Source organism: Dermochelys coriacea, chromosome 3 (genome assembly GCF_009764565.3).
Source record: "Dermochelys coriacea isolate rDerCor1 chromosome 3, rDerCor1.pri.v4, whole genome shotgun sequence".
Taxonomy (NCBI): Eukaryota; Metazoa; Chordata; order Testudines; family Dermochelyidae; genus Dermochelys; species Dermochelys coriacea.
In genome coordinates, this window is record NC_050070.1 from 85,607,468 (window position 1) to 85,671,971 (window position 64,504).

General features: G+C 43.8%; 1 protein-coding gene across 8 annotated transcripts; it reads right to left on the minus strand.

The window, feature by feature from the left end:
* Positions 1 to 6,266: 6,266 nt before the first annotated feature.
* DDO (D-aspartate oxidase) lies at positions 6,267 to 53,012 on the minus strand. 8 transcript variants are annotated; one of them, XM_038397453.2, is made up of 6 exons: positions 52,991 to 53,012; positions 48,821 to 48,977; positions 17,397 to 17,571; positions 15,007 to 15,115; positions 11,789 to 11,965; positions 6,267 to 7,223 (listed from the first exon to the last, which is right to left on the minus strand). In XM_038397453.2, exons 3-6 carry the CDS (start codon positions 17,566 to 17,568, stop codon positions 6,656 to 6,658), a joined length of 1,026 nt encoding a protein of 341 aa, XP_038253381.1. In that variant the 5' UTR covers positions 17,569 to 17,571; positions 48,821 to 48,977; positions 52,991 to 53,012; the 3' UTR covers positions 6,267 to 6,655. The 8 variants fall into 8 exon arrangements, with proteins under 8 accessions (XP_038253381.1, XP_038253377.1, XP_038253376.1 ...); XM_038397449.2 differs by lacking the exons at positions 48,821 to 48,977; positions 52,991 to 53,012 and adding exons at positions 18,601 to 18,713; positions 35,359 to 35,561; XM_038397448.2 differs by lacking the exons at positions 48,821 to 48,977; positions 52,991 to 53,012 and adding exons at positions 32,614 to 32,676; positions 35,359 to 35,561.
* Positions 53,013 to 64,504: the final 11,492 nt, after the last annotated feature.

Genomic DNA, 64,504 nt, shown 5'->3' on the forward strand with positions numbered 1-64,504 from the left:
TATCCCTTTCTGTAGTTAATAAGTCTGTTTTATATTTTATCTAAAACAGTGTGTTTTGGTTGGAGTGCTTGGGAAATCTGCTCAGGTTGCCAGGGCTGGTGCATGTCCACTTTCCTTTGTAGAAGTGGCAGACTGGGTAATAAACTTACACTGGTCAGACTTCTGACCAGGGCAAAATGGTTCAGCTCTGGGGTGCAAGGCTGGGGAGCCAGAGGGAATTGGCTGGAGCCTCTCTATTGTTGGTTCATGAGTGGCTGGCAAAAGCATTCATTTAACTCAGCTTGGTGTGTCCCTGCCTCTGAGTGTATGGGAAACTGCAGTACCTGCCAGAAGTTTCAGAGTAGCAACTGTGTTAGTCTGTATCTGCAAAAAGAACAGGAGTACTTGTGGCACCTTAGAGCATTTATTAGAGCATAAGCTTTCGTGGGCTACAGCTCACTTCATCGGATGCATAGAATGGAATATATAGTAAGAAGATATATGTATACATACAGAGAAGGTGGAAGTTGCCATACAAACTGTAAGAGGCTAATTAATTAAGATGAGCTATTATCAGCAAGGAAAAAAAAAACCTTTTGATGGCCCATTTAGACCGTTGACAAGAAGGTGTGAGGGTACTTAACATGGGGAAATAGATTCAATATGTGTAATGACCCAGCCACTCCAAGTCTCTATTCAAACCCAAGTTAATGGTATCTAGTTTGCATATTAATTCAAGCTCAGCAGTTTCTCATGGAGTCTGTTTTTGAAGCTTTTCTGTTACAAAATTGCCACCCTTAAGTCTTTTACTGAGTGTCCAGAGGGATTGAAGTGTTCTCCTACCAGTTTTTTAATGTTATGATTCCTGATGTCAGATTTATGTCCATTTATTCTTTTGCATAATGACTGTCTGGTTTAGCCAAAAGAATAAATGGATACAAATCCAATGGTGAAGGTGAAAATCACCAATGTCCCCACCAATCAGACCTGTGGGAAATTCCTTCCTGACCCCAAATCTGATGATCATTTGACTGTGAACATGGGAGCAAGACACACCAGCCAGGCATTTAAGAAAGATGATTCTCTGTACCACCTCAAAGCATTGGTTCACCCTATCTGGTGTCCCATCTCCAGCTGTGGCCAGTCCCTGATGCTACAGAGGAATGAAGAAAAAAAAGCCATACACAGAATACATGTGACCAGGTGTGAATCAGGGGTGGGGATGGGGATTCCTTCCTGATCTCTGTAAATGGTGACCCCAGGTGAAGAGCATCTTTGGCGCCTTCCCCTCCATTTGTTAAACTTTTGAATACAATATTTTTATTGCATTTGTAGCCCATTTCACAACTTTGATGCATGATTTGCATGCATGATTTAACTCTGCCATATAAGACAATATATTTTTGCATGCTAAGATCTGTAAATCTGTATTTATTCATGCCATATACAAGCAAATTTAAAAAATCATTTCCTCTAAGCTTACAAAAACTATTTAATTTAAGAACAACTGAAATGCACTAACATCAAGAAATTAAACTGTGCACTAACATTGGGTGGACCAGTATTAAATAGTGTTACAGTAGGTGACAATCTTAAAATGTCCTTTAAGTTCAAAAGCTTGCTTTTCTCACCTTTGCCCTGGGAACTGAAGCTGCTAATTCCTTAGTAATAGGACTTCCATCATTTGCAATTCAGTCCTCAGATTTCTTCTGCACTGGGACGATGGCTACTGCCTAAAGCCCTGTCTCTGTTGTTCTGTTTCAGGTATTTTCCCATCAAATTTGCCCCTTGCTGCAAACTAAATTCCAATTGAGCTTTTTGCTTCCTATATTGAGCTCCTGAAGGCTTCTTCGGGGGCATCTTTTATTTTCTATAGGGGAAAGCAGATAGTATTAGGGAGCACAATAGTTTATGTTCCACAGTCTTAAAAAGTTATCAAACATTACGTGTTAAGCATAGCATAGTCAGAGGGGGCTACAACAGTGGTACCCTTAGCTCACCCAACAATATTGTTAATCTATCCAACCACAAACTTAGCCCAGCAGAAGAGTCTGTCCTATCTTGGGGACTCCTTTTCTGCCCCACCACCCCCACACACATGATACAGTTCTTCGGTGATCTGGAAACCTACTTTTGCCATCTCCGATTCAAGAAGTATTTTCAACACACCACTAAACAGTGCACTGACCCACAGGAACCCTCCTACCAACACTACAAGAAGAAGAATTCTGCATGGACTCCTCCTGACGGTCAAAATGACAGACTGGACTTCTACATAGAGTGCTTCAGCCGACGTGCACAGGCTGAAATTGTGAACAAACAGCATCGCTTGCCCCATAACCTCAGCTGTACAGAACGCAATGCCATCCACAGCCTCAGAATAACTCTGACATTTTAATCAAAGGATCTGACAAAGGAGGTGCTGTAGTCATCATGAACAGGTCAGATTATGAACAGGAGGCTGCCAGGCAACTCCCCAACACCACATTCTACAGGTCACTATCCTCTGATCCCACTGAGGAGTACCAAAAGAAACTACACCATCTGCTCAAGAAGCTCCCTGCTATAGCACAGGAACAAATCTATACAGACACACACATAGATCTATCTGCTACTCAAGATCCATAAACCTGGAAATCCTGGATGCCCCATCATCTCAGGCATTGGCACTCTTACAGCAGGATTATCTGGCTATTTGGACTCTCTCCTCAGACCCTATGCTACCAGCACTCCTAGCTATCTTTGAAACACCACCAACTTCCTGAGGAAATTACAATGCATTGGTGATCTTCCTGAAAACACCATCCTGGCCACCATGGATGTAGAAACTCTTTACACCAATATTCCACACGAGGATGGACTACAAGCTGTCAGGAACAGTATCCCAGATGAGGCCACGGCACACCTGGTGGCTGAGCTTTGTGACTTTGTCCTCACCCACAACCCTTTCCGATTTGGGGACAACTTATACCTTCAAATCAGCGGCACTGCTATAGGTACCTGCCTGGTCCCACAGTATGCTAACATTTTTATGGCTGACTTAGAACGCTTCCTCAGCTCTCATCACCTAGCACCCCTCCTCTACTTACGCTACATTGATGACATCTTCATCATATGGACCCCTGGGAAGGAGGCCCTTGAAGAATTTCCATCCCACCATCAACCTCAGCCTGGACCAGTCCACACAAGAGATCCACTTCCTGGACACTACAGTGCAAATAAGTGATGGTCACATAAACATCACCCTATACCAGAAATCAACTGACCGCTCTACTTACCTACATGCCTCCAGCTTCCATCCAGGACACATCACACAATCCATTGTCTACAGCCAAACCCTAACCGCATTTGCTCCAATCCCTCAGACAGAGACAGACACCTACAAGATCTTTATTAAGCATTCTGAAAACTACAATACCCACCTGGGGAAGTGAGGAAACAGATTGACAGAGCGAGATGGGTACCCAGAAGTCACCTATTACAGGTCAGGCCCAACAAGGAAAATAACAGAACACCACTGGCTGTCACGTACAGCCCCCAGCTAAAACCTCTCCAGCACATCATCAACGATCTACAACCTATCCTGGAAAATGATCCCGCACTCTCACAGACCTTGGGAGGCAGGCCAGTCCTCGCTTACAGACAGCTCCCCAACCTAAAGCAAATACTCATCAGCAACTACACAACAGAAACACTAACGCGGGAACCAATCCCTGTAACAAACCCCGTTGCCTACTCTATCCCCATATCTACTCTAGCGACACCATCAGAGGACCCAACAACATCAGCCACACCATCAGGGGCTCATTCACCTACACATTTACTAATGTAATATATGCCATCATGTGCCAGCCCGTCTGCCATGTGCATTGGCCAAACTGGACAATCTCTGCATAAAAGAATAAATGGACACAAATCAGACATAAGGAATGGTAACATACAAAAGCCACTAGGAGAACACGTCAATCTCCCTGGACATTCAATAACAGATATAAAAGTAGCCATCTTTCAACAAAAATACTTCAAAAACAGACTTCAAAGAGAAACTGCAGAGCTACAATTCATTTGCAAACTTAACACTATTAATTTGGGCTTGAATAGGGACTGGGAGTGGCTGGGTCACTACAAAAGCAATTTCCCCTTTCTTGGTATTGATACCTCCTCATCAGTTATTGGAAGTGGACCACATCCACCATGATTGAATTGGCCTTGTCAACACTGGTTCTCCACTTGTAAGGTAACTCCCTTCTCTTCATGTGCCAAAATATTTATGCCTGTATCCATAAGTAATTTTCACTCTATGCATCTGAAGAAGTGGGATTTTTTTACTTATGCGCAAATAAATCTGTTAGTCTTTAAGGTGCCACCGGACTCCTCATTGTTTTTGTGGGTACAGACTAACACATCTACCCCTCTGATACATAGCAAAAGAAGTAACAGTATTTCTTGTATGTTGTTATGTTGATAGGGGTTTGATAAATATTTCTGGTGTCTCATTAAATATGTCTTTTATTAGTCACTACTTACACTCTTCAAGTCTTAAAACACAAGTACACTTTCACAATTACACAATAAAACAAGATTCACAATATCACAGCTTTCATCAGAGGCACCAAGTTCCTGTGTCCCCGGGGGGGTGCTCGACCCCTGCTCCATCCCAAACTCTGCCCCATCTCCACTTCACCCAAGCCCACACCCCTGCCATGCCTCTTCCTGCCCCCCCCGTTCTTCCCGCCCCAGACCCTGCCCCCATACCACCCTTCCCTCAAACCCCCACTCGTGCCTTGCCTCTTCCCAACCCCTCTCTCCTCTTTCGGCCCCCAGCACCTCCTGCACACTGTTAAACAACTGATCTGCGGAACACAGGAGATGCGTGGAGGAAGGGGGAGGCACTGATCCGTGGGGCCACCGGCAGGTGGGAGGTGCTGCGAGGGAGTGGGAGGAGCTGATGGGGGGGCTGGTGGTGGGTGCTGAGCACCCGCCATTTTTTTCCCGTGGTTGCTTCAGCACCGGAACACCCACGGAGTTGGCACCTATAGCTCTCACTTTAGTTTGTTCTTATATCTCACTGACAGACTGGTGACTCCCCACCCCTTATATACCTGTGTGGGCATGGCTGACAACATTCTAGGAGGTTCAAGAAAAATGTAATCCTCAGAACATCTGGAAAGTTCCACGTGATTCTACAAAGGGACCACTACAGCCATCAAGCCTGAATCCCTGTACACACAGGCTGTGGAATTTCTCCCACAAACTGGATTCAAGCATATCATAATTAGAAAGTTATCTAATCTTATTTCACAGATTTAAAGCGATGCTTTACAAACAAATGTATTAGATCATAAGCTTTCGAGAGCTACAGCTCACTTCTTCGGATGCATGGAAACGGAGACAGCCATTTGCAAATGTAATTCAAACCCACTGAACATTGTTTTATTTCCAATATCAAAATCTAGAGCCTGCTGATGTACAATGTCCTACTGCTGTTTACAGTACCGAAACCCTGTTACTTAACATAGTGCCAGCTACCCAGTGATGGGCATAATATTAACCCTAGGTATATTTGATAGATGTAATCACCCCCTATAGGATTTTCTGTAAAATATTTCTCCCTTAGGGATTTTCTGTGCTGCTCATGCTGGGTACCTGCATGTCTGAATCCAACTGCAGTGACTATCACAGACTGCAGTAATATGCTGGTAAAAGGAAGGATGTTTTGCAATAAAAGAAAGTGAACAGAGAAGACAGTGAAAAGGAAGAGAGTTTGGAACAGCAAATTTATCAGTAGGTGCTTTGTCATTATGTTTATGGCGTAGTGAAGGATTGTTGTGCTTGGCCAACCTCTGGATAGGATCTATGAGAGAGAAGGTACCTTTCAGTTGACCATATGAAATCACCCATTGTTGTTTTCCAGTTTTGTTATAGCCCTGTTGGTCCCAGGATATGAGAGTCAAGGTGTGTGAGAAAATAATCTTTTATTGAACCAACTTCTGTTGGTGGAAGAGACAGAGACAAGCTTTCAAGCTACATAGAGATTTTCTTCAGGTCTGTAAAAGGTAATCAGAGTCTCACAAGGTGGAATAGATTGTTAAGCACAGGAGTTCATGTATGTTGCAAGGGACCATTCAAAATGAAATGGCCCATTAACACCTCCACAGTCATAGGAAAAAGGAGGGGTTTGGGGTTACAGATGGTTGTAATGCATCCGATGAAGTGAGCTGTAGCTCACGAAAGCTTATGCTCAAATAAATTTGTTAGTCTCTAAGGTGCCACAAGTACTCCTTTTCTTTTTGCGAATACAGACTAACACGGCTACTACTCTGAAACCAGACATAAAACTAGTGTCTCTATCAAATCTATACCTCCCACAGCACACCTTTCAAGATCCTTGGGTCTTATATGTGTTGTGCATCAACCAGTGCATCAAATGCTCCAACAACGGCTATGTGGGTGAAATCAGACAATCATTATGCTCTCGAGTGAACTGACACAGAAAAATGATGAAAGACAAAAACACCCTATCACTTGTGGCCAAACACTTTTCACAAAACAAGCACTTGGCTGCAGGTCAGAATGTGGCATGCAGTTTTTCCCATTGCTTATAGAATAACATTCCAAAGGTATTACTAGTAGATTTATTATAACCTACCAATAACTGAAAAGGAGGCCCCAGTGATTATAACTTTGCCTTTGAAGAGGACCCTTCCAGAGCAGCAATGCATTCTCCCACCAGTCGAGCAGCCTCTTTGGCAGTGCCCCTGTGCACTGAAAAGCCACCCGAACCATGTCCATAGTTGTGGACCACGGGCAGTTTTTTCCCATCATGGACTAGTATCTCTTTCTGCAGTCTCACAGCTAACCTAGATGGCCTCAGACCCACCCTCTCCTTTATGTCCTGGGCTCTTTGAAGTGAGGGTTCAAGAGCACAACATCTGTCAAATATGTCTTTGCTACTTCTAGGATCTGGGGACAAGCTCCAGTTATCCTTCTGCCTTGTCCCACCTAATGTTACATTGTGTATTCCTGGATAGATATAGGTTAAACCGTCCCCATCCCGGATGAAGTGATTCACCCAAGGAGCATTGACCTTGAGTACTTGACCTCTGACAGGGTATATCTCCAAGTCACCCATGAGTTCTCTGGATCCAATGCCTGAACAGTTGACAACGATGTCATATTTGCTATGTAGTTCCCACAGATCTTCGATTCGTCTAGCATACACCTGACTGCCATTTCCTTTCAACCTAAAAAGAAACACTGGAGGTAAAGCATGACAATTAACTATTAATAGATCACCTTGATTATTTTTACAGAAGTCAAGTAAATAAGAGACTCTTTAAGACACAGAAGAATAGAAAATTGAAGAAAAATCAGAGATAGATAGCACAGGGCTTTTGTTTATGACTTGTCTGATTTGGCTGTTGGAATTAAGACATTGCGAACAAAAGGCTCTTCATTTGTTTATAAGATTGGACAGGGCAAAATATATCAGGTATACAAATATTACAGAGATACTCTGTCAAAAAAGATGTGATAGAGCTCTCATGAATTCATTCTTATGATAGCTCCAAAACTGAGCAGTTCATGCAGCCTAAGGATGGGCAAAATGTCACTTTTATATTATACAAGTATTTATTATATTATTAGTAGTATTTAACTACATACATTTCTAAGGTACCTGTTACTTGAAGCCAAATTCATCACTTACGTCACTTTGTCTTCAGGGTTGCTATCAAATATGACACTATTTATAACTGCATAAGGAAGAAAGGAATCAGGCCTCATTTATAGAGAGATACAGAAGGTATTAACTTCAATTTACTCTGGGTGTTTTAAAGTGGCGATCTCACAAAGGATGGGATGACTTGGTTTAATATCTGTAAAGAGATCTGTTTGACTTCATGTTAGGCATGCATGCCATTCTCTCATCAAAAACTCATCCTTTTCCTGGGGTTTACATTTATTGTTAATTTAAATCTCAACCTAAGTTTCATTTTGAGCATGGCTTAAATGTAGGGTTCTCCCTGCAGGACCAGCTCCTAATCTGTCTAATAGGTAGAGATTAACTCTCTCTAGTGGGATCTCACCCGTAGCATTTGAGATTCTGTCATCTTACTGCAAAAATATATTAGTACAAAAACTACTAAACATTCTGCAGAATTCAGACAAGGTAGAGGGAGAAAGTTCTTGAACTGTGACATAAGAAAGAGAGTATGGTAAATGCTTTTGTGCAGTAAGGCAAGGTACCATAAATATTGTTCAGATCACTTAGGTTTGCAAAATAGTTACATATTTACTATGCTCTCTTTCCTGGTACTCATGGGGGGGGGGGGGCACGACTTGATCATCTTATTAGACTACATCCTTTGGGAAATGAGAAGAGTCTGAAACAGGAATAAGGAAACAGCAGAAGCCTTTGTGGTGAAGCAGCCTGACAGATACTAAATGGAGTCAGTGATTTAGTTGTTCCTTAGTACAATTTTCAGTATCAGTTAAGCAATGAAACATGGCAAGTGTGTGTTCCTGTGTAACAGTACAGAAGTCGGATAGCATTGGCAGTACAAGAATACTCCCACTTATGCTTGCTGCTAAAAAACAAGAAATGTTATTTCATGTGGTTCAATGGCATGGAACATAATCAAACAAGCCCATTATCTGGCAATTTGTTCCAAGATGTAGACACACATTTTACTACCTAACATCAAATCACCTTGTATCCAGTCACTATGCCTGTGAAATGACAAACATTATTTGCTCTTTTTAAGCGCATTTAAATGGATTATACATACACATTATAGGATCTGTTTTCTGACTCTGCTAAAATTCTTTGAAATTGATGTGGCTTGAGGAGAATTGGTCTTCAGAAGGAAAAACATGAACTGTAAGACTTTTTTCTGCCCAGGCATACATTTTAAAGCCTTAATTTGTGCCAAGCATTTTGCACATGCAAATATTTCTGTAAGGTTTTCTACAAGATGATAATACACAAAGATAGTACCTGGATTTTTTTAATCCTTTCTGCTCCTGATTCCAGAATAGTTTGTGAGGTGATTTGCGCAGAAGAGAGGTTTTTGACCAAATCAGAAATGAATTGGCCCAGCCAATTACAGGAGGCATTTTCCCAGATTTTCAAATTCTCCTGACAGTTTTTGTCATTTCATAGCTCAAAACCTGTGAGGCTAGAGACTTCGAAACATCACCTTTGGTTTGTGACAAAGGCTTGCAAAGCATTAGCATCTTTTACCATTTTCAAGAGCTGGTGGGATGTATTTTGGAAGTTATACACTGGCAAATGAGGAACATCTGAATGCTCATTTGACTTATGGCAGAGAAAAGACAGAAGATAACACTTTTTCTACTCCACTAGTATCCACTCTGGAGGATGTTAAACAGAAGCTACTAAAGTTAGACATTTTGAACTTTCATTTCAGCAGATCCTGATGGTTTGCATCCAAGAATTTTAAAAGAACTGGCTGAGGAGCTTGATGGGCCATTAATGCTGATTTTCAATAAGTGTTGGAGCACTAGGGAAGTTCCAAAAGACTGGGAAAAAAACTAACATTGTGCAGTTTTTAAAAAGGGCAAGTGGGATGATCTGGGTACTTATAGGCTGTAAGCTTGACTCTGATCCTGGACAAGATAATGGAGTGGCTGATACCAGACCTAATTATAATGAACTAAAGGAGGTTAATGTAATTAATGAAAATCAACATGGGTTCATAGAAAACATCCTGTAAAACTAACCTGATATCTTTTTTTGATGAGATTACAAATTTGATGAGATTACAAGATTACATAGATGCCTCTAAGGTATTTGTCCTGGTGTCATAACATTTTGATTAAAACACTAGAATTAACCTGGCACACATTAAATGGATTAAAAACTGGCTAAGTGATAGGTGTCAAAATGTAATTGTAAATGGGGAATTGTCATTGAACAGATCTGTTCACAGTGGGGTCCTGCAGGAATTGGTTCTTGGCCCTACACTATTTAACATCTTTATCAATACTGGAAGAAAACATAAAATAATCACTAATAAAGTTTGCAGATGACACAAACATTGTGGGAGTGCTAAATAATGAAGAGAACAGGTCATTGATTCAAAGCAATTGAGATCGTTTGGTAAACTGAACACAAACAAACAATATGCATTTTAATATGGCTAAATGTACACATCTAGGAACAAAGAATGTATGTTATACTTCCAGGATGGGGGACTGTATTCTGGGAAGCAGTGACTCTGAAAAAGATTTGGGGGTCATTGTGGATAATCAGCTGAATATGAGCTCTCAATGTGATGCTGTAGCCACAAGAGCTAATGCGATCCTAGTATGCATAAACAGGGGAATCTTCAGTAGGAGTAGAGAGGTTATTTTGCCTCTATATTAGGCTCCGGTGCAACCACTGCTGGAATACTTTGTCCAGTTTTGGTGCCCACAATTCAAGAAGGGTGTTGATAAATTGGAGAGGATTCAGAGAAGAGCTATGAGAAATGATTAAAGAATTAGAAAACATGCTTTAAAGTGATAGACTCAAGGAACTCAATCTATTTAGCTTAACAAAGAAAAAACTAAAGGATGACTTTATTACAGTCTGTAAGTACCTATATGACAAACAAATATTGAATAATGGGCTCTTGAATCTCAGAGAGAAAGGTTTAACATGATCCAGTGGCTGGAAGTTGAAGCTAGACAAATTCAGACTGGAAATAGGGCAAAAAAATTTAACAGTGAAAGTAATTAACCATTAGAACAATTTATCAAGGCTTGTACGGATTCTTCATTGCTGACAATTTTTAAATCAAGAGCGGATGTATTTCCAAAAGATCTGCTGTAGGAATTATCTGGGGGCAGTTCTATGGCCTGTACTACATAGGAGATCAGAGAGGAGATGATCACAACGGTCCCGTCCGGCCTTAGAATCTGTGAATCTATGAAAGGACAGGACCAGGAATATGGCTGCTCTCAAGAAATCCGCTTTCCACATCCAAATCCTGCACGATTCCCCTTGTAAATGTATGTGGATCAGGTGCATAAGATAGTTCCCCCAATGCTCAGTGAATGTCTCCCTTGAAGAAATTGATTGAGCCATCAAAACACAGTCCTTCATTGAGGATGGTGCTGAATTGCCCCAGCAAGAGCTCCAGAATGTATAATCATCTACCTGTATGCATTATCTGGAGGGGGACTGCAGCTGCAGTACCTGAGTCAGCCTGGTATAAGGTATATAGGCTCCCTGGTGTACTTAGCCAGCTCTGTTTCACTGATGTAGGAGAAGGACCATGGTTCCTTGCCTACTTGGGGAGGCTAATGCTTCTGTGGATATTCACCTGGCTGGAGGTGTCCTTGCACTCAGGACTGAAATTACCCTGTCATTGCATGCAGATATAAAAAGGGGAGGCTTTGTGCACTTTCTGCTCCCTTGTGCACCAACCCAGCAGGGAGCATCTAAGGGATAGTTTTAGAAGATTTTGAAAACGGGGGCCTTATTCTCAGTTACATTAAAGCCACTTCACAACACTCTGCCCATGTAATGGGGCATTAAAATGGTAAATATAACATTCCTCCATTTTACAACAACTGGACACTACCAGAGTTGTGAAAAATGCCCTTAGGTTTAATGAAACTCATTCCCATGGCCTTTAAATTTTTGCAAAAGGGGATATATGTGTAACCCAGGGGAAATGCACAGAAGATCAGTCTCCATTTCTCCCAGAAAGGAAGGAAAGATTTTAAAATCCATTAAATCAAAGGAATATTCCCAACCCTTTCCTTTCAGGAAACATCAGCTACACCCATCAAAACCAACCTTTTCTCCAACCATAGCAGATAGGATGGGCAGTCACATTTCAGTGTAGTAAAAGCCTGACCAAATCTGTGCTGTGGAAATTTCTTCAGCTCCTCTTCAGTCATTGAACGAAATCCCAGGACAACATCAGACCAGAATGGTAACACTTCATCAGGAATGGTTTTAAAGATCTGCCAGCTAAAGGACATGGAAGAGAAGAGGATAGACTTAGACACACTTGGATTCATGTGACACAATTCATTTTGATCTTAATTTAAAAATATTAGTAATCTTCTTCCATTGGTCAGCAGGATCTCTAGAGTTTAGACAGATAGAAAGTAACAAAGTAAAAGACCTCGTGAGTCACAGATGATAATTATTTAATTGGCCATAAGATTTAGGGGAGTCTTAGTAGGACTTGGACCTAAGGGTGAGGGCAGAGTAAGGCTTGGGGTAATGGAGCCAAGTTAAAAATCACTAAATGGGGCAGGGGGAGAGGGGGCACCAGGGAGAATAACAGGTTAACACAGGGCTAAATACATTAAATGCAGTGAGTGGAGGTATGGAGGACATAGCAGTCCACTGTGTCCTGTGTCCTCTTATTTTCATGGTTCTCATTTAAAACTAAATACTGGAGAATGACAACATCAGCCTTTAAAATAACATCCTTTCTGTGCTCCATTTACTCTCCAGTCTTGAATCTTGTTGCAGAGATTCTAGGTTAATCCCCATGAATTCACTAACTAAATTCCACACCAAGTTAAATTTAGAGATGGGCTCAAATCCAGATCTGCATTACAATGCCACTGCTTGGGCCCATCTCCAGGTAAGGTACAAAGTTTGCTCCCCTTCAGAGTTTAAACTCTGGAATTCCTGCCTGTAGCGAAGAGGTGCAACCTTCCTCAGATGCAGACATGGAGGGAACACCACACACCGCCTGGTGGGAGGAGCCAGAAGTGCCACGCCCACACACTGGAAGCAGAGGGGTGGGACAGGAAGGGGAGCTATAAAAGGTCAGCCCAGCTGCTCAGGTGGGAGGAAGTTGTTGGAGGAGATAGATACTTCTTCCCTGCTGCTAGGGCTGAGCACCAAAAACTGCTTTTGCCCAAGCCTGCTGAGCCTCCGTGGAGCCCTGATGCTGCTACCACTACCCTTGGCCGTGTACCCAGAGGAGATTGAGGCTGACCCTTGGAACCAGGTACACCCGAGGGGGAGAGAAGGAAGCAGCCTAGGGAAACCAGGCAGTAGTCTGGTGGAGGGCGAGCCTGAAACCAGGTCAGCGTGTTGCAGGCGGATCCCTGCTGACACAGTGGTGGATTATTCCACCACTGTTAAGGCCCTGGGTTTGGACACAGTGGAGTTGGATGGGCCCACGTCCTGTCCCCCCCCGTCACCCCACCCCTACGGTGGCAGTACTCCCCCTCTGTAGGCCAGGAGACCTGTGCTCCTCTGCTCAAACCAGAGCCCCCTTGACTGATGGTGGTGCTCACCCCAAACTGGAGCCCCGTAGCCTGGACCGGAGCTACAGCTCTGCCTGGTTGCAGGCCAGAGCCCTGACTGGTTGCTGCCCCAGCCTGCTTAAAGGCTGAGCAAGTGAGCTGCAACAGCTCTGCCTGATTGTAGGTCAGAGCCTTGGCTGTCTTCTACCCCACCTTGCCTAGTGACCAGGTGAACAAACTGCTGCTGCTCTGGCCCTTTGCAGACCACACCCTTGACAATTGACTACCCCACCCTGTTTAACAGCTAGGTGGCTAGACTGCTACAGCTCTCCCTGGTAACAGGCCAGAGCCCAGACTGTGTGGCCCACCCCCGCTTGAAGGAGGGGCCCCTTGAGAATGGCTAATTCTCTCCTTTTTCCTGTCTGGAGAAGGCTTTAGCAGACCCAAACTGCAAGGAGGTGAGGCCTCCCTCAGGTGTGCACGCGGAGGGGCGGCCCCACTAGTTTACACTGCCCCATTTAACATCTATAGCTAACACCTTTTCTCCCCCCACCTTTAAAATCCAAACTTTTACCCAGCTTTCTACACAACACTCCTAGGAAAGTACTAATTCTACCTCTGCTGAGTAGCTACTAAGGGCATGTCTATACTACAAACTTAAGTTGACCTATTTTAGGTCAACTTAGAACCACCATGGTAATTACTCAGGATCCACATGACCCTCCTTCTGTTGGTGGTGCATATCCACACCAGGAGCACTTCCACCCTTTTAAGGGGGTGGGGAGCTGAGAGTCTGGGCTCTCAGCTCCACGTGCAGCTCCCCACCAGGAGCCCAACTGCCCCTCCCCCTCCCAGGGTTTCAGCTTCCCGTTCTCCCATGGGGGCCTGGCTGCCCCTAGGGCTCTCAGCTCCCTGCTGGGAGATGAAGCAGCTGCTGGGCTCGTGGGGAGTCTGGTCCTCAGCCTGGCTCAAAGTGGGAAGCCCAGAAGCAGCTGGGGTGACAACCTGGCTTATAGCTCAGGCTTGCTTTCTTAATTTCATGGCTCCTGCACAGAGCTGCGAAATTGACATGAATGATGGCCAACAGCCGGTGTATGTAACCTGCAGTGTCTAAACAGACAATGCGTTGCTCTAACTACACCGAGGTAAGCCCTACGTCTCTCGTGGAGCGGAATTATTATGTCAGTGTAATAGGGCACTTGCATCAGCAGGAGCAAGGCTGTAGTGTAGACACTGATATAATTGGTCGACGTAAGCTGCCTTATGTCAATCTAACTCTGTCCTGTCGTGTAGACCAGGCTTGACTCAGGCTCTCTTTTTAAAGGCTACAAGCTTCTTGGCTGCATCTTCATGCAGTGCCTGATCATACTTTCTTCCAGGTGCCAGCAAAGTCACAAACTGAGTAGACAAATCTTTGTAGGAATGGTGGGCAGCAAACCTACTATGTTTTATATTTAGTTACGATATCTGAAAGATCCTACAACATTCCATCTCCCATTACTAGGATGACCACCTACATTTCAAGCAACTAAAGGAGGAATGTAGGGAAGATATGGGCTACAACTTATATTTGAGACACCAGCCCAGAGTGTTTTGTTTTGTATGAGCCTTTGAATGATTTTTGTTTGAAAACTCGTTTCATGTAATCAAATGCATCTTAACACTGTAGCTTCTTTTGAATATGGGTCACGAGACACTCCAGAGAAACAATGTCCCTTAAGTACTGGATGGAGTGTCACCCTGCCTATTACAGTATATAGCATAAAAATACTAAAAATCTATTTTGAGTTCCTTTCTTACCCAGACACCAGATGAATGCCAGCATCTGAAGCCTCTGATGAATTATTGATTTCAAAAAGATAGTCAAAGGTCTCCCTAATCCACTGCTTCTGCTGATGAATTGGTATGCCTGTACATATGAAATAAAGTTTAAAAAAAAAAAAAACTAAAATGGAGGGAGAAGGTAGATCAGGAAAAGACTCCCAAACCTGCATCAGCTGAGAAAGGTAGGCATCAGAGAAACCAGAAATAGAAAATTTTCTACATTGGTAAAACTTTGTACATGACCAGGTAAAAGTATACACTGTCCTGAACACCCAAAATACATAGGAATTAAACCTCTATTTTAGTATTTATAAAGTCCAGTGCTATAAGGTAATGCATGCCTCCTATAAGGTGCTAATTGCCCTCAACTCTCCAGGACTGCATTGGTCTTCAAAGGGAGATGACAGTGCTTAGCAGCTTGCAGTGTTGGGGCCTTCATATTTACTCTCTTAATCTTGTTGTTACACATTACAAGACTGAACTATATCCCAAAAAATCAATGCATACCCTGCTGATTGAACTATATATTAGTGGAAAATATATTCTACTGCACATAAGGCCCCAATTCTGCACTGGGATCCACTAGCACATAATCCTACCCTACTGAAGTTATCAGGGCCTGAGGATGGGTACTTTCATTTTCTTATTTTTAAAATGTAATCTTAAAGTTTATATTTCCTAAACATGAACTCAGCCTCTTTCCCATAGGCAGTACTTTTGCCTATGGGACATTGGTTACATGTGTAGGTCAATATATTGTTCATGTCATAAAATGCATATGGTAAAAGCATACAAGGTGTGCCAGTCAGGTTAAAGTTGCTGGAGGAGCCTTTAATTTAGTGATTCCTGTCTTTTTTTTTTTTTTTTTTCCCTTTTTCTTCCCTTTCTTCCCTCCCATCCCTGAGACACAATCTCTCCTAAGTTCCCTTGTAAACCCTTCCCCAATGCAGGCCAGGGTATTCTATGTAATTATATCTATTCTCTCAGCAAACATCAGACCACAGTAATTACTGAAACAGGGGTACTTTCATTAACACTAACATCTGCACACTGATACACTCCGGGGGGAGTGTCAAGAGTTGAGTCACCTTGCTATCATCTGCCCTTAGGGTGAGGAAGCCTTCTCTGTGCCTGCTGGCGGTCAACTCCCTGCCACAGGCAACACAAGCACTTCTTTCTAGGTCTTGCAGGCCCTGCTGTTTCTCTACAGGTTAGCAACAGGCACACTCCAAACCTCAGGCTCTCCAAGCATCCACCTGGAGGGTCCAGCCCTTGCTCCCCTAGACGCTCATGGGATTCTAAAGAATCAGTGCACCTCAGCTTATCAGTTCCACCTCAGATCACTATTCCATTTAATTCACTGCACTTTACCCATGTCTGTGCTGTGTGTTTAGTAAAATCAAGTATACAGTTATTTAACAAAGCACAAAGATTCAAGTAGCAGCAAGAAGTAGCACTGGAAACAAATGTTTATATATAAAACAAAAGCATAACATGCATTCTAGAGCCTAGACTTAATTAACAAGATAAACTCATGTCTCATAGAATATTGCTCATCCAAAATTCCTGTAGCATTTTACAGCCAGGTTTGGCCTTAACCTTCCTCTCATGAGACAGACAAGCTGTCTACTTGCCTGTTTCCTTGTATTCGCAGATATACGCTAATAATCCTTTGTCTTTAATCTTAAGCAGACTGCTCTGCTGGCTGTTCCATCCTGTGAATTTTGTTTCATGTAGATTTCACAATCTCTTCTTTTGCGCCTGGCTCAATATGCAAATAGGGCTACATGGTGAGGCATACAATACACACTACACAAATAACCAGACAGATAGGTGTCTGCTGCCTCCTTCCTGAAAGGAACATTTCCAGGTATGAAACTTCCTGGTGACCTGCCTTAACTCCAAGACTTTGAGAATATAACTTTTAGTATATATACATTTCACAATGACTGACAACCAGTGGGCTACAGATTCTTAGTATACACCTCATGTCACTCTTCGGTGCATATATCCATATGTGCTCTCTGCTGATTGGCATGAAGAGATCCCTGGGGTGTCACACACGCGTGCGTGCGCGCGCACACACCTTTAAAGAGCTGAAAATATCTCCAAACACCTTAGGACTGAAAATGGAACAAGAACAGGTGATTAAGCATCAAAACACTGGGGGTTTCCTTGGCATAATTTATTATTGTTCGTAAAATAAAGACTGCAGACATAGTATTCGAATCTGATTAGTTTAGAATCTATCAAATGGAATAATTTCTCTTTGGTATCATCTGAAGAACAAAGTTTAAACTTAAAAAAAACTTTAATCCACATCGTTCTGAAGTTTGAGCTATGAGCCGAACAGCGGTTTCACTCACCTAGATAAGTGTGTGGAATAAGCATTCCGGCTGCTACATCACTCGTTGTGTTGGGAGTAAATTTGTCCGAAATTACAGTCACAGAGCACTTGGAGATAGATTCTGAAATGTACACTGCTGTTGAGAGGCCAATCAACCCAGCACCAACAACTGCGATCTTTGGCTTAGCCATATGCTAGAAGGAGGGCAGAAAAGAATTCCAACAGGTTTTTAAGGTGTCACATCCAATGCAATTTTTTAGAAGTTCTTTCTTCTTAGTTCTGCAATCTATTGTAAACAAGAGTCAGAAAATAAAATAGGGCTGGATCCCACCAACTTTTACGTGTGGGAGTAGTTCCCGCTAAAGACCACAGGACGTTGTGGACACGTAAGGTCTATTCCTGGGCATGGGCCTTTCCAGGGTTAGGGAAAATGGAATTAAAAGATTTACAATCGTCCGCACAGAGAGAGAAGGCAAGTTAAGGACTGAACAATGAAGCAAAACACAATACAGATAAACAAATACTGAGAGTGGGGGTTCAGGTGAGGTTTTTCATAGGAGTGGGTGGGTGACATTCTGTGGCCTGCGCTGTGCAGGAGGTCGGACTAGATGATCAGAATGGTCCCTTCTGACCTTAGTATCTATGAATCTAGGTATAAGATGGAAAATGTCTTTGTCTAGCGTTCTACGTTCTAGTTGATTCTTTGTCTCAGAGAATAGTTTACTTGCTGACTTTTGTCCCAGAAAATAGACTTTACATTTTCAGGGTATAGGATACCTGCTTCTATACTTCCATCCAAAAATTGTTTGCAGGGAGATGTTGGTCCCTGTTGTCTTGATTATGCCTTGGGAGGGGGCGTGGGGAGGGAGAGGAGGGCGTAAAATCCTTCTGTGCTTTGACATTAAGACATTTCTGGCCCTAGGATGAGAGTGACAACAATAGCTCCAGTCCAGTGACTCCCTCCAACTAGGGTATGCATAAATATTCTGTGATCTAGGTCACAGATTAATGGGTCCTCCTCTGTACATGAGGGTACAATCCTGAGCACCCACTGCTCCCAATGACCTCAATAAGAATTACAGGTGTTTAGGACTCTGCATAAACCAAGAAATGGTAAGTCCATCAAGCCAAGAGGACCTGATGCCCCTTGGGCAGTATAAGCATATGCCCATTCCTTGCTCTGACTGTATTTTTACGCTGTTTAGTGTCTCCAGAGCACTTACATTTACTTAATATTTAATCATCACTCCAACCCTAAATTTGGAAGAATTCTGAGATGGACAGAAGCTTTGCAACTCAGGACCATCTGCACATAGAAACTGCCAGGTTACCGGACCTGTATGAACACAAGACGTTTGCAAAAGAGGAAAACGATTTAGTGAAAAATGGAAATTACATTTCACTGTTGCCATTTTTCAGTGTTTGAAATGGGTCCATTGTATGTAACCATTTTTACTGAAATATTATCTAATCTTTTCTGAAAGTTTTCATTGACCAAAATCCCAGTTTTCAGCAAGAACATGGGTTTGAGTAAATAAAGCATTTTGATAACTACTTCAAAAATGATTTCAGTAACCAAGTTACTGATTGTTAAAAATTTTTTGCACAAAGGACGTGGTATTGGAAAAATAAGTCATTTTTAAAATTGGGGGGAGGAAGTCATTTTTTAAATTAAACTTTTAATGCAAAAAAAAAAAAAAAGAAATCCCAGCTGTAGTGGAAACGTTGTTCTGCTATCAGCAGGCTTAAAGAGCATCTTCGGTCTCTGCAAAACATTTGGCCTTACAGGATCCTGCTCCTCCATTGTATATACGCATCAGCCAGAGAACTAACCCTGATTCCTCCTCCTGTCTGACACTCACTGATTCTAATGAGCCGTAGCAGAGGTTGAATTTCTGAACTGACTTCCTCGTAGCCAGGACAGAAAGATGAGAGAACCAGGCCAGGAAAGGCTCAGGTTTGACCATAATTTATCCTCTCCAGACAGGGTTTTATCACAAAGCAGCTGGTCTTACCTAAATTGACACCAGCTTGCAGGCCCCCTACTGGGCAGTCTCTGCTAACTAGGCTCCAGTGGACTGTTTTAAAGCTGCCCTCCACTGATGGAAACAGCAGGGAGGGCAACAGGGCAAAAACTATCTGCCCTGCCTGGGAGGGAATGCCCCTTAGGCCACAGCTGTCCCTGCTGGTGAGGATTTATATATGCATCTTCCACACCTCTACTGTCCTCCACCTGTGCAGATGAATCAAGCTCAAAGGGTTGATTGATTAATTTAATGTGTTCATTAAAAAACATTTCTGTCACACTCGCCACTACAGTTCATGAAAGCCGAGAGTCAGTCCTCCACCACACACAAAACTAAAGGCACATCTTCACTAGCAATGTTAAAGCACTATAAGAAACCCACTTCCCCGAGGGGAATAGCTCCCGGTGCTGGAAGCGCGGCTCCCAGAGCTGGTGAACTGTCCACACTGACGCTTTACAGCACTGAAACTTGCACCGCTCTGGGGGGGTTGGGGTTTCACACCCCCTCAAGGAAAAAGTTGCTGTGCAGTAAAGTGCCAGTGTAGACAAGCCCCAACTTCGTGCAAAGTTACGGCTAAAGCCCCATAACTTAATTACTTCAGTGAGAATGGCTCATGTGCCTCAAAAATAAAATATGCAATCAGAGCAAGAATGAAACACACACACTTTAACATGCAGGAGAATTCTGAGTTCTGCAGCAGATTTGCATAGAGTGACCCATGGAGGGATTTGCAGAAACTGACAATGGCAAGGGCACCATGGGGGGGTGCTCCTGCCCCCCCTGGATTTCATACAGGAGGTGTGCTCCCAGGTGGAGCTCTTAACTGCACAGGATTAGTGTGGAATGTGAGTTCTCCAGAAGAAAGATGGGGCTCCCAGATTGTGCCCCTGAGGCTGGGAGTCAGTATGTGGTTTAAAAATAGAGGCAGGGTGATTAAGATAAGAAAGGGCTGGTAATTAAATTAAGGAACTGGAAGTCCTTAGATGAGTTTGTAAAACAGGAATCCCTCTGAAGTGGGAGCGGTGGGGTGCTGGAGAACACAGGGGACTCAGAAGAAATACAGCCAAGCCCTCAGAGCCAAGTTTACATTCAGAAAAGAGAGAGATTTGAGGGGTGTAGGTGAAAAGAAGGGGCCAAAATCCAGGGAAGGGATAGCAGTGGTACAGAGAAGTTCCACTCTACCCCTGCTGCTTATGTGGCCCCATCACCACAGCATCTGAGTGCCTCATAGTGTCTAACCTATTTCTCCTCACAGCCCCTCTGTGATGTAGACCTTTGTTGTTATCCCCATTGTACAGATTCAGCACTCACGCAGAAAAAGACTAAAGGCCAGATTTTCAAAGGTATTTAGGCCCCTAGCAGGATTTTCAAAAGTGTCTAGAAGGTTAGGTGCTTTGTAAACCCCACTAGATGCCTAGCTGCATCTTTGGGTGCCTAAAAACCTTTGAAACTCTGTCCCTAAGGCACTGGCCTGAGGTCAGACAGTAAGTCCATGGGGGACTCTTTCAGGACTAGCTCCCTATTCACTGCACCATCCTCTCTCTTTCTGCTGTGAGCTGCAAAAAAAGAGGACTCTGATTGATGGGAGCAAAACTGATTGGCCAGTTCTCTGAGACTCCAGCAATTGGTCACAGCCAATGGGGAAGGATGTCATGTTTGACAGCATGAAAAACAGCACAGAGGTCAGGAAAGATGAAGAGAGGAAAAATGAGAGTCAGATGAGAAAAGATCACTTAACTCCCAAGCGGTGGCAGGTTCTGCCCCAGGCTGGGTTGGAGAGCAATGGCTGCTCTGCAATTTTAGATTTGTAACTGAAAATCGTTTTGTTTTGTCATTTTTTTTGTTGAGAATTCAAGAAAACGAAGGAATGAGAAAATGTTATATGAGTACAAGATGTGCTTATGTCTCAAATTCTTAGGGTTTCAGCTGTATCCAGGCCAATTCCAGAAACAAGAATAGAAATTGCATCCAAAAGTCCATAAAGTCATGATTTATATTATTCACTAGGCACCATGTTTGTGCTCAGCACTGTCAGAATATGCCAGAAAATGTAATTCCTGGGCCAATGCATATAAGATAGCTCAGATATTCAAATATGAAGTGTATAGTTATTGAGAATGTTATCCCATGTTCACTGTGATGATAATATAGAATGAGTGGAGGCACTGATGGCAATAGAAGTTTTACTGGATTAAGGACTAGAACAGAGGTGGGCAAACTACGGCCCGCGGGACCGTCCTGCCCAGCCTTTGAGCTCCTGCCTGGGGAGGCTAGCCCCCGGCCTCTCCGCCCTCCCCCACAGCCATGCCACCGTGCAGGTAGCACTCTGGCCCGCCACTCCTGTTGGGCAGTGTGGCGGGCTCCGGCATGGTAAGGGGGCAGTGAGCGGGGGGGTTAGATAAGGGGCAGGGGGGCCCAAGGGGCAGCCAGGGGACAGAGAGCACGGGGCAATTAGATGTGGTGGAGGTTCTGGGGGGGGTGGGGGAGGTCAGGGGATGGGGACCTGGGGGGAGTTGGATAGGGGGTGGGGTCCCGGGGGGGCAGTTAGGGGCAGAGGTGTGGATAGGGGTCGGGGCAGTCAGGGGACAGGAGCAGTGGGAGGTTGGATGGGATGGAGGTTTTGGGGGGGTGGTCAGGGGATGGGGAACAAAGGGGGTTGGATAGGCATGGGAATCCTGGGGGCCCTGTCAGGGGGCAGGGGTGTGGATAGGGGTCATGGCAGTCAGGGGACAGGGAGCAGGGAAGGGTTGGATAGTGGGTGGAGTCCCGAGGGGACAGTTAGGGGCGGGGGGGGTCCTGAGAGGGGGCAGTCAGGGGTCAAGAAGCAGGGGGGTTGGATGGGTTGGGGGTTCTGAGGGGGGTGGGAATTGGGAGGGGGTGGATAGGGGGCGAGGCCAGGCTGTTTGGGGAGGCACAGCCTCCCCTACCCGGCCCTCCATACAGTTGCGCAACCCTGATGTGGCCCTTGGACAAAACATTTGCCCACCCCTGGACTAGAAGATTTGACACTTCAACTTTCTTTCAAGGGGAAAAGCTGCCCAGAGCTTCTGCACCTGTTTATTTTCCTATCCTGCCTGTAGAGGCCCTGATATACCTCAGAAGTCTCATTTTTTTGTCTCAGCTTTAAAATGTGGATCTTTCTTGATGTTTGTTTTAAATATTCTCCTGTGAGAACTGCAACTCAGTCACTGTAGTGTTGTGTTGAAAAGCCTTCTGGAAAGTAACTAACCTTTAAATAGAAGTGAAGCAGTGTTGCCAAATCTTATGATTTTTGTCATGAGTTTCATGATAATTATTGTTTTCCTTAAAGCCCCAGCTCCTGGAGCCAAGTGGATATGTGATGATTTCAGCCTTCATTCTTAAAGAAAAATGAAGTTGCTAGCCCTTGTGCCTATGACGAAAGCTTCAAAATGTGACTCCAGTGCACCCTAAAATCTCAAAAAGCAGAAGGCAAATAAAAAGAACACTAAATCTTCTATTTTACATAATCTCATGATTTTAAAGCCAATCTCATGATTTTTGGTGAGCCTAATTCCTGGTTTTTGAACATTTGGGGTTGGAAATACTATGAAAGTGACTTGAAAGTGTCAGTTTCACTTCTGTTTAAAGTCACTTTCTAGTCTATTATTTGTAGTGGGGTAAGAGCCCTACAACCCCAAGCAGATGAAGTATAAACTCACAGGGTCTTGCCCTAGTGAGATGTTTCCAAAAGTTAAATGATCTATTCGAAGCTCAGTGAACTGGAAAAAAAAAGTGATAGAAAATAATCTAGATTTTTCTACAATTGTTTCAGTTGTTTTATTCAAGAGTCAGTAACGAAGTAAGAATATACATTAAATTTTACACCTCACCAGTGTCCCTTAAGTGAATTGTCACAAGATGTCAGAACATGTTAGTATTAGATCTGAGTGGATCTAATATTTATTTAGTTTCCTTTCTTTATATAGGAATTAGATACAATGCTTTTGTCAGCTAATTTCTAAGTTATCTGAAAAAAAAACTAGAGTTTTCAGCAGCCTAAGTAGCCCCTAGAATCACTGTTAAAGTTGCGCCCGCCCAAATCTGAAATGGCAACAATGGACATCTGAGCTGCAATAACTTGTTATTTCTGGATCATATCCTATTTAGCAGGTCTTTCCTTGTTGGCAAAGGAAACAGGGTAGAACCCTGACATCATGGACAAAGTACAGTTGTACTTATGTAACTCTCGTCAAATGGGAACAGTCTTTGTAAAGCTTGCTTCCTGGTCCCCACCCCAGGTTGGGAGGAATGCATGAAGTGCCTAACAGCAGCCCAGTTTGGCAGATTAATAAGCAGTTTTCAGATGAGACATATGAAAGACCTAGTGTGACAACTCTTGTGTCATGTGATCTTTGCTGACTTTCTTATAGCCTCAGATGCCAGAATAAAGAGATTTCGTGAGTACGTGTGGCACCTTAGAGACTAACAAATTGATTTGAGCATAAGCTTTCGTGAGCTACAGCGATGAAGTGAGCTGTAGCTCACGAAAGCTTTTGCTCAAATAAATTCGTTAGTCTCTAAGGTGCCACAAGTACTCCTTTTCTTTTTGTGAATACAGACTAACACGGCTGCTACTCTGAAACCTGAGATTTCATGAGAATCTCAGCTTTCGTTTTTATAAAGAGTAAGTTTCAGCCTTCATGGTTGGCGTGAAAAGTTTGTAAACAGGAAATGAGCGCCCCCAAAAGGCTCAGAAACCAGAAATAAATTTAAAAAAATACAAATGTATTTTTTAAAACTCTCATGTTTTTAGACAATATCCTGATCTCTTGGGGCATGATTCATGATTTTTGACTATGGAGGTTGATAATGTGGCAGCGGTCCTTATCCCTTGTGATCTGATAGGCTCTCATGGCAGTCTTGGTCTCGGTAAAAGTGCTTTGTAGAATTCCATTTTGGCTAACTGAACACTGCTGACCTAAATTACAGCCTTTAAACTGAATACATATTTTTTTGTTTCTAGCCTTAAACAGTTGTGTAGCATAGCTGTGTGCTGCTAAATGGCTGCTGAGTTCCAGGATAGAGGTGACTATCTCAGTAATAGGTGAAATTATTAGTGTGTAGATGCACGTATATCGTATACATATATACAAGGACCGAATTGGGTTGGCTTGCAGTGGTTTGGCAATCTAGTGTGTTTTGGAGGCTGTTGTCTGGTGCTCAGTGTGAGATTAACAGTTCAAGACTAGCCATGAATGCTGTCTTTGGCCACAGACCCCCCAGGAAATAGGTATCCCTAAGCTTTTCTTGAGCTAGCTCTGATTCCTTTGTTTTGACAGACATGCTCCCAATGTCCTTTTTGCTGATGGTGAATTTCCTGGACATGCTTCTACTGACTAAACTGGGAGGAGTGGTAGATACGCTGGAGGGGAGGGATAGGATACAGAAGGACCTAGACAAATTGGAGGATTGGGCCAAAAGAAATCTAATGAGGTTCAATAAGGATAAATGCAGGGTCCTGCACTTAGGATGGAAGAATCCAATGCACCGCTACAGACTAGGGACCGAATGGCTCGGCAGCAGTTCTGCGGAAAAGGACCTAGGGGTGACAGTGGACGAGAAGCTGGATATGAGTCAGCAGTGTGCCCTTGTTGCCAAGAAGGCCAATGGCATTTTGGGTTGTATAAGTAGGGGCATAGCGAGCAGATCGATGGACGTGATCGTTCCCCTCTATTCGACACTGGTGAGGCCTCATCTGGAGTACTGTGTCCAGTTTTGGGCCCCACACTACAGGAAGGATGTGGATAAATTGGAAAGAGTACAACGAAGGGCAACGAAAATGATTAGGGGTCTAGAGCACATGACTTATGAGGAGAGGCTGAGGGAGCTGGGATTGTTTAGTCTGCAGAAGAGAAGAATGAGGGGGGATTTGATAGCTGCTTTCAACTACCTGAAAGGGGGTTTCAAAGAGGATGGCTCTAGACTGTTCTCAATGGTAGCAGATGACAGAACGAGGAGTAATGGTCTCAAGTTGCAATGGGGGAGGTTTAGATTGGATATTAGGAAAAACTTTTTCACTAAGAGGGTGGTGAAACACTGGAATGCGTTACCTAGGGAGGTGGTAGAATCTCCTTCCTTAGAGGTTTTTAAGGTCAGGCTTGATAAAGCCCTAGCTGGGATGATTTAACTGGGACTTGGTCCTGCTTTGAGCAGGGGGTTGGACTAGATGACCTTCTGGGGTCCCTTCCAACCCTGATATTCTATGATTCTATGACTGGGCTGACTTTGCCTGTGGTGTATAATCCCTTGCCAAACCTGTCACACTTCTGCCCAGGGAACTCAGTGCTCTTCAGATGCCTCTTTATGGCGCTTCCTTTTACTCCGTGAGAATTTCTTTCTTGTCTTTTGCTTCTATATCTCTCCTGCTGGGTAACTTTCATTTTTACTAGCTCAGATTGTGGTTCTAGTTACCCTGCCTGTTTCAGAGGTATCTTAGATATTAACTGTAACATTCTTTTACAATCCTTGTTAGACATGCCAATGACTATGTTCTCCTCTTCACTAATACACAGCATTGCCAGCTCCATAGGCACCGGCTTTGTGGGTGCTCCAGGGCTGGAGTACCCACACAAAAAAAGTGGGTGCTCACCACCAACCCAGCAGGTGCTTGAGGAGGGGGCAGAATAGGGGCAGAAAGAGGCGGGGCAAGGGGCGGAGTAGAGGTGGGATTTTAGGGCAGAGTGAGGGTGGAGCACCCACCTGGGAAAATGAAAGTCAGTGCCAGGGGCCAGCTCTCACAATATTACCATGAGACTTGCAATAGTTGGTATTTTTCTTAAAGCTCCAGCTGCTGGAAATTTTTTTTAAAAAAAATAAGATTCCAGTCCTTGTAATTTCAGAGAAGAGTACGAAAAATGTGACCTGATCATAACCAAAAGGCTCAGAGACCAGAAGACAAATAAAAAGAACCCCACTCTGACATGCTTTTTCTCTCTCATTATTTTTAAAGCAAATCTCATATTTGGGGGCTTGACTCATGCTTTGTGAATACTTGGCATTGATGTGACACTTCCCAGCGGTACCCAGGGTTGTGAGGTAACTTCCTACCAGCTGCCCTTAGTGCAAGGAAGACTAGTCTTTGCCTGCTGTGTGTCAGCTCCCCAACCCCACTGGCCACAGACAATACGAGCACTCCCCTCTGAGCTGTGCAATCATTCCACAGGTTAGCAACAGGCACACTCCAACCCTCGAATCCCCCGAGTGTCTCCCTGGTGTTAGATGTTTTCAGATCACCAGGGCTTGATGAAATACATCTTGGAATACTCAAGGAGCTGACTGAAAAGATGTTCCAGCCATTAGCGATTATCTTCAAAAAGTCATGAAAGATGGGAGAGATTTCAGATGACAGGAAAAGGGAAAATATAGTGCCAAACTAGAAAAAGGGGAATAAAGGCTACATGAGGAATTACAGACCAGTCAGCTTAATTTCAGAACCCAGAAAGATAATGGAGCAAAGAATTAAGTAATCAATTTGCAGACACCTAGAAGAGAATAAGGTGATAAGTAACAACCAGAATGGATTTGTCCAGAACAAGTCATGTAAAACCAAACTAGTAGCTTTTTTTGAAAGGGTAACAAGCCTTGTGCTTAGGGCTTAGGATAGTGACTTTGGTAAGACTTTTGACACTGTCTCACATGAGCTTTCCATAAACAAACTAGGGAAATACAACCTAGATAGAGTTACTATAAGGTGGGTGCATAACTGGTTGGAAAATCGTTCCCAGAGAGTAGTTATCAGTGGTACACAGTCAGGCAGGAAAGGCATAATGAGTGGGATCCCACAGGGATCCGTTCTGGGTCTGGTTCTATTCAATATCTTCATCAGTGATTTAGATAGTGGCATAGAGAGTACACTTATAAAGTTTACGGATGATACCAAGCTGGGAGGTGTTGCAAGTGCTTTGGAGGACAGGATTAAAATTCAAAATGATCTGGACAAACTGGAGAAATGGTCTGAAGTCAATAGGATGAAATTCAATAAGGACAAATTAGGAAGGCACTCCACTTAGGAAGGCACAATCAATTGAATACATGCAAAATGGGAAATGACTGCCTAGGACAGAGTACTGTGGAAAGGGCTCTGGGGGTCATAGTGATCACAAGCTAAATATGAATTAACAGTGTAACACTGTTGCAAAAAAAGCAAACCTCATTCTGGGATGTATTACTAAGAATGTTGTAAGCAAGACACAAGAAGCACTTCCACTCTACTCTGAGCTCATTAGGCCTCACCTGGAGTATTGTGTCCAGTTCTGGGTGCCATATTTCAGGAAAGATGTGGACAAATTGGAGAAAGTCCAGAGAAGAGCAACAACAATTAATTATTAAAGTTCTAGAAAACGTGACCTATGAGGGAAGATTGAAAAAATTGGGTTTGTTTAGTCTGTAGAAGAGAAGACAGAGGGGAGACATGATAACAGTTTTCAAGTACATAAAAGGTTGTTATAAGGAGGAGGGAAAAAATTATTCTCTTTAACCTCCAAGGATATGTCTACACTACAAAATTAGGTCAATTTTATAGAAGTCAATTTAGAAATCGATTTTATACAGTCTTGACGATTTTATACAGCCACTAAGCGCATTAAGTCGGCGGAGTGTGTCCTCAATACCGTGGCTAGCAGCGATTTACGGAGCGGTGCACTGAGGGTAGCCATCCCACAGTTCCTGCAGTGTCCAATGCCCATTAGAATTCTGGGTTAAGCTCCCAATGCCTAATGGGGCAAAAACATTGTCAAGGGTAGTTTTGGGTACATATCATCAGTCGCCCCTCCCTGCCTCCGTGAAAGCAATGGCAGACAATTGTTTCGCACCTTTTTTCCTGGGTTACCTGTGCAGACGCCATACCATGGCGAGCATGGAGCCCGCTCAGCTCACCGCTGCTGTTGTGAGCATTGTAAACACCTCGCGCATTATCCTGGAGTATGTGCAGAACCGGGCTAAGAGACGCCAGCACGAGGACGATTGTGATGAGGACATGGACACAGACTGTTCCTCAAAGCACGGGCTGTGGCAACTGGCAGCAGTGGGGCTGGTTGATACAGTAGAACACCGATTCTGGGCCTGGCAAACAAGCACAGACTGGTGGGACTGCATAGTGTTGCAGGTATGGGATTATTCACAGTGGCTGCGAAACTTTTGCATGTGTAAGGACACTTTCCTTGAACTTTGTGAGTTGCTGTACCCTGCCCTGAAGCGCAAGAATACCAAGATGAGAGCTGCTCTGACAGTTGAGAAGCGAGTGGCAATAGCCCTGTGGAAGCTTGCAACGCCTGACTGCTACCGGTCAGTTGGGAATCAATTTGGAGTGGGCAAGTCTACTGTGGGGACTGCTGTGATCCAAGTAGCCAATGCAATCACTGACATTCTGCTCTCAAGGGTAGTGATTCTGGGAAATGTGCAGATCATACTGGATGGCTTTGCTGCAATGGGGTTCCCTAACTATGACGGGGCAATAGATGGAACACATGTCCCTATCTTGGCACTGGACCACCGTGCCAACCAGTACGTAAACCACAAGGGATACTTCTCAATGGTGCTGCAAGCACTGGTGGATCACAAGGGACGTTTCACCAACATCAACGTGGGATGGCTGAGAAAGGTGCATGATGCTCGCATCTTTAGGAACTCCAGGGTATTCGAGCAGTTGCAAGAAGGGACTTACTTCCTAGACCAGAAAATTACCTCTGGGGATGTTGAAATGCCAATAGTTATCCTTGGGGACCCAGCCTACCCCTTGCTCCCATGGCTCATGAAGCCATACACAGGCAGCCTGGACAGCAGTAAGGAGCAGTTCAACTATAGGTTGAGCAAGTGCAGAATGGTGGTAGAATGTGCCTTTGGATATTTAAAAGCTTGCTGGCACTGTTTGCTGACTAGGTTAGACCTCAGCGCAATCAACATTCCCATTGTTATTGCTGCTTGCTGTGTGCTCCATAATATCTGTGAGAGTAAGGGGGAGACATTTATGGTGGGGTGGGAGGTTGAGGCAAATCGCCTGGTGGCTGATTTTGAGCAGCCAGACACCAGGGCGATTAGAAGAGCACAGCTAGGCGCACTGCGCATCAGAGAGGCTTTGAAAACCAGTTTCATGACTGGCCAGGCTATGGTGTGACAGTTGTGTGCGTTTCTCCTTGCTGCAAACCCGCCCCCTTTGTTGATTTTAATTCCCTGTAAGCCAACCACCCTTCCCTCTTCAATCACAGCTGGCAAAGGAAATAAAGTAACTATTGTTTTGAAACCATGCATTCTTTCTTTATTAATTAAAAAAAAAAGTGAGATAACTGACAAGGTAGCCTGGATGGGGTGGGGTGTGGGAGGAGGGAAGGGCAAGGCCACATTGCTTATTGTAGTCACACTACAAATCAAAACTGTTTGAATGACAGCCTTCTGTTGCTTGGGCCATCCTGTGGAGTGGAGTGGCTGGGTGCCCGGAGCCTCCCCCTTCCGTGTTCTTGGGTGTCTGGGTGAGGAGGATATGGAACTTGGGGAGGAAGGCAGGCGATTATACAATGGATGCAGCGGGGGTCTGTGCTCTTGTTGGCTTTCCCACAGCTCCAACAGATGCTTCATCATGTCTGTTTGCTCCCCCATTAGCCTCAGCATCGCCTCCTGCCTTTGGTCTTCACGCTTATTTAATGCTTTCCTGGCCTCTGCCACTGAATGCCTCCATGCAATAAGCTGTGCCCTATCAGTACGGGAGGACTGCATGTGGTCAGAAAACATGTCATTTCGGGTGCATTTTTTTTGCCTTCTAATCTGCGATAACCTCAGGCACGGAGATGATAGGGGGAGCATAGAAACATTTGCACCCGGGGAGAGATAAAAAGGGAGAGTAAAATTTAAGATGATACATTTCTGGGAACAAAAGGAAGACTCTTTCACAGTGAATCAAGCAGTTCACAGCAGACAGCACATGTGCTTTAGGTACAAGGTCACGTTTTGCCTTTTATATTGAGCACCTGCTGGTATGGTGACACATCACAAATGGCTGGGCAATAGAATTCGGTTTCCAGACAGCCATGGTAAGCCTTTTGGTACGTGGGGTTGGCTTCTTACGCCTTCATAACATGTGGGAATGGTTTCAAATTGAAGCGCCATCCTTTCCCATAGCAAGCAATGCTGGTTGGGTTTCACATTTAAAAGGAGGGGCTGCAGTTTTCAGGGGGATGTGCAGCACACACCTCCCCCCACTCCTCCGCGTGGCTATTCTCTGGGATGATCCCTTCACCCCTCCCCACCACTGAGTGGCTATTCTCCAGGATGATTCCTTTTAGCCAAGCACAAACAGCCCAGCATGAAGTGGTCCTTTTACTGTTCCCTTACAGAAATTCCTCTATTTCAACCAGGTGACCATGAATGATATCACTCCCCTGAGGCTAACACAGAAAGATAAAGACCAAATGTTGCTTGAATGTGACCAAAACCCAGGAACATTCACTCCATGCTTTGTGCTGCAATGATTCCAGACTACTTGCTACTGGCTTGGGATGGTAAAGTGTCCTACCGTGAAGGACGAAATAAGGCAGCCCTCCCCAGAAACTTTCTCAAAGGCTTTCAGAGTACCTCCAGGAGAGCTTCATGAAGATGTCCCTGGAGGATTCCTGCTCAATCCCCAGACACATTAACAGACTTTTCCAGTAGCTGTACTGGCCGTGAATGCATCCCAATTCTTCAGGGCAAATCAAACATTAAACACTATAGCTTTTGAACCTTGTACTGTAGTTACAAATATGCACTCACCAGAGCTGCCTTCTCTGGCTTCAGGGTCGGGGATCGCGCCTTGGGAGGGTATTGGCTCCAGGGTGATGAAAAGGTCCTGGCTGCCGGGGAGAACAGATTCACTGCTTGCCTGCTGCGCATTTGCCTCCTTCTCTTCTACCTCTTCCTCATCCACAAAATCCTCCTCCCTGTTGTGTGAGACTCCCCCTTGCAGGTATCCACAGACAGTGGTGGGGTAGTGGTAGGGTCCCCACCTAGAATGCCATGCAGCTGATCATAGAAGCAGTATGTCTGGGGCTCTCACCTGGAGCGGCCGTTTTCCTCCTTTGTCTTTTGGTAGGCTTGCCTGAGCTCCTTGACTTTCATGTGGCACTGCTGTGTGTCCCTGTTGTAGCCTCTCTCCACCATACCCTGTGTGATTTTGGCATATATATTAGCATTTCTTCTTTTTGATCAGAGTTCGGGCTGCACAGATTCTTCTCCCCATACAGCAACCCGATCCAGTGTCTCCCTTTCGGTTCATGCTGGAGCTCGTTTGCGATTCTGGGGGGACTGTATGGTCACCTGTGTTGCTGAGCTCACCACATTGACTAAACAGGAAGTGAAATTCAAAATTTCCTGGAGCTTTTCCTGTGTATCTGGCTACTGCATCGGAGTTCAAAGTGCTGTCCAGAGCAGTCACATTGGAGCACTCTGGGATAGCTCCTGGAGGCCAATACCGTCAAATTGCATCTGCACTACCCCAAATTCAACCCAGCAAGGTCAATTGTAGCGCTACTTCCCTCACTGGGGAGGAGTACAGAAGTCGATTTTAAGAGCCCTTTAGGGGGACGGAACGGAGTTGGTTGTGTAGACGCATTCATTTTAAAATCAACCTAACGCAGCTAAATTCAACCTAACCCCATAGTGTAGACCAGGGCTAAGGATAGGACAGGAAACAGTAGGCTTAAATTGCAGCAAGGGCAATTTAGGTTGGACAGTAGGAAAAACTTCCTGTCATGGTGGTTAAGCATTGGAATAAATTGTCTAGGGAGGTTGTGGAATTTCTGTCACTGGAGATTTTTAAAAGCAGGTTAGACATATACCTATCAGGTATGGTCTAAATAATACTTAGTCCTGCCTTGAGTGCAGGGGACTGGACTAGATGACCTCTCGAGGTCCCTTTCAGCCCTACAATTCTATGATTCAAGTGATAGCAAGTAGAAGTATTAAAAGCAAATGGTGATGTATAAAATAAAATCATAACATACATTCTAGAGCCTAGACTAATTTAATAAGATGCTTTCATGTCTCACAAAATGTTGCTCACCCAAAATCCCTGCAGCAATTTACAACCAGGCAGACTGTGACCCTTCTTTCATGAGACATTCATACCGTCAGCTGGCCTCTTAGGAAAGGATTCTGTGTGTCTTTGTACTTCAACATATACTCAAACAATCCTCCGTCTTTAAACATAAACACGACACCCACCTGCTATTTGTTTCTTCCTGTAGATTTCCTTTTGTGTAGCTTTTGCAATCTCCCAATTTGCACCTAGTTCAATATGCAAATAGGCATACAATATACAATAAATAAATGGCCAAACAGGGAAATAAGTGTCAGTTACCTTGAGGATGTTTTTCCTTTCAGGAGGGAGGTTTGTCACCTCCTGGAGACCTGCCTTAACTCCTACACCTTAAGAACATAATTTTCAGTATAGATAAACATTATCCATACATATATCTCTCAATGATTATGATGACCAGTGGGCTACCGACTCCTGATACAGACCTCACATGACTTTGGTGAACCATTATGCAGATACCTGAGCCTGGGGATCTCTGGACCCCCTATGCACTGTCTGTTGATCTCAAGGGGTCCCTGGCTCACAGTTGGTAATACTGACTATCAAAGTCATAAATGCTCTTCTTCATTCTTATAGGGCCCTTATTAAGGCTTCAACCTTTCCCTGCTTTCTGTTGGACTCTGCACCCTATGGTATAAGCACACACCCTCTGAGTGCCAAATTTCCTTTTTTGGAATTATCTCTTCCTCAAACTTTTTCAGATCATTGTCTTCCTTAATGAAGGTACGTTATCCATAAACACTTCCCACGTGCTGACCTGCACTTTGCCACTTTGTGCAGTAAATTTTGTTGCAGTGCAGAATCTAGTAAAGCTCAAGCCATTTTGTGGACTTATCCAACAAAGTCTTCCGGCAAGTTTAGCTTTGACATTTTCCTTTCTTCTTATTTATACTGTTTTGAAATGAGTTGATTTTTGACCTGTCATGTGACAATGGCCAAAAAGCACTGAAAGAGTCAATTTTTTCTACGGCTGAATAAGGCACGTTATTAAAATAAGCATAGATGATCCCTAAAGCTACTCTGTCTCTCTTTCTGCTTTACTTTGTATCTACCTTAGGTATTTATATGGCTCCCATTACTGTGGCATCTGAGCACCTCACAATCTTTAGTGTATTTATCCTCAACACCCCAGGAGGTAGGGCAGTGCTATGATCCCCATTTTACAGATGAGGAACTAAGGCACAAAGAGACATGATACAAATTTTTAAAAGTATTTAGGCACCTAAAGGTGCAGATAGGCACCTAATGGGAGTTTCCAAAAGCACCTGTCTACAACTTTAGGTGCCTAAATACCTTTAAAAATCTGGCCCTAAATGCCTTGACCAAAGTCACACAGGAAGTCTGGACAGAGCAGGGAATTCAAACAAGGTCCCAGGCTAGCACCCTAATCACCAGATGATCCTGTTCCTCTACTCTGGAGCTTCTGCCTAGGACCTCTTCCTGCCCTACTTTACTGATATGATTTTAAAGGAAACAGTACACATATACTCACAAACCACAACCCCAATTAGGATGTGCCTTTGGCACATTTTTATATTAGATTATTACTTTAACAGACAAACAGAGCCAGGTTTAAGCTGCTTCAGGCACACTTATTCAAGTATAACAAGGAGTCAGGTGCCACCTTAAAGACTACCAGATTTATTTATTTGTTAGCCTTTAAGGTGCCACTGGACTCCTCATTGTTTTTGTGGATACAGACTAACACGACTACCCCTCTGATACTTATTCAAGTATCTGACCCTACATGAACTCTCCTCTCTCCAGAATACCTATCGAAAGGCTGTAGCTAAAGTCAACACTGCCGCTCCTAGCTAGCTGCACTAAACATTTGCAATAATACTAGCAAGTCAATGTCCTCCTCCCTCTCCAAAAAGCAAAGCTTCCCATTGACCAAGACTTAAACATTGCCAGGCATATTGGCTCTTCATATGGTTGAGATAAACACGATAAAGAGTTTAAGTTTCCCATACCTCTGAGCACTCGTTCACAAGTCCAAGGTTTTATGTATTGCATTAAGCACTGTGGCTAATGGCACTGGCTGTAAACAGATATGACAGCTCAACTCAGCTTACAGCAGGGCAGCCTCCACCTTACATCTAAACATAGCCCCCATAGGAGTCAGTGTAGCTGTTGTTTTAAGCCAGGGGTGGGCAAACTTTTTGGCCTGAGGGCCACATCGACATTGAGAAACTGTATGGAGAGCCAGGTAGGGAAGGTTGTGACCCCCCAACCCCCGACCCATCCAACCCCCTTTGCTTCTTTCTCCTGACTGCCCCCTCCCGGGACCTCATTCCCTATCCAACCCCCCCGCTCCCTGTCCCCTGACTGCCCCAACCCCTATCCATCCCCATGCCCCCTGACAGCCCCCTCTCCCCGGGGATTCCCATGCCTATCCAACGCCCCTATTCCCCATCCCCTGACTACCCCCCCAGAACCTCCACCCAATCCAACTGCCCCCTGCTCCCTGCCCCTTATCCAACCAGCCACCTGCCCCCTTACCATGCTACTCAGAGCAGCAGGAGCTGCCTGGCTGGAGAGGCAGGCCAGAGCGCTGACAGTGCACTGAAGCTCTGGGGGCGGGGGCTAGCCTCCCCAGCTGAGAGCTCAAGGGCCAAGCAAGATGGTCCCATGTGCCGGATGTGGCCCACGGGCCATAGTTTGCCCAGCTCTGTTTTAAGCAAATTTTATGCAACTTGTGGAATGAAATCTAGTGTAGTTCCATTTAATATCTGGTACCTTGCCTATAAGGGACTACATCCTGCTCTTCCAAGGGAATGGTCTCTGGGAGCTAACATGTTTTTTATCTAGTTTAATATATCTGTGATCCTTTTTAAAAAAAGTTGGGTAAGGGAAGGAGGGGGAAATACCTGATGAATAAAGAATCCAGATTCTGTCTGGTAAGAGTTGCTCTCCCCAGGATTGCTTAGAAGTGCACAAAAGCATTAATAAGACAGAAAGAAAAACATTAGCTCAATGGGAGGAGCAGTTATGATACCACATCAAACTCCACCCTTATTGGCCATTGCTCCTGTTTGGTTGCTGCTTCACGTCACAGATAAAACAGTTGTTTGTGCTTTCTCAAAAGGGGCTGTTCCCAGAGCTGACACATAGCGAGAGGAGAGTCCTACAGCCCACTCATTAGCACTGAGGGAGCTTTGTCATTTTTTGTTCTATGTTTATTTCCCTGCAGATAAATTCCTCGTTGCATTAACGAGGAGATGATACTCTGGGAGCCTAGAGTATCTTGCCTAGAATTAACTTGCCTTCTCCCTAGATGTGAGCAACTATTACAGCTGTAGTGTATCTCATCATGGCTGCCAGGATACTTGGACAACAATGCTAATCATTAACCGAGTATGACAAGCTGTCAGCCCTTTAAACTCAGTTCCACAGTACAGCTCAGGAAGAGGTCCTCATTAAATCGCAGTTTACCCGTTATTAAATCAACAAGTTCTTTTGGCAACGAGTAGGATTTGCTAAAACCTGCTAGCACAATATAAAATAAAGATATTAACAAGACAATTAAAATCATTTCAAATTATTTAACAATATATTGAGGTTCCAACTTGGAAAGCTGTTCTTTGCTACTGATTTAGTAAATGTCATATACAGTGCACTGTTTTTATTATCAGAGATAAATAGGAAATGATAGTAAGTAGAAGCAGAAGGGACAAAATTGAGAGCCTTACACTGTCATAAACACCCCCACAAATGAAAAACAAAGCCATCTAAAATCCTAAATCGTTTTCTTGTGGTGGAAATTGGAATGATCTCTTCTTGTTTGAAAGAAAAGAGCTATATGCCATCTTTTATTGTAGGAGATGTCATAGTTGGTTGTGTTCAAGGGCATATACAGTACTACAAAATTTTAGTCTTGCTGTTACTCATTTATTTATTTGTAAATGGAAAATCTTACCCCTTTATTTGCTCTTGCATATTGACTGGGAAAAGAAACTTTGAGAGAGAGAAGATAGGTGAGGTAATTTCTTTTACTGGACTAACTTCTATGGGATATCAGTTTTCAAGATACACAGAGCTCTTCTCAGATCAGGGGAAGGAAGCAGAGTGTCTGAGCTAAACACAAGTTGGGACAGATTGCTAAGCAGAAGGGGTGAAGCAATCATTATGCATAAAAGGTTCGAAGTGGGCAATTAAGGGTACAGGCAGTACGGTGTGTTGCAAATTATTGTAATAAGCCATAAAACAAGTGTCCCTGTTTAAGTTCATGGCTTTTGATATCTAGCAGAGTTATGAAATCCTCACATGCTTTTTGCTCCTCACACTGGAACAAAACACTCAGCAAATCTACATAGAAATCATGCAGGAAACCAAAAACTATAAAAAAAAAGGTTGCCACCGGACTCCCTGCTGCTGTTTTTCTTTTAAAAAAGCTGATGACAGCCATCCAACTTAAAAAGTGGAACCAGCTTCAACAACTCCACAACCAATACATAGCTGCCTGTCTCAGATACATACAAGGTAATGCACAATGCTCAGAATGCACCCAAAATACATCACCAGACTTAAATTTATAACTCTGCTAGACACCAAAATGGATTTAACAGGGGAACTGATTTTATGGCTCATTACAACAATTTGCAACACACCACATTACCTGCTACCTTTAATTGTTCATTTCAAAGCCTTTCTGCCTAACAATCTAATCCCCAACTGTTCAACTCATTTCAAGTGACTGCCTCCAACAATTACCCTATTTGTTTAACAATCTGTCCCAATTTGTATTTAGCTCAGACATTTTGCTTTCTTCCCCAGATCTGAAGAGGGGAGCTGTGTAGTCCAAAAGCTTGTACCTTTCACTAACATAAGCTGGTCCAGTAAAAGATAATTACCTCAGGGACCTTGTCTCGCTCATATCCTGGGACCAATACGGCTATCACAAGACTACAAAGTATAAAGCAGATCATTTAAAAATGAGCCCTCTAGTATTGTTAACCACAGCATTAAAAAAATCCAGGCACCCCAAAATTATGGAATTTACTTAAAAATAGGTTTCAGAGTAGCAGCCGTGTTAGTCTGTATTCGCAAAAAGAAAAGGAGTACTTGTGGCACCTTAGAGACTAACAAATTTATTAGAGCATAAGCTTTCATCCGATGAAGTGAGCTGTAGCTCATGAAAGCTTATGCTCTAATAAATTTGTTAGTCTCTAAGGAGCCACAAGTACTCCTTTTCTTTTTACTTAAAAATAATAATTTTTAAATCTTGATATTTGACATCTGTTTTTTGAGTCTTTAGCATTCATGTTTTCTAGCTTTTCTCTGCAACCATGAGGGCTAGAAACTTAATTTTTAAAAATTAAAGCTGAAATGTTCACACAATATCATGCCTCCAGAAGCTGGGGCTTTAAGAAAAACACCAAATATCTCAAGATTCATGTTAAAATCACTAACACTGGCAACACTGACATGGAGCATGTTTCTCCCAGAAAATAGAGGGATGATCTGTTTGTTGAAATGGCCATGTCACCATAGCCTCTGACATTAAGTTTAATGACACTCTCAGAGATCTTTTCCTTTCCCCCACCATTCTGGATCTCACCCTTGCAGCCTCACTTAGCAACACTATCCTTCCTGCTGAATAGAAATGAATTGCATAACTGGCTGCAGAGTTGCACCCTTGAAGGAAACAAGGCACTGTCTTTTCCACAGAGGCTGAGTGTGTTACTTCTGCAGCTCACTACCCCTTGTTGATGAAAACATCTATTTGCCTAATACTGAATGTCTTGGATGCACCCTGTATTAGCTATATAAGAAGATTCCAGGAATGTCACTCTGAAGCCTAAAATGTCTGAGTCAAGTTAGTGTGTAGTGAAGCTATAAGCATGATTGAGAGCTCTTTTTGTTCAGAATATCACCAGGTTGAATCATCACTAGGTTTTGCAATCTGTTACCATCCAACTTTTAAGTTCTTAGTCATTTTGACTTTATGAATTATATCTGTGCAGTGTACAGCGACAATAAAGCATGTCTCTATGTCATGCCAAGAGTCCTTGATATCATTGTGATACCAGAGGTAATTCAGCTAATCACCATCCTTACTCTACAACTAATTTGCATGTGAGAATTTCATTGGTTGCATGAGGGAGACTGCACAGATGGTGGATTGCTTGACTCAGCTGCCACCGCATGTGCCCCACTGCCACCCGCTCAAATATACACAACTATCCCAGCACAACCACTGCTACACAAATCAACACAACCATCAACATAACACAATCAGCATACACAATAACCCCAAACACATACAGCCCCTCCCTGAAGCACACGCCCTTTATTCGCCACCCACACAAATCTCCCAGCACAATCCCCTCTAGACACAAATCAACACAACCACCCAAACAACAACATAACTAGCTGTGATGCTGTATGATTTAAGATGACCATTGATATCATTGTTGTTACCACTATTATACAATTGCTACAAATCTTATGCAAAATATGTCATGTTAGGTATTATATGTATGTATCATCTTTGTGTCTAAAGTTACGAATATTTGCTATGTGGTTGTATCTCAAATATGTGTTTTGTTCTTGGGTTACACTCACAAGGTAGTTTTACATCCCATCTAGCCTGACCAATGTTGATGGACCATTCAGGTGATGATGGGCCATTATGGGAGATCAGCTCTTCAGTGAGTCTTCCTGTGGGTGCCTCAGACAGCCAAGAGACAGTGGCCAGCCCTGTGATTCAGCAAAACATGTAAGGGCATGTGATATGGACATGTGACTTCAGACTCCATCTTTGTCAGTAACGTTCCATACACGGGGCTGTGGGCTTTGTTTGGGACAGTAAATTTCCATGCACGTGGCAGAGGACATAAAAGACCATTGAGACATCTCTATTTTGCCTCATTCCTGCTCCAATTCTCTGGACTGTGGATTTACAACTAAAAGAAATATTTTGAACTATGGACTGAGGACCTTCCAATCTTTTGGAAGTTACCAGAGAGACTTTTGCAAGTCAGCAGTCTATTCCATCACTGCTATGATCCTGAGCTATGAACATTGAAAATAATTTGTATGTATATGACTATTTAACCATTCAATAACTCTCTTCTTTTCTTTTATTCATAAAATCTTTGGTTAGTTTACCAAGGGTTGCTAACAGCATGATATTTGGGTAAGATCTGAGATACATAGTGATCTGGGGTAAATGTCTGATCCTTTGGGATTGGTAGAACCTCATGTATGGGGAAATGGGTATTCAGTAACCTTTCATTATATTAGACTTGTTTGTCTGGATGGGAGCCAAGGGCTGGAAGGCTGAAAGGGGACTGTGTTTGGTTTCTTGTTAACCAGCATGGTGCTACAGAAGCTCGTTTGATACTGGTTTGGTGAATCTAATCATAGAATAACCCACCAGTTAGTTTTTGGGGGATTGTCTGCCCTGTTTCATGCAGTCTGCCCTCATTGTGGTTCCTCCCAGGCATTCAGTCACATCAGCATATACTTGGGATCCATGGTCTGTTACCATCCAGTTTTGAAGGTCTAAACCATTTTTGGCTTTTTCACACATATGTGAATTTGTGACTTACACCCATGTGCCAGCATGGGCTTTCAGCTACTAAAAAATGTTATAAAGGAAGCTAAAGAAGTGACAAATAATATTAAGGTTATTCTTATTAATGTAAGCCCTATGGCCAGATGCTCCAGAGGAGAAAGAGCTTTGGACTCTCACTTTTGGGGAGAAGGGAAAAGTCCTGCCATAAAACGCTTCAGTTGCAAAGGCTACCTACTCACTATTCCTCTAGTGACACTTGAGCAGTCACCATAACTATACAGGAAGTTGGATTTAGGGGGCTATGTGCTCTCAGAGAGGCTCAAAGTGAGGAAAGAGTTTTTATCACATGGCAAAAAGCTAATTTCTAAGCCCCCAGGTCTCTGCTCAAGCGTCCTAACTGCTCCTGGCTCCCCTCCCATGAGAACTTCAATGTGAGAGATGACAAAGAGGTCATCAGCAGAACTGAGTGGACTCCACTGAGGCCCTGCCTACTCAACGTCTTAATAAAACACTAAGCTGAGATAAATTGTGGCACCTCCAAGCTGGACCAGACTCCCCTGAGACTAGAGTCAGACTTGCTGAGAAACTCTTGGACTGCTGCTTCTCATTGATCTAAACCGTACAGGGGTTTGGTGAGGTAGTTTGGTCAAGGGACTACTATCAGTGGGTGGAAAGGGAGTTAGACAAACTACTACCAATGTTATTGAAAATGGCGTTTCATGTACTGTGTATGGGGCAATAACAAGAGGACTCCTTGGTTGTAAAAAGAAACTGGCTCTTTCTTAAAAGAACTATTTATAGAGCCATGTGACTAACTTCCTGGTGCATCCCCCAAACTTACTCTCCTGCAGCTTGGGCTCCTCCCTCCAACTTCCATGCAGGTTGCCAAATCTTTCCAACAAAAAAATATTTTGTTGGTGGTGGTGTTGCAAAAGAGTGGATATTTTACTCTTTCTTTGCATATAATTCTCATGCTGTGTTTTACCAAGTTTATGACTGTGATCCCTTTCCCCTAATGAAGTCCTCCTTGTTTCTACCCAATCTTGGAGTGCTACAGGTAGGAGAATTCTGCCTCTTAAGGGCACCTAGAGAAGACATATTTAATTTTTCCAAGTTACTGAATGAGGGCTAGTTTGATTATTTTCAAGTGGGACGCTAGATATATTGAATCTGGCCCTTTTTTGCTGCTGTTAACCACCTGGCAAAAGGGTTCCATTAAGATTAAGGTCACACACTGGCCTACAGCCACCTTAGTGAGTTTTTTTAAAGACAATCTTATGTATGTTAGTCCAGTCCATATACATGTTTCCAGGGTGTCAGTTGCCATGATATCTAGGCATCACTAGTTGAAAGAAGTGTCAGAGATAGTGATGGATGATTCAGGAGGCTGGACAACAGTTTTCAGTGGGTTTTTTTTCCAGAACAAAAGGGGAAAATAGTATCTGAATGATAATAAACATACTGGTTCAGAATTACGCATATGAATAATTTCTCCATCAGCAACAAAACTGTTATTTCAAAACAGCCTGGGGGATAACATATCTGTTGAAGGGTTAGCAGTGTAGAACTCAGGCTCCAGCATGTCCTTCAACATAGGGAACAGTCAACCTGGGAGTCAAGGAAGGAGAAGGGAAAGAGATAGCAGTTGATTTATAACATTTTTTATAGGTCACCATGAGACTCTTCGGTCAGCATTGTGTCTGTGTGTGGCAGAGAGATGTACAGCTTTTACTAAAGATTTTTATCGCAAGACACAGGGCTTGTCTACACAAACACTTAATTTACAGCAAGCTGGAGTGTAAATCTACCCCACACTAGTCTGTCGTGCACTAAGTGCGCATGTGGACCCTTCTAATGTGCACCAAAATTTCCCAAGTGTGTCTTGATCTACTCCCATTTCAAAGCAGTATTGATCAAAGTGCACTGTGGAACTTTTTTTAAGTGCAAGACAGCAGGGCCCACAGAGACACTTAGTGCACGGCAGGCTAGTGCCAGGTAGATTTACACCCCAGCTTGCTGCAAACTAAGTGTTTGTTTAGACTAGCCCATAATAGGCTAAATCTAGAGTTCAGAGCATCTGAAAAGGGGGGAGGGAAAGGTGGTTCTAAGGCACAGATCTTGAGACTGGCTCCTGGTGCAAATTAGAGCAACCACTGGTCTCTTCTAACTTGCATTGACTTGTAATGGCTGCTGAGGAATCTGGAGTGCAGTGCACTCAGGCCTTGTCCCCTCCCTTCCCTCAAATGTCACTGTCAAGCTGTCCTTCAGTGGCTCAAGAGTGTGGTTACCAGTCTCAGGGCAGACTGTTAGGAGGCTGAGCACAAACCCCAAATAGGATGTGAATTCTATACTTAGATGTCACCAAATATCATATATAAACTTCTGAGGCACTATAAACATCCTAACTGTGGAGTCACTGACAGTCCCTTTGTGTACTCCAGTCTATCTTGTCACCTAGGCAAGCTTGTCTTTATGATAGATTGCCCTTTATATAGAAAAAAAAGTCACAATATTCAGGTTATTCCCAGTCCCAAAGGACCAGTCGCTTACCTCAAGTCAATTGCACCTTAGATCTCACATCAAGACAATGCTTGTAGCCATTCCTATAACAAACTATTTAAAGATTTATAAACTACAAAAAGGGAACAAGAGTTATTTACAAGGGTTAAAACAGGTAAACATACCCATACAAATGAGTTATAGTCTTAAATTGCAAATGGTAATAGAAGCTTTTATAATAAACAAGCTCTATATGTCCCTTAGGGGTAACCAGCTAAATACTGGGGATCTCTTGCTTATACCTAGAAAATCTTGCCCTTGAGAGTCCAAGCAACATAGAGATACACTTTCTCCTTGTCAGAGAGTTTTATTCCCCTACCCCTTTGGCTGAGCTGCCAGTTCAGCTGATAGGAGGAATTCACTTGTATGTTCTCCCTTCATGGAGCAATCCACAGTCTTTTGCCCTCTGATATTCCACAATAGTTTATCTGGTGTTAATAGGTCCTGCCCAACAGCAGAGGTCCAATGCTTTGTTTGAAGACAGTATTTCACACTGATGCCTGATTTACACTGGAAAATTAAGTCAGCTTTATTATATCATTCAGGGTTGTGAAAAATCTACATCCTTGACCAGTGTAGTTTAGCTGACCTAACCCCCAACATAGATAGTGCTATATCCATGGAAGAATTCTTCCATCAACATAGCTATTGCCTATCGGGAGGTGGATTACCTTGACATACAGGAGAACCCTTCCATTGGCATAGGTGGTGTCTACACTGAAACACTAAAGCAGCACAGCTACAGTGCTGCAGCTGTGCTACTTGCAGCATTTCAAGTGTAGAGAAGTCCTAATTCAGGTCTCTTTCCTGTCTGGTGATTTACACAGTTAGAGAGACTTACAGCAGTATCCTTACAATATGCAATACAGGTGTTAAGTGAGATTAATGCATGTAGCAGTTTACAAGCATTCAGTAAAGTCTAAACACTAAGCACAATTTTATAACTCAAATACCTATTTTACCAATACTAACCTGCAGGTGAGCCAGCCTGGTTCCAGCTATGAATTTGTCAATGCTCAGTTGAGACCTAGGGACTTCAGCATGAGCTGGATTTACCATGCCTTTATGGCAGCTGAACATTTCCCAATCCTCAGGTGCCCATTGAAGGCAGCTTTAAGTCTTTTAGCACTGTTCTGACAGCACAAATTGACATTAGTGTGGGCTAAGATTGAGGTGTGACACTCTGTACCTCGGGGGAACACCCTGAACCCCCATATTCATCTTTATAAAATGATTGTGTGGTATTCAATGCAAAGTTTCTCATGTTGGGTGTCCTCGGAAGGCTCATAATGCACTGAGCATGGTTGTTATAGTGATGTTATAGTAATTGTTACAGTAATGTTATAGTAAGGTTATAATTTCATGTATATAGTTATGAGGCTGAAAATGTATCCTCATGGCTTAAAGCAAGCCCATGCAAAAACTCTCCAAGAACAGAAAGGCAGTTCACACCTCATCAGAGCATGGATGGGACAAACCCAGCCCAGCCTCACAGGAACAATGGACACTGGTTTAGGCAGCAAAAAAATAATCTGTTGGAGCCTTGAGGGAGTCACCCCCTTCCTTTGACAGTTTGGGACTGCGATGAGTTAATGCTCACCTGACTCTGAATGGGGGGGGGGCGGGAAGCCAGGAGGAAAAAAAGGACATGATAAAAGCAAGAGACTTTTGCCATGCTCTCTCTTTTCCACCTACGTCTATAGATACCACCACCAACAACAACAACTGAAGCACTGATCAAAGGGGAGAACTTGGCTGAAGAGCCAGCCTGTGGTGAGAAACATCTAAGTTTGTAAGGACACTGAAAGTGTTAAGATCAGCTTAGAATGCATTTTGCTTTTATTTCATTTGACCAACTCTTCTATTATCTCCCTGTGTGAGCTACAGCAAGTCACTCCTGTCTCAGTTTCTCCATCTGTAAAATGGGGATAATTTTGCAGGATGACTGTGAGGAATAATTAGCTAATGTTTGCGAAGGACTTTTTACATGGAAATTTTAAAGCAGAAGTGTTTCAAAGCCTTCCAGCTCCAGATTAAAGAAAAGGATGCAAAGTAAATGCAGTCTCCTATTTAGATTAAATACTAAACTCTACTAGGGCACACACAGAGAACATAGGTTATGTGACCACTCATTTAGAGGAAATGTGTGCCTATCTGCACACTGAATGAACCAACTCAATCTGTTGGTTAATTCAGTATGCAGATAGGCATAATCAGATCCTTGCTAGGTGCTGTGATATTGAGTCTCCATGATTTACTAATTCATAAGTGAGATTATGTTTTTCATGTTTGTGACAGCATGTTAGCAAGTATGGTGGGTGGACTGGCCACTTTCAGACTTTATCATTCCTTTCTGACATGGCATTTTGTCTGATAATTGAGCACCAGATCATGTATCACTCAACACACAGGTGAGTGACATGAAATGGTTCAAATAAAGCCAGTCAGGCAGCATTTGGCAGGAAGCTTCCATTCTGAGGTCCACATTTTCATAATTGGGTAAACAAAGAAACAGGCATCTAATGGGATGATTGTATGTTCATTTTACAACTGGTCACAAGAACTCAGTAATTATGAGCACAATACTGCATAAACAGTTGCACACATGTAATTACAAAATATCGGGCCTGACTTTAAGTGGGAAGGAGACGAGTGAGAAAACATATAGCCGTGGCTGGGAATCTTTCACTGTGAAAAATCAATCCTGCAAAATCTGAGAAACCACAACCTCTTATGATTTCCATATTTGAATAGCCAATGGCCATTAATATACCTAGCAAGAAACATGACTCTTTTACACTGGATTTTCTGTTTAGATTATTCTGTTTTTAAAAAATTCGATTGATCTAGATTAGTTTGTAGAGATTTGAAATTCAGAGCATATTCCAAAAATCCCAAGGGCAAAAAGTTAATGTTAACTTACCAAAAAAATGTTAATTCCACCCTTTATCCACCCCTCCACCTCTTCCCCCTCAAAAAATAAGTTACACTAGCGAAAGTGAGGACAGAATTTGTCTCAGTATCTGACCTTTTAACATAAATAGCTCATGATATTTTCCTCTCATACTGAAGTAAGTTAGGAATAACTCCACTGAAATCAATGAAGTTACAGCAGTTGTAGCTCAATTTTTCCAAGCCATTTCCAGAGGGTGGGAGTACAGAAGGAGGTGGGAGTTGAATTAAGATGGCACAGGCAGCCTGAATTCTGGCATTTCCTAATTTCCGAGTACTTGACTTTGCTACCTTCTTTTAACAAAGTTTTTTAGTTTGTACTGTAATAATATCTAGTCCAGCATTTTTCAAAGTTCGGGTTGTGACCCAGCACTGGGTTGCGGCATGTCAAGTACTGGTTCACTCTGATCAGCACCGCCGATCGCGACATTAAAGTCCTGTTGGCGGTGCTGCCCAGCTAAGGCAGGCTAGTGTCTACCTATTCCGACACCATGCTGCGCCCCGGAAGTGCCCAGCAGCGGGTCCGACTTCTAGGCAGGGGGGCCACAGGGCTCTGCGTGCTGCCCCCACCCCGAGCACTGACTCTGCATTCCCTTTGGCTGGAAACCAGCCAATTGGAGCTGGGCAGGGGGGTGGCTGCGGACGAGAGCTGCATGGAACTGCTTGCGTGCCTCTGCTTAGGAGCCAGACCTGCTGCTGACTGCTTCCGGGGAGCAGCACAGTCTGCGGTGCCAGGATGGGAAGCCTGCCTTAGTACCCCCGCTGTCCCGCTGACCAGGAACAACCCACGGTATGTCTGTGCCCCAACCCTGTGCCCCAATCCCCTAACCCTAAGCCCCCCAAACCTGGAACCCCTCTTTCACCCCAAACCCCTCATCCCAGCTCCACCCCAGAGCCTGCATCCCCAACCCAGAGCCCTGACCCCCTCCTGCACCCTAACCCCCTGCCCCAGCCCAGAGCCCCCTTCCCCACCCTGAACTCCTCATTCCTGGCCCCACCCCGCAGCCCTCACCCTATACCCCAACCTTCTGCCCCAGCTCTGAGCCTCTCCCATGCCCCAAACCCCTCATCCCCAGCTCTGTTGGGTCACGGGCATCAACAATTTTCTTCAACTGGGTCCCCAGAAAAAAGTTTGAAAACCACTGATCTAGGAGGTGGTCTTGGATTTTGGTTTCATAGGAGGCTGAAGAAATACACACACTACTCTTGTTGAGGTGTTTGTACTTAATACACAACCATAGTTTAGCATGAAGAAACATTTGTCCTCTGTGTATACTTGAGCCAGGTTTATAACGTTTCATTTCAATGTTGCTCATTCATGCCTGACAATTACCAGAAAGTGCCCTTCCAACTCTTAATGCTACTGTTATTTTTCTTATGTCCACCCTTTACTGTTGGTTCTGCACTGATGCTTTCATAAGATTAGACAAAAGTACTGTAAATGCCAGTCAGTACTTTCCAAAAAATACTGGGAAAGGATGATATAGCCAGAGAGAGCTGCCCTTTCACTCTTCAGGATAACTGCACAAACATTAAAAATTTCAGGAACATTAATGTTTTTATTGTGGGATGTTCTGTGCATACTAAGTAGTTTTGCATTAATTAATGATATCCTAGGTGGTATCCTGCATCAGCTATGACAACCTAAATTAGAGGAGAAGTAAAGGCATCCACAAAACTAATATAGATAAATAAAATAAAACAAATAAATAAAATGGAAGAAAGGGGAAGTTTATAGTAATTAATATAAATCAGAAATTAGCAATTTTAGAAAATTGATAAGGAAAAGGAAAGGGAATCAAGGAGAAATCTTTGGTCAGTAGAGTTAAGGACAACAACTAATATGAATATTAGGAACAAAAAGATGCTAACAATGCTATTGGTCCATTACTAGATGACAGTGATAGAATTGTCAGTAATATGTCAGAAAAGGAAGAAGAGTTCAATAACTATTTCTGTTCTACATTTAGGAAGAAAACAGATGATATAATCATATTATATTATAACATTCTTTCTAATCCATGAGTATCTCAAGAGGATACTAAACAGAAGCTACTACAGGTAGACATTTTCAAATCAGCAGGTCTGGATAACTGGCATCCAAGAGTTTTAAAAGAGCTGGCTTAGGTGATTGCTGGACCATTAATGTTGATTTTCAATAAGTCTTGGAATACCATGGAAGGTCCAGAAAATTGGAAGAAAGCTCATATTGTGCCAATTTTTAAACAGAGTAAACAGGACGACTTGGGTAATTATAGATCTGTCAGTCTGACACTGATCCCAAGCAAGGCAATGGAGCATCTGATACAGGACTGGATTAATAAATAATTAAAGGAGGGTAATTTAATTAAATGCCAATCAACATAGGTTCATGGAAAATAGATCCTGTCAAACTAACTTGATATATTTATTTGATGAAATTGCAAGTTTGGTTAATAAAGGTAATAGTGCAAATATAATATATTTAGACTTCTGTAAGGCATTTGACTTGGTACTGCATAACATTTTGATTAAAAAACAAGAACAATATAAAATTAACATGGCATGGCTTAAAAGCTGGCTAACTGACAGGTCAAAACATCATTGTAAATGAGGAATCATTATCGAATGTGTGTGTTTCGAGTGGGGTCCCAAAGGGAATGGTTTTTGGCCCTGTGCTAATTAACGTTTTTGTTAATGCCCTGGTAAAAATATATATATATAAAATTATCACTGATACAGTTTGAAGATGACACAAAAATTGCGGGATTGGTAAATAATAAAGAGGACTGGTCATTGATAGAGAGTGATCTGGATAGCTTTGTAAGCTGGGCTCAAGCAAATAATAAGCATTTTAAAATGGCTAAACGTATGTGTGACACTGCACCCTATATTCTTCATAGTGATATTATACAATTATAGCATAATTATGATGCATTTTGTACAAGACAGGTCATGTGAGGTGTCATTGAAAAAGTTATGACTTGCTGAATATAATTATCCCATTTGTATGCATATATCATTTTTCTAGCTAAAGTTAGGAATATTGACTGTGTATCTATTTCAATCATGCTTACTCTGGGTGACACCCACAACTAGACTTTCTGGTACAAAAATGAAGAAGCCAGACAGTACTGATGGCTCATCAGCAAAGACAATGGACCCTGGAAGAACTTAACCTTCCTGTGAACATTTTGGCCAGCCTATAAGCAATGGCTGTCCATCATGGTGGCAGCCCATGTCCATGTCCATGTCATATCACGTCATCAGTCATTGTAAATCGTCTCCAAAAGGCAACGCACCAACTCATCCCTACTCACCTGAGATTGAGGGATCCTGGTTCAGCAGCTGATTTGATCAGTGTTCCTCCTGTGCACGCCACCATCACCAGGCACAGTAGAAGGTCCGGGTTGTCCGTCACACCAGAGCTGAGGCAATCGGTCAGACATGACCCTCCCTCTGTGACTGATGTCTCATCTATAAAGAATAGCTTTCTTGACTGTTAGTCCATAACATCTGTAAGGGCTAGAGGACCTGGGCTTCACGCCCTTGATTCCAAACCACTGAGTGTTCTTTACTTACCTGTACCCAATAAACTGTCTTCTTGTTCACCTTTAATTTTGTCCCTCTTCTGTTTCACTGAGACCATAGGTGACAGACCCTAAATCAGGGATTATCCAAACTTCCATCATTAGCAGGGGTCCTTTAATATCCATTTTAGTTCCCTTTTCCCCTAACAGACTCAGCAGTACCCCAGTTCCAGGTGGCACCCCAGGGGGAACCCATCACAGTACCTATCTAGGAACAAAGAATGCAGGACACCCTTACACAATGGGGTATTGAATCCTGGAAGCAGTGACTCTGAAAAAAGATTTGGGGATTATGATGGATAATCAGCTGAACATGAGCTCCACAGTGTGACCCTGTGGCCAAAAGAGCTGATGCAATCCTGGGATGCATAAATATGGGAATTTCACTTAGGAGTAGAGAGGTTATTTTATCTCTGTATTTGGCACTGGTGCAACCACTGCTGGGATGCTGTGTCCAGTTCTGGTGCCCACAATTCAAGAATGATTTAACAATTAGCTCCCTAATCATTTTCATTGCCCTCCGCTGGACTCTCTACAATTTGTCCACATCCTTTCTGTAGTGGGGAGCCCAAAACTGAATGGAGTACTCCAGGGGTGGCCTCAAAAGTGCCGAATAGAGAGGAATAATCACTTCCCTCGATGTGCTAGCAATGCTTCTACTAATGCAGCCCAATATGCCATTAGCCTTCTTGGCAACGAGGGCACACTGTTGATTCATATCCAGCTTCTCGTCCACTATAATCCCCAGTCCTTTTCTGCAGATCTGCCACTTAGCCAGTCGGTCCCCAACCTGTAGCAGTGCCTGGGATTCTTCTGTCCTAAGTCAGGACTCTGCACATGTCCTTGCTGAACCTCATCAGATTTCTTTTGGCCCAATTCTCCAATTTGTCTAGGTCACTCAGGACCCTATCCCTACCCTCCAACATATCTACCTCTTCCCACATCTTAGTGTCATCTGCAAACTTGTTGAGGGTGCAATCCATCCCATCATCCAGATCATTAATGAAGATGTTGAACAAAACCGGCCTCAAGACAGACCCCTTGGGCACTACACTTGATACCGGCTGCCAACTAGACATTGAGCCATTGATCACTACCCGTTGAGCCCAACGATCTAGCCAGCTTTCTATCCACCTAATAGTCCATTCATCAAATCCATACTTTTTTAACTTGCTGTCAAGAATACTATCGGAGACCGTATCAAAAGCTTTGCTAAAAACTCAAGATATATCACGTCCACCACTTTTCCCATATCCACAGAGCCAGTTATCTCATCATAGAAGGCAATCTGGTTGGTCAGGTATGATTTGCCCTTAATGAATCCATATTGACTGTGGCTGATCACCTTCCTGTCCTTCAAGTGCTTCAAAATGGATTCCTGGAGGACCTGCTCCATGATTTTTCCAGGGACTGAGGTGAGGCTGACCAGTCTGTAGTTCCCCAGATTCTCCACCTTCCCTTTTTTAAAGATGGGCACTATATTTGCCTTTTTCCAGTTGTCCAGGACCTCCCCCAGTCATCACGAGTTTTCAAAGATAATGGCCAACGGCTTTGCAATCACATCAGCCAACTCCCTCAGCACACTCAGATGCATTAGATTCAGCCCCATGGACTTGTGCATGTCCAGCTTTCCTAAATAATCCTTAACCTGTTCTTCCACTACTGAGGACTGCTCACCTCCTCCCCATACTGTGCTGCCCAGTGCAGCAGTCTGGGACCTGACCTTGTCTGTGAAAACCGATGCAAAGAAAGCATTGAGTGTACTTCAGCTTTTTCCACGTCATCTGTCACTAGGTTGCCTCTCCCATTCAATAAGGGTCCCACACTTTCCCTGACCTTCTTGTTGCTAACATACCTGTAGAAACCCTTCTTGTTACCCTTCAGAACCCTTGCTAGCTGCAACTCCAATTGTGCTTTGGCCTTCCTGATTACACCCCTGCACGCTCCAGCAATATTTTTATTCTCCTCCCTACTCATCTGTCCAAGTTTCCATTTCTTGTTAGCTTCCTTTTTGTGTTTAAGATCACAGAAGATTTCTCTGTTAAGCCAAGCTGGTTGCCTGCCATATTTGTTGGCAGGATCAACTTTCTGATCCTCTTCTTCCCTGTGTTCTTCAGTCAACAAATTGGGATGGTTTGTTTCTGCACCCTCAATAAGGCTTCTTTAAAATACAGTCAGCTCTCCTGGACACCTTTCCCCCTCACATTAGCCTCCCAGGGGGTCCTGCCCATCAGTTCCCTGAGGGAGTCAAAGTGCTTTTCTGAAGTCCAGAGTCCATATTCTGCTGCTCTTCTTTCTTCTTTTTGTCAGGATCCTTGAACTTGACCATCTCATGGTCACTGCTGCACAGTTTGACACCCATTTCTACTTCCTCTACCAATTCTTCTCTGTTTGTGAGCAGCAGGTCAAGAGGATCACTGCTCCTTCTATACAAGAACTCAGGCTAGATTATCACAATTGTCCCTTCTGGCCTTGGAATCTATGAATGTACCTACACTTAAACTTCATGCCAAGATCAATAATAGTGGCTCTTCCTTCATTGACTAAATGCAAGTAATTTTTGGATCATTCAGGGTAGATAGCCAGGCATTAGGTGGGAATATGACTCAATGGCAGGACTGATAGCATGTGGGGCTGAGATTCTGTTTCTGAACAATGTTGGAATGTTGAAAAGTTTGAGCACCACAGTGACCATTAACTCAGCTGGGACAGTGCTTCAGACAGGTGCAGTTCAACTTTCTGATCCTCTTCTTCCCTGTGTTCTTCAGTCACCAGTACATATATGAGAGTCTGTGAACCTGTTTCTAACCCCCAGGAAGCAAATGGAGTCCTTCTGTGCCATTTCTTCTTTGAGCAGCTCCAAGATCGTAAAAGTCAACATGAGTGGCTAGTTATTTTTAGAAGAGTAGCTCCCACTACGATTCCAACGCTGTTCATTTTACTGTTCACTTGCAGATGGCATTTATTCAATACAGGGTGAGAGAATAGGAATACTGCCTTACATATTAAGATGACTTACGATTGTATTTAACACAAAGATCTGGTGATTCTTAGCTTCTTAGGCATCATGGTCAGTATAACTGAAAATACTTTTCTTTCTAGTCAAACAGTGGTTATAGGATGTTATAAAATTTTCCTTAAAGCTATGAGAGTCTGTTCTGTCCTCTGGTAGTCAGAGACACAAGGTGGGTGAGGGAATATCTTTTATTGGACCAACTTCTAAATAAAAGAGATTACCTCACCCACCTTGTCGCTCTGATATCCTGGGACCAACATAGCTACAACAATACTACAAACAACAGTGACAGTCAGTTTATCTACCACAAGACATATCAGAGGGGAGCACTAACAACCAGACTCCTCTGGGTGGATCCTATTTATCTGCAACAAACATCTGAGTATTATACAAGATTCCATAGGAGAAAGTAATGCAGCTAAACAATATGTTGCTTTAGATGAGACCTACTACATTATTTCTGGTTTCAGAGTAGCAGCCGTGTTAGTCTGTATTCGCAAAAAGAAAAGGAGTACTTGTGGCACCTTAGAGACTAACAAATTTATTTGAGCATAAGCTTTCGTGAGCTACAGCTCACTTCATCGGATGCATTCCGATGAAGTTAGCTGTAGTTTACGAAAGCTTATGCTCAAATACATTTGTTAGTCTCTCAGATGCCACAAGTACTCCTTTTCTTTTTACATTATTTCTGACAGTCATACAATCTATATGACTTCTTAAAGTATCTGTGGAATTTCTTTGAAAGGGTCATTTGTATTCAGAAACCTTTGTGATTAAACTATTAAAGAATGGAAGTGTAACTTGTTTTCTTGAGCATAAAGATTCTTCTAACAGTCATTCATAAAAGATTTCTGCACTATTCGTCAAGAATTAGCTATACATACCAGTTCCTCAGATCCTATGTCTTCCATTGCTGCTCATGTCTTTTCTATGATGCAGTATGCATGCATAAAGTGGCCTGAAAAAAGCACATAGGGACTATCATTACCCTCATGTCTGCCCATCCCGTTCAGCAATTAATTCTGCTCCCAATGCACAAATCAATTCTGTCCCCACAGTTCTAGTCCAACGTCAGTTCTGTTTCCACATCTATTCTGTCCCCCTCCAATCTCTCATCAGTTCTGCCGATGCCCTAGCCTCAACTCTGCTCCTCGTGCAGCTCCTGATGTGAAGTGATGAGTCATCCCTGAACTAGAGTCTGATTAATCCACATGCAGTGATTTTTCATTCCTGTGCTAGGCTCCAGCCAATCCATAAACCAGGAGCTGGTCTGCTGACTCTCAGGGCAAGTATATAAGCCTCACAGGAGCAACAGCCCCTCAGTCTGCCCAATGTCACTACAGGGCTTGGAACTCTCCCCTGCCTGATAGTGGTGACAGGCTTCATAGACCTTGGCCTGCTCGAGCCCTGCTCCAGCCTAGCTCCCAGCCCCACTCCTGCTTCGCTCTGAACCTACTCCTGACTCTGTCTCCAACCTCTGGTTCCAGTTCCTCATCCAACTGCCACCACACTGACCACCATACCCAACTACCACTGTACTTATTACCACTATGTCTGATCCTTTATGTCTCATTATTTCACATCTGGAGTTCTTCATCCCCTGTGCCCAGCAAGGTGGGGTCCCCTCGTGCCAGGCTGGATGTTGCAGGGAGTGGAGAGGAGCAGTGAGCCATTCTGCCTCCATTGCTCACAGGAGGGGCAGGGAGAAGAGGGAGTGGAGTCGCTCTGAGCTGGTGGGCTCTTTCTGCTCGATCCTCCAATATGCCCTCCTGTGAGAATGTTGCCGGCTCCTGAGTGGGGAGGGGGAGAGAGCTCTGCCTGCCTCCTGCCGCAGCCCTTATTGGCCGCTTTTCCCCAGGAGGTAGCAAATGGGGAAAGCAGTCAATCCATGGGAATTTTCCCCTAGGCAGCACTGAACACGTATGCCCCTCAGACACCTGGCTAGCTTTTACAGAAATGTATTACCCAGGTCTGCAACTGGGCATGCTTTAAGCACTGGCAGTCCAGGCTAAATTCTGTTACTCTGCATTTGCCATCTTCAGTGTCTTTCAATGGGAACTTTTCCAACTGAGGTACATTCCTTGGGCTTGATTCTCCTCTTATTTACACTGATGTAAATCAGCAGTTATATCACTGAACTCAATGGAATTGTGTGTGTAAAACTGGTGTGAGAGGAGACTCAAGGCCCTAATCCTTAACAAACAGGTCTCTGAACAGGCTTGAGATATTTGCTCCACTTAATACTTTTTGTCTTCTACATACATTTCTCCTACCAGTACCTTTCAGTTTACTTCAGGAGTTGAACTTAATCACCACTAACTGGCATCTGGCAAGTACAGATAAAGTACAGATAAAACAGTAAGGACAAAATTGGGTGATGACACAAACACTTGGAAATATATGTCAGTGGAAAGTACTATAACATACACCAATTTGGCATTCAGTAGAAGATAAATGTAACTTATGCACTGCTGGACTAAAGAGGGACAGCAGGAAAGGTAGATCTACAGGTTGCTTTATCTTACACTCTCGTTTTCCTGCTACCATATATCCCCGCGTCACAGTGTGCATCATTCACCATGCTGGCCTGTCACCTCCTGCTGGCAGTCTTGGGGATTAGCTTGAGGCCGATGCCCCCATCCGTGGTCTGCACACCGTCATCCAATCTCTGCCATCTGCCTACAGCTCTTCTCGCAACCTCAGGAACCACAGTATCTTCTTTGTGGCTTGGCCCCCCAGCTGTGTCAGTGACCATGTTTCCCCCCTTCTGGGGTAGTATAGCTCTAATCCAGATGCTTCCCCAGTGGCGACTGGAGTCAATTGTCCTGCCATTTCTCCACTGGTGAGTGTGTGGGACCTGGGCCTGCCCACTACTTCTGGTCCCAGCCCAGGGACCCTCCAGACTGCAGTCACTTACTGCATTCCTTTGCTTCTACTATCGCCGCATTTCCCCAGATCACCTCCCCATGGCCACAGCACCCTCCTCAGTATCAGCAGCCCATCTGGAGCTCCTTCTCTTCTCCTGCCTGCACTGCTCTGTCCAAAGTGCTCCAGAGTTGCAGCCGACTCCAGACAGTCCTCCCTCCCCAATCTCCAGGTAGCTATTGACATTGCTCTGCCTTGCACTCTTTTTATATGGGTCTGCTGGGCCCTGATTGGCCACTCCTCATAGCCCCCCCCATTGGTGCAGCCTCCCTAGGGCTCTATTATCCCCTTGTCTGCCAGTGTGGGGCAGATGTGCCATCACACTCCCTCTTGCCCTTCTGTGTTTAAGTAATACATCTTCCACACCCCTGAATGCCAAATTGATGCTTTCTGGCCAACTCAAACCCATCATACAACAATACAGCCATTTTTGTCACTACTGAATTTGGCTGAGAGACTTCTACAATGGCAAGTTTATATCAAGTCTTGGCAGAAAAGGATCACATTCTACTAGTAGCTGAAAGCCCGCACAATCACATGGGTGTAAATAATAAAGTTGTGTGTAAAAAAGCTAAAAAACCTGAAAAATTTAAAAATTTGACAATAAGAGTGTGAATCCCATTTGTATCCTGGTTATGTTGGATGGGTGGTTGTGTTGATCTTTGTCTAGGAGGCATTGTGCTGGGAGATGTGTGTTGATTTGTGCAGGTGTTGAATGAGGGGTGTGTGTTGTGATGAGGGGCTGCGTGTTCTGGGGGTTATTGTGTATGCTGGTTGTGGTGTGTGTGTTGGTTGTGATGTGTGGATGACTGTGTTGATTTGTGTGTAAGGAGAGTTGTGCTAGAAGAGTTGTGTGGATTTGTGTGGGTGACAGTTGGGCACATGGGTGTGGCAGATGGACCAACCAATCGACCATCTGTGCAGTGTCCCTCATAAAACCAAAGAAACAGTCACATGCAGATTAGCTGAAGAGAAAGGGTGGGAATTGGTTGAGTTACCTCTGATATCACAATGGTCTAGGACTCTACAGACATAATAGGCTTCAGAGTGACACAAAGTGACAATTCTGAATCTTATATTGTATAGCTCCCAGCTGACACTGCCTTTTAACAGCTAACACAAATGACAAAGACACACAAGTGGTAACTGTCAACCCAAAACATGCAAAAACCTTAATACAGTACAGTGTCCCTGAAGGAAATCATTCAAAAGACCGTCCAGGTGTTAATATAGCTCCTCAGAATGAGTTTATAACACCAGTGAATATGAATGACTATATAAGGGAAAAATAAAAGTCCACGACTGCCTCTGAAGCCCTGGTGATAAAGATTAAATGCATATTCCACTTTATTGGTCTACATACTTTGAGATAATAAATACATACATGGAAAAAAATTCCATTGACCGAATAATGCATATTGTATTAAAATCATGTATGCTGCATTTAACACAGTAGACAAGGTCAGTTAGAACAGTATATATGTCCCTCATCTATTATCAAAATGGATAAATTGCCTGGTATATAGAATCTGGTATCACAAACCAACTGCAAGAATAACTACCATATATGGATTTCCCTTAATCTTTTTTCATGAGTGATTCAACAATATGGGTGTTGTTTTATTGCATACAACAGGAATTTCTTTTGATATCACAGATAACCTGGTTATTGTTTAAATTCATAACTAGTCTTTTAATCTTTTCTATCCTTTATACTTGTTATGAGATCTAGGCAAGAATCTTAGAAGTACCTTTGACACACATAGGGGGGAGGGATATCTCAGTGGCTTGAGCATTGGCCTGCTAAACACAGGGTTGTGAGTTCAATCCTTGAGGGGGCCATTTAGGGATCCAGGGCAAAAATTGGGGATTGGTCCTGCTTTGAGCAGGGGGTTGGACTAGATGACCTCCTGAGGTCCCTTCCAACCCTGATATTCTATGAATATATAGGACAAATCCAGTATCCACAGAGGCCTCCAGCAGTATAAATCTGCTGTACTGGTGAGGATGGATTTTGGAAGGCCATAAAAATGGGTAAATAGCCCCGAGATAGTGCAGAGCCAAACCCTGCAGAGGGTCCCTGCATGGCAGAATACAGGGGATGGGTTGGCATAAGCTGAGGGAGCAGCAGGGCAAGGCCAAAGAATCCTTTGGTCCTACCCGCCCCAGAGTTGGGAATGTGGGCCTTCTTCAGTCTCTGTGAACCAGCTACACAACAACGTAGGGGGGAGATTCCATCTGCTATTGACACGTTCTGTGCACAGCTCACTGGACTTGGCCCATAGTCTACATAGTTTGCATAGTTACTTTTCCCATAGTTGATTTAAACTACCAAAATGTAAAAAAAAAAATTAAAGTCAGACATTAAATTAGAAAATACATCTTAAAGCTTAGTTTAAAAAATGTATTTGATTTAAAATATCAAGCATATCACCTTATTATTGTTCTTCAGTTAGAATTCAACAAATGTTAATCATTGCACTCATTCACCCAGGAAGTATTAGTCTGATAACCCTCACTGTTGTATGATACAATGTGATATCAATTTTAGGATATAAACATTTTATAGCCAAAATGACCGGCAATTATGATGAACCACAATTAAAAGGAGATAGCTTATAAATCATCAGGAACAGTCAGAACCATTAATTATAAGATATAATTGACCCACTATCAAGGTTAAGGAGAAAATAAGAGACACAGTTAATGGGATTTTTTTTCATGAGCATTAAGAGGAAAATATGCCCCCGGTTGATTACTTTGTTAAAGTGTCTTGGACCTTGTACATAATATAAATATGAAATAGTGAAGCAGGAAGCAACCACACTGTCAATCTGCCAAGATAGAAAGATGAGAGTTGCAGCCAAAGACACAGGGAACAACAGGAGATTCCTACAGCTCTTTTAAGACACGTTCTGAGGTCCCATCATCCATGGGAGATGTCCAGGCACAATTCCCATTGAAATCAATGGAAGTTGCTCATGCTCATCTTCTAGGACAATTGAGTCCCTGCATTTTTCTGAAGTTGTTTTGGTGTATTTACATCCACAAAATGCTTAAATTTCTTAGCTAAAAATAGATCTAGAATGATCATTCTGTTGTCTGTGCTCCTTACTGAAGTTCTGACCTTCCCATTTTGATACCAGTACCAGTACTTTCACACCAGGCTGCATTTTCTGTTGCAATTAGCATTAAAATTGTAGCCCCTAATGATTTACCCAGATTTCCAGTTAACAGCAATGGAAATGTGTAAACATATTTGGGTATTTAAGTACTGCATTTAATTTCCTTCTTTATTTTACACACTTTGAACAAGGGTCTGGTCCTGAATCACCCAAGTCAATAGAATTTATACCATGCACTGACTTTGATTGGAGCAGACCTAAATTGATTTTTCATGTAGTCACCTTAGTCCTGGAACTAACTTTAGTTTTATTCTAATAGCTTGTTAGAAGTATATTGTAATGCTCCATATATGGTCAGGATTAAGGAATAGCTTTTAGTACTCTTAGTCCTCAAGATGTCATTATACAGTGGACCATGTATTCCAAGACAGCATTTGGCAATGTGTAACAACCTGAAACTTTTAATTAACAGTGGCACTGGCAGCTGTAATATCAGAAAATATCAATTTACTTCCCTGTTACAATTATATTATGCTGTTTCCCTCCTGAACTATAAAACACTCCGTAAAGAGGAAAGAGCTGCTGGAAAGTACAGCTACTGAGGAAGCTGTATGGCGAGGGAGCAGTATAAAAGCACTGGAGCCCCAATTCAGCAAACCACATTGCCCCAAGCATGTGAATAATGCCATTCCTCTTCAGGAAAGCAGGTAAGTGCATGCTTTGCTGAGTAGAGATGGGATTACTCACATGGTTAAAATGTGTAAGAGTTGAATTAGTGCCTAGGTCTCCAAACAAAAGCCCCACTCCTAGTTGCATGTCTTGAATTCTGTGGGATTTCCCTGTGTATATTAGGACATCCATGTGATGGGAAGAGCACTAAGTCCCCTTTCTACTTCATACAGGATTATCCCATAGAAACTCCCTAAATTTTGACTTGCTGATTTTTCCAGGCTTCTAGGCATGTTTTTTCCTCACACAGGACATGATTTGTTCCTTAGTTTGAACCCAGAATACTACGGTACTATGGGGGATGGTGATCTAAGCCCAGAGGTAAGTGTAGAAGGGATATTGGGAGGAAACACAAGGAGGAGGGTGCAACAAGGGGAGCCTCCTGATTCATACTGAGAAAGTCGAGCAATCAGCTAGTTATCTTAGGTGCATGTACACGAACGCAAGAAGCCTGGGAAACAAGCCAGAAGAATTGGAAGTCTTGGCACAGTTAAAGAACTATGATGTGACTGGAATAACAGACTTGGTGGGGTAGTTCACATGTTTGGAGCACTGTCATGGATGGGTATAAACTATTCAGGAAGGACAGGCAGGGGAGGAAAGATGGAGAAGTTTCACTGTATGTAAGAGAGCAGTATGATTGTTCAGAGCTCCAGAATGAAACTACAGAAAACTCTTCTGAGAGTCTTTGGGTTAAATTTAGAGGCGAGAGCAACAAGGGTGATGTCGTGGTGGGCATCTTCTATAGATGACCAGCCCAGGAGGAGGTGGTAGACAAGGCGGTTGTTTCTTTGGACAACTAACAGAAGTTTCCAGAACACAGGCCCTAGTTCTAATGGGGGACTTCAATCATCCTGACATCTGCTGGGAGAGCAATACAGCAGTGCAAGGACAATCCAGGAAGTCTTTGGAGAGTACTGTGGATAACTTCCTGGAGCAAGTATTGGAGGAACCAATTATGGGTCATTCTCCTCTTCACCTGCTGCTCACAAACAGGGAAGAATTGGTAGGGGAAGTAGAAGTGCGAAGCAACCTGGGCAGCAGTGACCATGAGACGGTTGAGCAGGTAACCAGTTTGGCTTAACAGTGAAATCTTCGGTGAGCTTAAACACAAAAAGGAAGCTTACAAGAAGTGGAAACCTGGACAGATGAGTAGGTAGGAGTATAAAAATATTGCTCGAGCATGCAGAGGTGTAATCAGGAGGGCCAAAACTCAACTGGAGTTGCAGCTAGCAAGGGATATGAAGGGTAACAAGAAAGGTTTCTACAGGTATGTTAGCAACAAGAAAAAGTTCAGGGAAACTGTGGGACCCTTATTGAATGGGGGAGGCAACCTAGTGACAGATGATGTGGAAAAAGCTGAAGTACTGAATGCTTTTTTTGCCTTGGTCTTCACAGACAAGGTCAGGTCCCACAATGCTGTCCTGGGCAACACAGTATAGGGAGGAGGTGAGCAGCCCTCAGTGGCGAAAGAATAGGTTAAGGACTATTTAGAAAAGCTAGACATGCGTAAGTCAGTGGTGTGACATTGCACTCCATAATGTTTTATGGAAATATGCTTATGAGTGTGAATATGTAACTGAAATATGCTTTATGCAAAAGGTCTCTTGTAAGGTATAATTACAAAATTTATAATCTACTGAATGTATCATTCTTGTATCTGAAACTAGGATTATGAAGTATAACTCTGAGGTCCTATTCAGTGTTGAGCTGCCAAAATCTTAACAACCTGTTCCCTCCTCACCCCACGAGGGGGTCGTGGCCCACCCCTTCCCCCCCAGGACTCCTGCCCCATCCAACACCCCATGTTCCTTGATGCCCCCCCAAATCCCTGCCCCATCCACCCCACTCCCCTGTCCCCTGACTTCCCCCGGAACTGGGCAGGAGGGTCTCATGAGCCACTGTAGTGGGTGTCCACCTGGCCCCGCCCCGCCCCTAAGAGGCAGAGGGACCTGCCAGGGGCGAGGTGGGGAGTCCCAGCGGTGCTTACCTGGGTCGGCTCCCGGGAAGCATCCGGCAGGTCCCTCTGGCTACTAGGGGCAGGGTAGCGTAGCTGAGGGGGAACAGGGGGAGCGGCCGCTCTCCCACTGATCACATCAAAAGTGGCACCTTAGGCGCCGACTCCGTGGGTGCTCCGGGGCTGGAGCACCCACAGGGAAAATTTGGTCGTTGCTCCGCCCCGAGCCCGGCCCCAGCTCACCTCTGCTGCCTCCCCTGAATGCGCCGTCCGGCTATGCTTCTTCGCTGCCCCCCCAGCTTCCCGTGAATCAGCTGTTTGCACGGGAAGCCTGGGAGGGCTGAGAAGCAGGTGGCGGCTTCACGCTCAGGCCCAGGGAGGCAGAGACGAACTGGGACGGAGAGCGGTTCCCCTGCCCCCCTTCCCTCGGGTTATCTGCTGCGGTGTGGGAGGCCTTCCTCACGCCCCCCCCACCCCAGCTCACCTCTGCTGCGCCTCCTTGGGCCTGAGCACGAAGCTGCCGCTTGCTTCTCAGCCCGCCCAGGCTTCCTGCGGAAACAGCTGATTTGCAGGAAGCTGGGGCAGGGCAGAGAAGCAGAGCGGGTGGAGTGTAACTCGGGGCGGAGGCGGAGCGGAGGTGAGCTGGGGCTGGGGGAGGGCAGGGGAGCTGCCGGTGGGTGCTCTGCACCCACCAAATTTTCCCCTGGGTGCTCCAGCTCCGGAGCACCCACGGAATCGGCACCTAAGGTACCACTTTTGGCCGATTGTTAAATTTAGAAGCCTTTTAGAATTGGTTTTCCCTCACAGGACAACCGATTCTAAAAGGGCTTCTAAATTTAACAACTGGTTCCAGCGAACCAGTTCGAACCGGCTCCAGCTCACCACTGGTCCTATTGTAATTATGCGAAGTGTGGGCCATTAATGGTTTTGAATCTTGATGGTTCCCGTTGACTAGGACAATCAGCTGTAAATGGCTCTGTTTACTTGCAAATCTTCCTGTGTATGTGTAGGCCAGCCCAGGAAGAATGGAGGCTGGGGGGTCTCTCAGGACATGTGACCATGTCACATGATACCAGAATCCATCTTTAATCTGATACTTTTCCATTTAGAAGGAGAGGTGGGGACCCAGGGAGACAAAGGATTCCCACCTTGTGCCAAAGCTATAAAAGGGGGCAGAGCAGAATAAGGGGGGTCCAAGTCATAAGAAAGCCCCTGCTTTTCACCTAAGATGCCTGCTGGAACTAACAAGGGAAAAGGATGGGCCCAGACTAGAAAGGCGTCTAGTCTGTGAAACAAGCTTACTAAAACATCTCTGAGGGTAAGATTTTTACTCCTAATCAGTTTCTTAATGTATTAGGCTTAGACTTGCGTGTTTTGTTTTATTTTGCTTGGTAACTTACTTTGTTCTGACTGTTATTACTTAGAACCACTTAAATCCTACTTTTTATACTTAATAAAATCACTTTTGTTTATTGATAACCCAGAATAAGTGATTAATACCTGGGGGAGCAAACAGCTGTGCACATCTCTCTATCAGTGTTATAGAGGGCGGACAATTTATGAGTTTTCCCTGTATAAGCTTTATACAGAGTAAAACAAATTTATTTGGGGTTTGGATCCCACTGGGAGCTGGGTGTCTGGGTGCTGGAGATAGGTGACCCGCTGAGCAGTTTTTGGTTAAAGTCTGCAGCTTGAAGGGCATGAAACAGACCTGGGTCTGTGCTGCAGCAGCAGACTAGCGTGTCTGGCTCAACAAGGCAGAGTTCTGGAGTCCCAAGCTGGCAGAGTTAACTGGGCTCAGAGTTAACTTCAGCACGTTAGGTGACAGTCCCAAGGGGGTCTCTGTGACTGAATCTGTCACACATGCTTCCAAGGGTGCTGAGGGAATTGGCTGATGTGATTACAGAGCCATTAGCCACCATCTTTGAAAACTCATGGCGATTGGGGGAGGTCCTGGACAACTGGAAAAAGGCAAATATAGTGCCCATCTTTAAAAAAGGGAAGAAGGAGAACCCGGGGAACTACAGTCCAGTCAGCCTCACCTCAGTCCCTGGAAAAATCATGGAGCAGGTCCTCAAGGAAACCATTTTGAAGGAACTGGAGGAGAGAAAGGTGACCAGGAACAGTCAATATGGATTCATTAAGGACAAGTCATGCCTGACCAACCTGATTGCCTTCTATGATGAGATAACTGGCTCTGTGGATATGGGGAAAGCATGATATATCTTGAGTTTAGCAAAGCTTTTGATACTGTCTCTCACAGTATTCTTACCAGCAAGTTAAAAAAGTATGGATTGGATGAATGGACTATAAAGTGGATAGAAAGCTCGCTAGATTGTTGGGCTCAATGGGTAGTGATCAACGGCTCAATGTCTAGTAGGCAGCCAGTATCAAGCGGAGTGCCCCGGGGTCAGTCCTGGGCTGGTTTTGTTCAGAATCTTCATTAATGATCTGGATGATGGGATGGATTGAACCCTCAGCAAGTTCGCAGATGACACTAAGCTGGGGGGGAGAGGTAGATATGCTGAAAGGTAGAGATAGGGCTCAGCGTGACCTAGACAGATTGGGCCAAAAGAAATCTGATGAGGTTCAATAAGGACAAGTGCAGAGTCCTGCACTTAGGACGGAAGAATCCCATTCACCACTACAGGCTGGGGACCAACTGGCTAAGCAGCATTTCTGAAGAAAAGGACCTGCGGATTACAGTGGATGAGGAGCTGGATATGAGTCGTCAGTGTGCCCTCGTTGCCAAGAAGACTAACGGCATATTGGGCTGCATTAATAGGAGCATTGCCAGCAGATCGAGGGAAGTGATTATTCCCCTCTATTCAGCACTGGTGAGGCCACATCTGGAGTACTCCATCCAGGTTTGGGCCCCCCACTACAGAAAGGATGTGGACAAATTGGAGAGAGTACAGAGGAGGGCAACAGAAACGATCAGGGGGCTGGGGCACATGACTTACAAGGAGAGGCTGAGGGAACTGGGCTTGTTTAGTCTGCAGAAGAGTGAGGGGGGATTTGATAGCAGCCTTCAACTACCTGAAGGGGGGTTCCAAAGAAGATGGAACTCGGCTGTTCTCAGTGGTGGTAGATGACAGAACAAGGAGCAATGATCTCAAATTGCAGTGGTGGAGGTCTAGGTTGGATACTAGGAAACACTATTTCACTAGGAGGGTGGTGAAGCACTGGAATGGGTTATCTAGGGAGGTGGTGGAATCTCCATCCTTAGAGGTTTTTAAGGCCTGGCTTGACAAAGCCCTGGCTGGGATGATTTAGTTGGGGTTGGTCCTGCTTTGAGCAGGGGATTGGACTAGATGATCTCCTGAGGTCTCTTCCAACCCTGATATTCTATGATTCTTTACTTTGAACTCCAGGACAGTGCTGTAACTGAAGAGAGATGCTTTGTTTCCTGTTAGAGAGGCATAGAGATATTGAATCATATTCTTCTTTTGGAACTCACTGAAATCAGAGGAGCTGTACAGATGTAACTGAGAGCAGAGTCCAAACCATTATTTGCATAGCACGTAGAATTTTTATGCACAATACAGAAGGCTGCACAGGTATGGAAGAAATGGCTAGCTCTAGAGTAGACTGAAAAGGGAGGGCTGGGATGGAAAATTATAAAAAATAGCAGCTAGAGTGAAATGATGTCCTCAATCTAT

Excerpts from the sequence above, each read along its gene's own strand:
- DDO (XM_038397453.2), bottom strand. The coding sequence starts at position 17,568 with ATGGCTAAGCCAAAGATCGCAGTTGTTGGTGCTGGGTTGATTGGCCTC. Across the intron at positions 11,966-15,006 it reads GGCATTCATCTGGTGTCTGG|CTGGCAGATCTTTAAAACCA; the intron begins GTAAGAAAGGAA and ends CATGTCCTTTAG. Across the intron at positions 7,224-11,788 it reads CTGCTATGGTTGGAGAAAAG|GTTGAAAGGAAATGGCAGTC; the intron begins GTTGGTTTTGAT and ends GTTTCTTTTTAG.